The 72089-nt window shown below is 41.5% G+C and overlaps 1 protein-coding gene across 2 annotated transcripts; it reads right to left on the minus strand.

Annotated features, from left to right (window-relative positions):
- Positions 1–4344: 4344 nt before the first annotated feature.
- PPP1R3A (protein phosphatase 1 regulatory subunit 3A) lies at positions 4345–44489 on the minus strand. Of its 2 annotated transcripts, none has more exons than XM_030549045.1 (4): positions 43672–44489; positions 10623–10681; positions 10377–10513; positions 4345–8169 (listed from the first exon to the last, which is right to left on the minus strand). In XM_030549045.1, the coding sequence occupies exons 1-4, from the start codon at positions 44463–44465 to the stop codon at positions 5254–5256; spliced, it is 3906 nt and encodes a 1301-aa protein (XP_030404905.1). In that variant the 5' UTR covers positions 44466–44489; the 3' UTR covers positions 4345–5253. The 2 variants fall into 2 exon arrangements, with proteins under 2 accessions (XP_030404905.1, XP_030404906.1); XM_030549046.1 differs by lacking the exon at positions 43672–44489 and adding an exon at positions 24692–25187.
- Positions 44490–72089: the final 27600 nt, after the last annotated feature.

Genomic DNA, 72089 nt, shown 5'->3' on the forward strand with positions numbered 1-72089 from the left:
ATATCATCTGTAGGGAAAAATAAAAGTCTTGGTTGGCATTGTGCCCTGTTCCGGAGTGGGGTGTGTTTTTTAGAGAGCTGTGATGTGTTGATTACAAGATCAACCTGAATTTGGAGTAAGATAATATCCCCTTTTAGCCACTATTTAAGTTCTAACACACACATATACACATCCATGCTGCTCTTGCTCTTCCTCCCTCTCTTTCTCTCTCTGTTTTAAGGAACTGTCTAAAAATTCTGCTAAAATTTAACATAAACTTTGCACAATATAAAAAGGATTCTGCTCTAAAAATATATCATATCACGGTGTGACAGAGCATTTTGCATTTTAGAGGCTCCGTTCGTATTCTTTTATTAATCGGGACAGACATATATACTGGATAAAACTTTATAGATATAAAGTGACAGACATATTAAATAACAGCCGTTAATCAACCAGTATGGTCTCCTAACTAAAGCAGCTCATTAAACTCAAAGGGCCAGATCCTGACCCTAGTTCCATGAAACTAAGAGGTGTGTAAGCCACTTGCTTCTGTGATTGTTGACTAGCTTCATGGAGGCATAGCAGAGGATGCCAAGCAGCTCCTTAGCCACACAATATAGTAGAGCCTCAGAGGAGGATTACCCTGGGAGTGGGGCCATACTTGTCCCTTAGCTGAGAAGTTCTCAGTCCCCCATGGCCATATATTGCAGTGAGGGGCAGAGTATCTTATCCTGATCTTCCTCTTAGGGTACTTCTAGCAGTGCAAAGTTGATGTAGAACCAGCCACAAAAGGATCCCTCCAGGGGAGAGGTAATCTTCAGGTGATACAGAGTCACCATAGTTGCTTCTTGTGGCAGGTGCTCCCCAGTAGTCCCTGGGAGCCATAATGACCTCCCACAGCCACTGACAGTTGGCACAAATTGGAGCAGCCCTCAGACTGCTCTAAGTGATTTGAGGGAACCAAATAACCCAGAATGACTTCAGAAAGCACACACACACCATGTGCTTCTTGGTTACAGCTGAGAATTATGGCCTCTGGTTTCATCTCAGTAGCACAGGCCTGGATAGCCAGCCACTGAAGTAAACTCAAGGCCACTGGAAGATGGGGGCCCCTCAGGAATTTTGTAGTGTTCTGTGAGTACTGGCTGGGCCACAGAATTATTGCCGGGTTCCCTGCCTATAGAACATTAAGGTCAGGATGTTAACTGAGAAGATCTGTACAGTAATTCCACTAGCTGGAAACTGATAAAAGTGTTCAGGTGCATTAATGTCTCTTTTAATTTCTGCTCTTTTAATCTATATACACAATCTTGTCTGAACCATTAAATAGTCATGTAATTAGATAAGGATGTTAAGAAGTCTTGCAAATGACTATTTTGTGGGAAACATTTTCTTGGTACCAATATGCTCCTCCTATCACCCCTCTCTCACACTGTTGCAACACAACACATACCACCAATTCACACATAACCTTGTTTATCAGTTGATTCCATGTCCCTCTTCACCCAGCCCATTCCATCCCCCTCTCAGCTCAGAACTTTTCCAATCTCCGCAACTGTCTCCAACCCAACCGACTCAGAACCAACCCCATTCAGCAGACACGCACATACTCGCTTGTGTCTTCGGCTGAAAATCCCCCTCTTTTGATATAAACATCTCCTTTGCTCTGAACTAACTGCCTCAGCTCTGAAACTTCCCCCGCACAATACTCCAAAGCACAGAACACCATCCTGACTCCCCTTCCTCCCTATTGCCACCTTTCACTTCCCCTGCCCCAATACTCCAGGCTCAGGAAGCCATTGTTAAGCTTAGAACCCGCCGTCCAAACATATACCACAACCAGATTCAGAACCCTGCTGCCCATCCACCCATGCAGAAGCTCCTCACTTGTTTCTGGGCTTGGAAAAACAAGGGCAGAGGCAGGAGGGCACATCTGTAGACACTCCTAGCTCTACCTTTAGTGATGAATAAAAAGAGCCCCTCAGAAGCCTGCCATCTCTGTTCTGTCCCTCCTTTCTCTGCTGCCTGTGGTCTGTATGCTGCACAGACAGAAGGCCAACAGTGGCAACCAGCAATACATCAGCCACATAGCACATGTTTGTGACCTTACTGGTGGTTTTAAGCCTCACTGTCATCTAATAACCATCTTCCCAGACACAAACCTTCCTTGAGTTTCTTCAGAATTTTAGTTGAAAGTTACTTGTAGACAGGAGGAAATGCTGAAATACAAAAACGGTATAGCTTAGACAGCAGCCATGCGATATTCCCTAATTTGTACCCTTGATATAGTAAAGAAAGACTTTCTTTTAAATTAAATGTGATTTAGTCTCTATGTTAGATCAGTACTGGGCTTCTCATAGTGACAAGGTTGCAAGCTGTATAGAACCATGCCATCTGTTTTGTTTAGTATGCAGAAGTGGCTATTACTGGCTAACCAGATTCATGCTGTGAGAACTACTGGACAGGTTAAAAGTGATTTTTTAAAAAAATGCTTAAGCCAATTAACCATTTCTTCTTGAAAAAACTAAAAACACAAAGATGAATATTTTCCCAATGTTATAAGAGTAGTATTTTCAGACTACAAAGAAAGGTAAGAGGATTTTTAAAAGGTATATCAAATGTTAAATAAAAAAAGATAAAATGAGTAGCTTTGTTGTTTTAAGCACATAAGTAAAAGTTCAGGCACCTGTGTTCACAGAGCAATCTAGAGCTATGTTTTGCAATCATAAGATATGATATGCTGACTAAACATCGTAAATATAGAATACAGAAATCCCATTTCAAATCTGAGAAATGCTAACAGTATTCCACTTGTATTTGGATTAACTATGCTCACTCTAACATTCAAATATTTACTCTAAATTTCAACTCAGAATATTTGTACATGTTAAAATGGCAAAGTTTGAGATTCCTAACCTACTGGACACAGGAATGAATGGAACACAGCTATTGGGAGCTAGCTTACAGTGTATATTTACTATATGAAGGGACAGAAAAAAATTAGATATAATTTAGATGATCTTCAGCTATTTGTTTAAACTACATTATAACAGAACAGATTAGAAGGATGCTGATTTTTTTCTTTTGAATGCATATTCATAAAAAATGTATCATACTGGTGTAGCCCAAATAAATACATATTTATTCGGCTCATCTGTAGTTTGCGTGTACCTATACTCTCCCATGGGCTTTCCCTAGTTTTGCCTGGCTATTGCTCAAAGACTGATCGAGATGAAGTGTCCTGATGTTCTTCCACCCTTAATCTTGGGCCCACCATTTACCCCTCTCTTCCTTTCTCACTGTGACAGAACAGATGAATCAAGACCAAGCGAAGAACACAAAGCAAAGTTTTGAGTTCAAATAAATGAAGGAAGCCACATGTGACCACTAAATTAAATACATATGGCTTCCCACACCAAAGTGTCCCTATTGTTCTAGCATGGACCAGTTGCTAGTTCAGTCCAACAAAGAGCAAGAGGTTCCTCCAGGTCTCATGCCTCTTGCACTCCCTCAAGATTCAGGGATCACCTTACCGGAGCTAGCCACATTTCCTTTCATGACTTGATTCCGTGGCTGTCCTTCCAGTAAGGACTGTGTTACTACAAGTTCCCCTAGCAACTGTTCAAAGCCTCTAAGCACCTACTAACATCACCCAGTTCAGGACTGCAGTCAACAGTAGTCCATATATTAAACCACTAGTAGATACATCAGCAGTAGGTCATCAACACCATTCCATACCCACCAAATAGATCACCTCCATGATGCTCCAAAGGTTCACCCTCCTGGAGAACAGGAAAGTCAAGGTCACTCCTGTAGCAAGGTCTCCTAACATTCTGTTACTAGTAAGTGAACTTTTAAAAAATTGTTTCAGTGCTTAACTAATGATTGAAACAAGTGATTAACCTGACCATTATTTAGCTTCAGCCACATTTTGCACTGAAGCCTTTTGCAGCCTCCACAATGGCCCAGGTCTTCAGCTATGCAGAGCTGAGGTGAGAGGAACCTATATGTCTCAAAGCCACTTTTGCCCTTTCTCAGTCTCTGGGGTCCCAGTAACATTACACAGCCTCAGGGCTATTCCACAGTACACTTGGTTGCAATGACTCCCCACAGGCTTTTCTGCAGCTAGAAATTACTGGATTGTGGCATGCTCTGGCCACTCCCTTTCCTCCTTTGACATGCTCCTGGCATGCCTGTACACTGGACAAGAATGTCTTTGAAGCAGTGAACCTCCCAGCTCGCCCCCTATGGAGGCAAGGATTATGTCCCATGTTTTCCTTCTGGGTTTATTTTATTGTGCTCTAATGAGACCTAGTTAGTTTATAAAAAAAGGCCACTTAACCCAATTCTGAACACGCCACACACAATCAAATCACTTTTTTATTTATTTAATGCTTTGAAGATATGAATGCCTTTCTTAAACAACACGGGTGAAAAACATCATTCAAAAGGTCTATCTGGAATAATTTTGAATTCAATTAAATTTTTCAGTCATGTTACACAGTTTTCATTTACAAAAAATATATAAATATTATTTGAAGACAACCCATCTATAAATGTTTGTGCACATGAATGATAACAGTCTTATAGCTGTATTCTTCAGCTTGGTAGTATGAAAGCCACTAATATATTCTGCTGAAGTATTACGTACACAAAGTTACATAATGTTACGGGAGTCTGAGCTTGACATTTTCAGATATGAATATTATTATTGCACTAACTTAAAACAATGAAATAAAAAACCGAAAGAACTGTTCAATCTACCAACAGATTTCATCTCCCAAAATGTGTTGGTTAATTACAGTAGTAGATCACCAATTGCAAAATCAATATTAAAGTCATATTACTTAGTCATAATGCCATTCCCCTGTTATCTACTGTATAAAACCTTAGAAAAACTCAGAAAAAACATGAAGCTTTACTGCAAGAGAAATTAATGCAAGAAATGGTGTTTTTAAGTACTGGAGAGATATGAAGCATTGCAACCTCACAGCCTGCTAAGGAGCAACATCTGCACTTAATTTTAACTTGATGTGCTTCAGATCTCATATTCATATAGATATTTAATGATCCAACCATAATGGTCCTATATAGAATAATTATATGAAGGAGCAAACTTCAGCTGTATTCCTTTTAAACAGATGCTTCAAGAGAAAACTTGCTCTAGTTCTAACAATGAATATTTCCTTTTAACAATTAAAATGCTTTAGGGTGGGGGGAAGTAATCAACCTCAAACCTTAAGTACAGTATGTAGACAATGAATCTTAATGTTACTCCTTTTTGACAGACTCCTTGTGTCTTCCTCCCTCCCAGTATAGCCAATACAAGGAAAAGAGATAGAGTGCAACGCAAACCATTATATCATAGTGGTAGATTGTTACAACAAATACAACAAACAGGAGGAAATAAAAGATTCTGTAACTAATATGCTTTAAAACTAGAGACTCACTAGGTAAACTATTTGCTTCGCTTTTCTGGTCAGAAATATCTGAAGAATCAGAAATGTGCTGGTTTTCATGCTCTGAGTCATCAGGCCAGTTTAATATTTTTCCCTCAGTTATTAAACCTTCAGATTTAGAGCTTGTCTCTTCTATTTCTTCAGTAGGCTCACTAATTAAAATCATTGGCCCTAATGACTCCTCTTGTCTGAACTCTGTTTGATGGAAACACTGGCCTATATTTCTTTCTCTTTCATCACTTGAAGTCAACATGTTTTTATTAATACATGATATTTCGCTTGGTAGGTTGAAATAATATCCTGACTCAGCAGAAATATTGGCAATGGAGTTGAATGCAGGGGCTGTATATGGATGTTCTGTATTTTCTACCTCAGCAGTAACCACCTCAATAGACTCTTCAGAAGTTGTCGCTGGAGAGCTTTCATAATGACAACTGGGCACAATATTTGTGTCAGAGGGTGGTGGTTTTGTTTCACCTTTGGCACCTGAATGGAAAAGTGTTCCCAAAATGGTTTTTTCCTTATGTTCTTCAGCTTCGTCACTGTAGAGACGCTGCTCGAGATTTGGGGGAGCTTTCAGTGATTCTTCTGAATATAAATCCTGCTCCAAACCTGCTTTTCCTTCTATAGCAGAAGCCCGTAATGTTTTCTCTACAGGTGGATTATTTCCAATGTCATGTTCTGCTTTGGAAACTTTTTCCTTGGTATTGCATACAGACATCATTTCGCCTTGCAGTGTTTCACGTACATGTGCATTATAAATATCTAAAACTGATTCCTTTTCAAATTCAGTGTCATATAATACACCCACTGTATTGCGTTGACAAAGAGTATAATGTGAACCATCATTTCTCCCTTCATGTGTATCAAACGCTGTTTCCTTTTCCTCTGTGGGCCTGTCACTTACTGCAATCTCTTGAGGTAGCTTAGCAATTACTGCTTTTTCACTAGCAGACATTTTTTCTGAAACACTTTCTGATGTTGTTTTAATTATATAAGCTGTACCTGCTTCTGCTTCCTCTGTATTACCATGTTCAGCTACAGAAGACTTTTCACACCTCACTGTCTCTTGGCAGGTAAACAATTCTTCTGTGGGAGTAACATTCAAATACCTTGTCTTATTCCTCATTCCAAACATGATTTCACCATCTTTAATCTGTTCTGTTCTATTTATCTCACTCTCTCTTTCTACTGTTTGGCTTCCTGAAACACTCCGATTTTCACACACTACCCTGCTCTGATCATCTGTAACCATGCTGTCTGATTTCTCAATTTGAAGTTGACAAGCATCTGTCTCCAAAATATTTTTGTTTGTTGGGAAATTATCTTGGCTGTACATTCGTTCCTCAAAAAGCTTATGATCATTCTCCTTAGTATCAAGCGTATCCTCTGGGTTCAGTGACATAATACTTATAGCTCTGGCTTTGCCAGTTGCCACTGCAAAGACTGGGTAACAAGAAGGGAAAGTAGTCATTTTACTCTGAGTGGTATCAGTGTATCTACTGTCTGTTTTCCCTAAGTTATCACTTAACTCACTATATTCCTCTTTCCCTTGTTTGCCTTCAACAGAGCTTGTGATTTCTTTTCCTCGACTTCTATTGTCAGAGCTTCCCCTATCTTTTAGCCAAGTAAACTCTTTGAATTCATGAGTGTCTTCAGCTCTTCTTTCATCAGCTACATGGGAAATCATCTGGTCTTCTGCTTGTGAAGGCTTGGCTTCATGTTTATTATCTGACGCTGATGGCAATGTTGTGGTTTTTGTGTCAGTAATATATTTTCCCTGAACACTAAAAAGTTTCGGAGCTATGGTGTCAACACTCTCCTGCTCTTTAGTTAGTCCTAACTCATTTAACTTGATTTCTTCCTCCTCTTTTCCTATATCAGTGTTATAGTCTTTCTTTGATACTTTCACCACAACTTCTTTTTCTGTATACGGGCTTTTTGAGCAATCTGTTGAGATATCAGAATGTGCAAAAGCCTCAGCATATATATCTCCTCTTAACTGTACCTGATCTTTGCTTAAAATCATCCCCCCCTTTTCTTCATATTTGTCACTGTCTGGCAATACTGAAGCTAGCTTTAGGTGAGATGTTTGCAGAATGTGTCGCTCTGGAGCTGGATTAGCGTTGTCATCCAGTGCTTCAGTTACGCATGTATTTAATTGCATTGATTCATCATGCTCTGAAGAAATTGTTTCTGGTCTCATTTCACAGGCCTCTTTGTAGATATCAGCATCATCGCCACTGATGAATAACCGCTCCATCATTTCGCTTCCTGAGGCACTATCTGTTTCACCTTTTGAAATATCTACATGGCTCATTCCTTGTCTGCTTAAGACAGTATCTTTAATATGGATAGTCACATTTTGCATTGTTCCAGGCAAATATTCCTGTGATAAAAGCGTTTCACTGGTACCAATGCATTCCAAAGGCTGCTTACTATTGTTTACAATGCCTGCAGTAAGTTCCTCTGCTAATGGCTGACTATAATCATATCTTATGGAATACTTGTTGTTATCATGTAATTCTTCTCCTACCTCTTCTAAAGTATTTTCTGAAGGGGAACTGATAGGCACAGGCTGCCTGAGCAAGTCAGTGCCTGTTTCCATAAGTGTTAGCTTATTCTCCAGTCCCTGGGCTTCATTTGGAAAATTAACCGGCTCTGTTGTATATAAATTCCTTTCGTCTCTGGAAGAAGTACTTCTAGTTCTTGGGAACTGCTGACTTAGCTGAAACAATAGAATAGAAAAGAATGATCAGAATGAGCTCTACAAAAATATTCAAAATGAATGAGGCAGGCTTTCATTATGGAAAATTTTGTTTTCAGTTTCAAAGCTTTTATGGAAACATGTTCCGAACAATTTGCAAGATGTGCATTGTATGTAGTTTTTAAACATATGTAATGAGCTTTATACTGAGTCTGAAAGGAGCAGGACATCAATAGTATTCAGAATGCTGTTTCTTTATTCATGAATTCAGTAAGCTGCAAGTGTATTTTATACAAATGAAACCTCAATGGGAGGCTAATCAATTCTTTGTACATTCAGTTCTAAGGTTGTGAGGTTTTGTTTGTTTGTTTGTTTGCTTGTTTGGGTTGTTTTGTTTTGTTTTGTTTGTAGTGAGAGCTTTGATACAGCACATCAAAGCCTGGTCACATTCAGTATTGTCCAGTAAAACAAAGACATGTTGCACACTGACAAATACAGTTAGAATTATCTTTGCTTTATTGCAGGCTTCAAACCAGAATGTTTTTAGACAATTTGGTAAGGCTGACGTTGGAAATGAGATTAGTGAAGTAAAAGGCCAGAAACTAATCATTCTCCTTTCCCCACCTCCCAAATATCATATTGTATTATTCAGCTGTGCCTGCTTGTCATTGCAGTCTCTCCTCACTTTCAGATACTCACACTGATAGCTCCATGCTGATCAATTAAAGGATAGCTTCTTGGGTACCCCTTGTTACATTTACACTTGCTGTAGATATCCCCATTACAATTTCTCTTATTAATGTGTTTTCTGCAAAGCCACTGCAAACTATTAATAGTAAAACGTCACTCAAAGAAAAGTGAGGGAGCTAATGTCTCTGCAAATTCTGTTTTAATGACCCTCTGCCAACTGGTGCTCAAATGTATTTGAGCTCTTCGGTGATGCCAACTGTCAGGATTTAACAGTGAGATGCCTGTGGTTTTTTTTGCTTCTCATAACTGACATTTGCATGATCTCAATAATTATATGCAAATCTTACGATTTCCCCTTCTTCTCACATAAGGCTCATGTTACTTGTCAACTGCACAACTGTCTTGTGAGGCAATGCCTGTGGGTTTCAAAGATTTGGTTGTATTTCCATCTATTATAGATCTTCATTGTTTATTTCATTAAAGAATGCATAGTACAAATTAACATATAAATTACAGCTTCCCTCTTCATTTATTGTATGAACAATCTCTGTAATTTATAAACTAACTGTTATATTTGAACCTGCTCGTTGTAAGAGGGTAAATTGAGAAAAAATATGTGATTTTTAGGGTCTTTTTAAAAATTATGTTTTGGTTTTTTTTTTAAATAAGGAGATGTTGATTTTTCAGGCAGTAAGAGCTCCCACAATAGGTGACAACTTTGAACTTTCTTAAAGTGAGAGCTAAGAAAATTTCATAGTTAAGTGTGAGGAAATAATTCTCCTCCCTATCAAAAAGACTGAGTGGCACTTCTCTTCCTCTCTGGTCTGATTCAGCATTCACATTTTCACAGGCAATAAGCTAAGATTATAAGTCTATGTACCCAAAAAACATAAGCTCAGAACAGACACCGAAAATAATAGATGGCTATATGTGTCTCATTTACTACCATTTCTTCCTTCATGGTGCAAAATGCAAGCCAAACCATAAAAATCCCCAGACTGAATGTTCACTGAATGTGAAATTTATAATGACAAATTTAATACTAAATACAGGTCTAAAAAAGTCTTCTGTAGTAGTTATATAATTTTTCCTTTTAAAATTATAGAAATTGGAATTTTGTTCATGTAGTGCATTACATAGTTAATCTCTGAAACATCTGTAAGGCTCACAGTACCATAAATACAGGAATTTTACCAAATGTTAAGTGTTTATGTTAAGTGTATACTCATCACAGAGACTAGGAAGTGAGATCTTTGAGAAGTTACTGTTCTGATTCTTTGAAACTGTCACTTAGATCCTCTGGTAAGGAAGTAAGAAAGAGAAGTCATTAATTTAAGACCACAAGAACTTAATGAAATTTACTGAAATCACCTTCTATTGTTGATTCAGAGGGAGATACAATGAAAATACAGACCATGGTTTTACATTTGTAAATTAGTACATCAGTCAGTTCTGTTAAAAGGGGCTTTTTCACCACCTTTGATGTGTAAATGGATTCATATCATCTAACACCGTGGATATAATTGTATAACACTTACCAGCAATTCTAATTCTTTTTCATTATCTTCCTTATTATCTTCACTGCATTCAACATTTATATCTTTTTCATTTTCATGACGCAGTTCAATGTCTTTGTCCTTCTCATGTGAATAAACAATTTGGGGGATGTTTGCCTCTGAAGAGTTAACAAAAATATACTTTAACAGCCATTGGACTGTTTGTTAAATTATCTATTTTAATTAACATGTGCAATAAGGAAGAACTAATTAAAGTAGCTGTTGTACCTGAAGTCCTTGAATTATTCCATATGTCTTCATCAGATAGCGCCAATATTTCTTCTTTGCTGTTAAATGCAAAAGAAACTTAATGCGTTATTCTGCAACAATTATTGTTCCAAATCCTTTTAGACCTAAACCTAAAGACAGATAGTTAATGATGCAAAATCTTTTATGTGATTTTAAATTTGGCAGAAATATAACCTTGCTGATCACAATTTTATAAAAGAATTTTTTTTGTGATGATGTGACATTAACCCTTGTTGAGAGAAGAAATTGACTGAGACATGCTAGTGAATGAAATTTACTGAAATCACCTTCTATTGTTGATTCAGAGAGAGATACAATGAAAGCACATAAAGATAAATGCCAAGTGCCCACTTCAATGGGTGTTGATGGCACTTAGGATCAGGCCCTTGTAGGGACATAATCTCAGAAAACAAAACAGACAGGACTAATGTAAATTATTATAGCAGTTGTGGATTCCATCTCCATGAGACAGAATATTTTTATGTTGGTCTCAGTGATTAAGTTTTGTGAATTGCAAGACCAGTTGTGGATACCAGAAATGGCTTTCTAATATTTTTCAATTAACTTTTTTTCTGTTCCATTTTATTCAAACTTCATTCAGTTGAACTCATATAACATTACTTCTGTCACCAAAAAATTCCTCATTTCAGAGGGAGGATGATAAATTTATACTATTTTAAAAGAATTTAGACATTTCCTGTCATCACCTTTTCACAAAATCCTGCCTTTACTCCTCTAGGAACATAGGAATTAACATAATACAAATGTAGGACTGGAAGAGACCTTGATAGGTGATCTAGTCTACTCCCCTGCACTGAGGGAGGACTAAGTAGCATCTAGACCATCCATGAGAGGAGTTTGTCTAATATCTGCTTAAAAATCTCCAATGATGGACATTGCACAATCTCCCTAGGTAATTTGTTCCAGTGCTTAACTTCCTTTACTGTTAGAAAGTTTTTCCTAATGTCTAACCTGTATCTTCCTTTCTGCAATTTAAACCCATTGCTTCTTGTCCTCAGTGGTTAAGCCCATTATTCCTGTCCTCAGTGGTTAAGAACAATTAATTTATCACCCTCTTCTTTATAATAACCTTTTATGTACTTGAAGACTGTTATCATGTCTCCCCTCATTCTTCTCTTCTCCAAACTAAACAAACCTGTTTTTTTCTATCTTTCCTCAGAGATCTTGTTTTCTAGATCTTTAATAATTTTTATTGCTCTTCTCTGGACTTTCTCCAATTTGTCCAAGTCTTTCCCGAAGTGTGGCACCAAGAACTGGACACAATACTCTAGCTGAGGCCTAATCAGTGTAAGCAGAGTCAGGATGAGCGCTATCCTGACATCTGGTGGTGAATTGTAGGGAGTGTGGAAAGAATTTCAAGAATTTCAAAGAGTGTGGAAAGAGATTTCGAATATTTGCATTGGCATCCACCTCCCACTTAGCATAAGCCCACAGCAGACTGGGATGGTTATTTCAACAGCTCTGGGAACCCCAATTTCTTTGTTATTGGGGCAGGAAGAAAAAAAAAGTTTCTCACCCTGATTGTGTGAATGGGGAGCTGTGGGACTGCTTTGTGACAGAGATAACTCAACCTCAATTGGGTGGTACTTGCTAAACATGAGACTTGGGTTCCAAAGCCCCATGAATTGAGAGAGGTTGGGGACTGGTGTGTGTACCTGATGGTATGGGCCCCTTCTGAGGGCCTGGAACATCAATTGCACATCCTCCTCTCTCCAATGTTAAAGAGTAGAGCTAATTTTGATTCCATTAGGAGTCCATCTAGAGACTGCTGAGCTGAATTCACATTGAGCCAATGGTGCACCAGCACCAGGGCTCCCCTACTAAGAGCTGAAATCACTGAGTGCTGTGTTAACCAGTGGGGGAGCCTGAAGACCTATTGTTAAGCGGCTGGCAGAGCGGAGCAGTTTGCAGTGTGTTGGAGCAGCCCATGGAACAGTGAGTGGAGTGAAGTGGTTTGCAGGGACAGCTGGAGGAGCGGCACAACTGGTATGGTGGAGCGGGTTGTGCTGAAGGCTGCAGCAGAACTCCACGGAGAGGCAGAGCAGTTGGCCCTGGCCCACACAAGGTGCCCCTTAACATCCTGTGTGGATTACCCCCCCTTTCCACCCAGGCTGGGGGGGTAAAACTCTGCAGATAAACTCTTGAATTCTGGGGCGGCACTGACCAGAGACTTTTGGGTCGTTGGACTTTGGGGTAATTGGACTTAAGACTCTAAGGGGAAAAGGACATTGCCAAATGTACTTGGAGGTGGGTTTTGTTTATGGTTTGTGTTATAATCCTGTTTGTGGTGTTTCTCCAATGGGATGCAGCATTGTTTCCTTCCTTTATTAAAAGGATTTTGCTACACTCAGACTCCGTGCTTGGGAGAGGAGAAGTATTGCCTCCTAGAGGCGCCCAGGAGGGTGTGGTATGTAAGTGTCCCAGGTCACTGGGTGGGGGCTTGAGCCGGTTATGCATGGTGTTATTAAAACGGAACCCCTGGATACTGAACCCGGCCCTTGTTGCTGCCAACTCAGAGTGGCAGAAGGGTTACATCAGTGCTCAGTAGAATGGAAGAATTACTTCTCATGTCTTTTCTTACAACACTCCTGCTAATACATCTTGGAATGATGTTCCTTTGTTTTGCAACAGCTTTACATTGTTGACTCATATAATCCCAGATCCTTTTCTGCAGTACTTCTTCCTAGGCAGTCTTTTCCCATTTTGTATATGTGCAACTGATTAGTCCCTCCTAAGTGTAGTACTTTGCATTTGTCCTAATTGAATTTCATGCTATTTACTTCAAACCATTTCTTCAGCTTGCCCAGATCATTTTAAATTTTTTAATGCTATCCTCCAAAGCACTTACAACCCCTCCAAGCTTGGTATCATCTGCAACCTTTATAAGCATACTCTCTCTGCCATTATCTAAATCATTGATCAAGATATTAAACTGAACCAGACCCAGGACCGATTCCTGCAGGATCTCACTCACTTCCAGCTTGACTGTGAACCACTGATAGCTACAATCTGAGTATTGTTTTCCAACCAGTTGTTCACCCACCTTATAGTAGGTTCATCTACGTTATATTTCCCTATTTGGTTTATGAGGTCATGTGAGGCAAGTTGAGGTATATCACATCTACTACTTCCCCCCTTTCACAAGGCTTGTTACATTGTCAAAGAAGGATATTACGTTGATTAGACATGATTTCTTTTTGACAAATCTATGTTGACTGTTATGTATCACCTTTTTTTCTTCAAGATGCTTACAAATTGATTGTTTGATTATTTGTTCCATTGTCTTTCTGGTTACTGAAGTTAAGATGACTGGTCTATAGTTCCTTGGGTTGCCTTGAGTCCCCATTTTATAGATAAGTACTATATTTGCCCTTTTCCAGTTCTCCACAAGTTCTCAAAGATAATTGTTAGCAGGTTAGTGATGTTTTCAGTTAGTTCCTTAAGTATTATAGGATGTATTTCATCAGGTGTTGCCAACCTAAAGACATCTAGTTTGTCTAAGTAATTCTTAATTTGTTCTTTCTCTACTTTAGCCTCAGAACCTACCCCAGTTACACTGATGTTCATGTGCCATTTTGGACTGTATGAAGGATCAGAGCATTTAAGATATTAATAATCTGGAGACAATCCTGTTAAATAAGAAACTGAATCACAGAGAATTTAATGGCCATGTTTTCAGCCATCCCTCTACTGAGCCTCCACTTATGTACAATCCACAAGTAGACACACACAGACAGACTGCCACACTTTGAAGAATGAAACACCTCAAAATACATTCAAACATTTGTAATACTGTGCCTGCAAATGTTTAAGTGCACAACCACAAACTACATAAATAGTGTTTGTGGAGGGCAAATTCTAATACCTGGATGTATTCAAAGAACCCAAAATAATAATAAAATAAAACTTTCAAGAAATAGAAATATTTCATTTTGAAATGTTGGAAACAAAACATTTCAACTTTTTCAAACCATATTTCCTCCTGGGATGAGGGGGCACAAAACTATATGCTGAATTTGACCCAAATTTGCAAATAGTTTTGGTGCTGCAAAAAAAATTCATTTTTCAGCAAATGTACTGACATCTGTGACAAACCTGAGGAAAGAACCAAGATATTCTGTCTTTTTCTCCTATGCCTTATCCACAAGAACCTATCATACAAATAATGTGTTTTTTAAATGTTAATTTTCTAAAGTCAGATGGCTGGGACAACCTGAATTCTGGCATTTCCTAACTTTTGAGTGCTTGACTTTCAACCTTAATGTTGAAGCAATGTTTTGAAGTAGTTTTGTATGTAATTTTCTAGGTTTAAAAGAAATCTGAAAAAAACAAAAATTCCATTGTGTGAAGTATTATGATATGGGTCATCAAATGGGTTTGAAACCAAGCTCTTTAGATTCACAACACAGACCTCTCTACTTGAATTAAAAGAACAACCCATTGCAGTAACAGGCTGTTGTTATACTCTTTGTGGCTCTAAGAGACCAGAGGAAACATAACACACACTTTGTTTACATGTTTAACAGGACAAAACTACCTATTCTTCCTAACTTTCTTCTGAGAAATGGATGGATTGCTTTTGCTGAAATTATTTTAAAAGGCAGAGAGCAAACATGGAAATCTTCAGACAAAATGGTTAAAGATTGGCAAAGTTATAAGCAGCTGAAAACAGGAACCTATAATGGAAAGTGCAAGGCAACATTACTCTAGGATCACTACAAACTTCACATATAGTATATATTAAAAAAAAACTCTAAAATTCCCCAGTTATTCACTGAATATATACAAACCTAAATGATAAATAAGTACATTGGAAAACTAAACTACTTAAAATCCAAACTCTAGTCTTCCTTCCTTTACAAGTGACAACTTAATTCGGGGTTCTATGTTTCTCCTGTGATACATATAAGGACTTCAGTTAATACCTAAAGCATATAAATCATTACTTAGGTAACATCTACACTGCAGCCCCGTCGATTTAGTGGGTCTAGTGAAGATCTGCCAAATTGACAGCAGATCACTCTCTAGTCGACCCCTGCACTCTACCCTCTATGAGAAGAATAAGATAAGTCAATGGGAGAGTTTCTCCCCTCGATCCCCAAGGTGTAGACCCTGCAGTAATTTGACCTAAGGTACACTGACTCCAGCTACATTATTCATGTAGCTGGAGTTGCATAGCATGGGTCGACTTACCGCAGTATTGTAGACATAGACTGAGTCTGCCATGCCTCCAGCCTTCTTTCAAGTTCATCCTTAAACTATACTTCTTCTAAAAAACCTACAAATATTAGTAATCTCCAGGGAGAAATGGTAATTAAATGGGAGAAAATGTCTATTACCAAGAAGAGATATTAAACATCGCCATTTGGTCTCACTGCTTTTCATTGCATCCATTTCCCCTTCCACTATTTGTACATTATTTATCTAGACTGTAAGCCCATCAAGTTATCAACCAATACTTCAAACTCACCTGGAAAGTGCCTAGCTCACTTTGGGGTTATATAAACAATATAAAATATAAATAAAATAAATAAATAATGAAGCTCCTGTTTTATATATTAATGATCTCATTGGTATTGCAGGAGACTCACAGGACTTTACATGCATCTCCTCTGTCTTGGCAGCCGCAAAGCCTCTGTTCACTTTCAAAATAGACTCATAGTTTCTAAGGCCAGAAAGGACCATCACGATCATCTAGTTGGACTCCTGCACATTTCAAGCCACAGACCCTCACCCACCCACTCCTGTAATAGGCCCACAATTCTGGCTGAGTTCCTGAAGTCCTCAAATCACAATTTAAAGATCTCAAGTTACAGAACACTCACCATTTACACTAGTTTAAACTTGCAAATGAACCATGTCCCATGCTGCAGAGGAAGGTGGAAAAAAACCTCTACCAATCTGACTTGGTGGAAAATTCCATCCTGATCCCAAATATGATGGTAAATTGAACCCTGAGCATTCCAGCAAGACCCAACAGCTAGACACCTGGGGAAGAATTCTCTGTAGTAACTCAGAGCCTCCCACTTGTTCTCTCCTTGCTTTCTTCTTATTTATAAGGTTATAGAACCTTTTACTGTTGTTTTTAATTTCCTTTTCAAGGTCCAACTCTGCATGGCTTTTGGCAGTTCTCAATTTTCCCCTACAGTCTCTGATCTCCAAGAGGTAACTTTTCTTTCTGATCCATCTGATCTCCCATTCCTTGTAGGCTTTCTGCTTTCTCTTAACAACCTTTTTGAGATGCTTGCTCATCCAGCTTGGCCTGGAACTCTGCCCTACTATTTTCCGCCCTTGCTTGAAATGCAGGCTTCAGATAGTTTCTGCAATGTTGACTTAAATAATTACAAGCCTGCTCCACATTCAAATCTGTGAGTTCTTTGGTTCAGTTCACTTCACTAACTAATTCCCTTAATTTTTAAAAAATTGCCCTCTTGAAATCAAGGAGACTAGTTGCAGATCTATTTTTGTTTATCCTTTTGTTTAGTTTAAACTGAATTAGCTCATGATCACTTGAACCAAGGTTGTCCCCTACAACCAGTTCTTCTAAGAGGTCCTTATCACTCACCAATCCCAAATCTAAAATGGCATAATTTCTTGTAGGTTCAGTGACTATTTGGTATTCCTTTTAATCAACACATGTTTAGATAATGATATGGAGCCAGAAAAGGCCAGGAGAATACCCAAGTGGAGTTTCCACTCAGACGGGAAGTCTTTGGGACAGCATGGAAGGGTAGGTGTCTTGGAGTATGTCTACACTGCATTTTAGAACATGCAGCAGCATGTCTCAGAGCCCCATGGGTTTGCACTATGGTGCTAAAAGCAGCTGAGTAGCTATTTAGGCTTGGGCTCTGAAACCTACCCTTTTCCCCAGGGTTCAGAGCCTGACCTCCAGCCTGAACATCTATATAGCTATTTTTAGAGCCATAACCTGAGCCCCACAAGCCCAAGTCAGTAGCCCTGGGCTCTAAGACTCACTGTCACAGGTTTTAAAAAGCAGTGTAAATGTACTCCACAGATCTTGGGTATCTATGTGGGTAGGTTATCTCAGTCATGTGAACGCAGATGCATTCTGTGTTGGGGAGTGTATCCTACACAAGCTCTGAAAGGGTGATATGGGCCTGAGACAGCAATTAACATACCAGGGTGCACCTGGACCAAGAGCCAGGCTTAACAGAGCATGAAGCCCAGCTGGGGAGGGGCAGGGAGAGAACTACAAACAGAGGAAGTTGGGAGCAGAAGAGATCTGGAATTTCACAGGAGAGTGTCATTAGCCCAACCCTTTATAACAGCATCATAAACAACCTTCCAAAGATGATGAATACAGGCACAGGCATCACATTATTTGCTGATGATTCTGCTATAGGGACCAAAACCAGAAATCTTGAAATGTCACCAAAAGAATCAATAAGGCACTTCAGAGGAGTACAGAATGAGGAAACAAGTGGGGCTGCAAGTTCCCCATTGACAAACTAAGGGAATGATCTTCACCACACGGAAGACTTAAAAAAAGTAAAATTATAAATACAGCAGATAAGTATAGTGAAAAAGAAACAAACTCATAGGTGTGATATTTGATAACAAGCTCGTCTGGAGGGACCATACTGAAAATACTATAGATAAGTGAAAAGGAAGACTCAGCTTACTTATAAGCAAATACGGAAGCTCCAGGGGAGCAGATAAGAAAATGGTGATAACACTATTTGGAGGGCTAATCAGATATATTACTGAGTATGGCTGGCAGGTCTTTAGGTCAGCATAGAAAACAAATCTGAGAAAACAAGACTGTATCCAAGCACTGGCATTGCAGATAGCATGTGGTGCCTTCATTATTATGACTCTGTGTGTGATGAAGTTAAGCATTTCTCTGGTGGCTATCACTCTTAGAATGAAGTCCCTAGACGTAACCTTTTGGGCCAAACCACTAGGTAACAGTGAAGATAATAAAACTAAGCTAAATATGCTGATTGTTGCATACTAAGTGGAAACCAAATAGGACAGAAACTCAAAATTCCTCATGTAAGTAAGGTAAAGAACTGGATAAAGGATCTCAGTGAAAAGAAAGGCTTAAAAGAAGCCAAAATCTATAGTTATGGGAAAATACTCTATCACTGGAAAACAATCCCCTCAAGACAGACATGAAATTATATAATAAACAAAAGCAAAAGAATGATAAATCAATATACCTGTGAGAAGTGGGGATGCTATTGCCAAATGTATTCTGACAGCTCCAAAGAGGAAGGAATGGGTAGAGTGGGAACAGCTTTCTGTGTGCCCACATTCTGGGTTAACAAAACCGTAAGACTAACTATCTTTATCTCTGTCTTTACAGCTGAGCTAACAGGGACACTGCTAGCACTAACTTGGCTTTTAGAGGTGCAGCCAGCTGCCGTGGCCATCCTGTCTGATTCCTTATCAATGTTGCAGGTACTATACAATGGCAAGGCTGACAGCAGAAATGATATACTTAATGAAATATTACTGTAACAACCGAATTAGCACAACTGGATATGACCATAGCAATAGAATGGATCCCTGCACATGTAGGGATAGCTGGCAACAAATTGGCAGACAAACAGGCTAAAAATGCTATTAAGCATGCACAAGTTGACCTAGAGATCCCCTTAAGCAAACTGGAATTTAAACACTCAATCAAAAATAAGCTAAGGAAGGAATGGCAAAAACTGTGGGCACATGAAACAAAGGGGAAAAAATTTCATGAAGTATTCCCAGTAGTTGAAATAGTTGATATAATCCAAGACCCTGAGAGAAAGAGTAAAGTACCTCTATTTGGAATTGTAACAGGTCATTGTAGATTAAATAGTAATCTATTTCTAATAAACAAACAAGGATGGACTATATGAAACATGAAAGGTCCAGGAACTGACAGATCATCTTTTATGGTATTGTAAAGATTGTACCAGTGAAAGGAGATACTTATGAGCAGGGGGTTGGACTAGATGACCTCCTAAGGTCCCTTCCAACCCTGATATTCTGTGAGCATGGCTATATGGAAAACTCAGAAGCCTCAGAAACACAATTTTCTTTGCAACACCTATCCAGAATATAAGAAAAATAGGGCACAATTGAAAAAAGCAATTCTGCAATTCTGTGAATGGTGACAGGTTATGACTTAAAGTCTAACTACAAAGTCCAGAGAATGGCAGTCATAGACTCAGGAACTGAGTATGCTATGCCACAAAACCCAGGAAAAAGAAGAAGGGGGGTGCAGGGAGAATATCTGCAGTCACTTTCTGGGATGACAGAGAGACACCGAGAGGGACAAGAAGGAAGCCCAGGGGGACACTAAACTCTGTGATCTTCTCCTGAGTATGGAAGCCTGGGAGAAGGCCAGAAGAGAGGTAAAGCAGCTACTGGGTGCAATGCAGGCTCCCGTGGTACACCCTGGAAAAAGGGCCTTGTCCAGACTTCCAGGGAGAGAGCTCTGGGGAATGTTCAGTGGAAGACCAGCAAGAGGAATTGAAGAAGCATGAAAGGCCAAGCCCAAGGAAAATGGCTTGAGTTTGTACATTTTGTTTTGTTGAGGGATTCAATGAGAGGGCCCTGAAAATCCCAGCCCTGACAGAAGGGTGACCCTAGAGAGGTTGTGGGGCAAAAAGTTCTGAGAAAGACTGAATAGGAAGACTCCTAGGGAGGCAGCAGTGAGGAGTTGGATGGAGCAGCCCATGGCTACTAGTTGTATGATCTCTGGACTGTAACCCAGTGTAGTGGAAGGGCCCATCCCCTTCCCCCATTTCATTTTAAGAGCTTGGCTACTTGAAGAGACACACTATCAATGGCTGACTAACTCCTTCCATGGTTGCTACTCTAAATAGCATTAAATCCTATTTGATTATAGGATATAATGCAACAGAGAGCAGCTGCCCCCTCCTTCTCTTCTCCTGCCCTTTGCCTACCCGCAAATTCCATGGAGTTCTGGCAGATGAGCTGTCCTGGGGTTATCGAAAAGATGCCAATGATGGTGCAGAATTAGCACTCTCCCATAGAGTACAGCTCGGTCCCCTCTGCTGGTATGAGGGGAAGGGACAATCTAGCTCTTAAACAGCAAAACACAACTTAGTTTCCAATGGAGATACACATTTGGAATGCAAATCTTGGATTTTCAAAGAGTTTCATCCTGACTATCCTTGGGTTTTGAATTTTCATCGAGAGTACTTAGCACTACCCAAATGGGAAATCCCCTGAATTTTTTGGCCACTATGACAAACAGCTCAACATCTCAAGGAGTATGGGTTACAGAAAATTCTGCCTTTGTGAGTTGAGCCTTTTTTCTTTCTTAAAATGAATGAAGAAGATCTCTAATGAAGTATATCAGGATCTTAAGGCACACCACTGTATATACAAAAGATGCTTATGAGCATATGATTCATCCCTCAGTTGGCTCTTCCAAAGTTGTACTGAAAGGATTTTCAGGGGAACACACTCGCTTAATTTACAATAAGATTAACAATAACAAAATATGACTATGCAAAATGTTAATGTTTCTGAACTGAGATGACACCTGACTATATCTGAAGATTTACATGTCATGCAATACCTGCAGGGAGATTATAGTGCACAATTCTCTATTCTTTGATTTTCATCTTGATTTCTGGATCACAGAATAATCCAGTACTTGATTTCTGATCTCTGCTGCCGTTTCCCCATATAGTTATGCATATATCTGAATGGATAGTTATGCTTTCTGTGTGTTCTAATGTAACTCCTTTAATACAATCTATTAGAGTTACCTTCAAAGACCATCCAGAAGCTTCAGCTAGTGCAACGCGTGGTTGCCTGCCTCTTAAATGGTGCAGGTCAATATGAACATATAATGCTTGTGATTTGTTTGTTGCACTGTCACATATCTGCTTCCAGGTACAATTCAATATTTAATATCTATAATATCCTGACTGTCTTAAGAACTAGATATTTCAGAGGCCCTCCCTTTACTGGAGTCTAATAGAAATTTTATTCTTCTAGGATGCTGTAGGGCACTATTAAGGTCTAGGATTGGGGACATCGGGCAGTGTGTTCTTTATAAATATGCTACTAGTAACTCCCAGGATAAATTTTCTCCAGTGCACAGTTCACCATGGCCCAACACCTGAAAACTTTAGAAAGCAGAGCAAGTTGCATTTGTTTGCTCTGATTTCTTAGGTTTGGGCCGACAGCCAGAGGCTACTAATCTCTGCAATGGGTAGTATTGGTAGAGGTTGTAGTGGTTTTAATTTACACAAATAGTTGGCAGAAATTTGTAGTGGTTTTAATGTATACAAATAGTTGGCAGAAGTTGTGTCTGTATGCTCGTACGCCATGCTCCCACCAATCACAATAAGAAGTGTGATAGTCATAAATGTTATATCTTATACCTTTCTAAATTTAGATTTGTTTTATGGAACTCAGAGACCAGGCTCCAGCCTGAGCTCAGACATCTACAATGCAATTTGATAGCCCTGCAGCCTGAGCTGCACAAGCCCAAGTCATTGGCTATAGGCCAGCCACAGGTTTTTATTGCAGGGTAGACATAAGCTTTGACACAAGCATTAGGAGAGCCCATTGAAAGACTTAATAGAGTAGCTGTTAACTTGTTTTAGTAAAGGTTTAATATTACTAAAAAAAAGCCTCTAATTACTAGGTAAAGTAAAAGAAGTACAGAAAATCTTTAGATTTGGCTGGCATACTACTTAAGAAAACAACCACAGTCTCAGATGGTATGCATACTCCTGAACAAAAATGGGAACCAGGAAGACAAGAAGTAAACTGGCATAGCTAAATGGCAAAAATCAAGAGGTCATTCGAGCCAAACAGAAATCCTTCAAAATTTGGAAACCCTACCTGAGTGCAACCAGCAAAAGCAGCATATATTACAGTAGGCAATATGTCAGAAGGAATTTGAGAGCTACAATGGAATTTGAAGCGCAAATAGTTAAAATTATTAAAACAAACAAGAAATTACTTAAGTATGTCAGAAGCAGGAAGCCTGCAAAAGAAATGGTGGGTGTTCCAGGGGCTGGAAGTTAAGGACATTGCTGAGAAACTAAATAATCTCTTTGCATCAGTCTTTACCACAGAGGGCACTGGGGAGATGCTTACCCTGATGTGCTTTTCTCATTAACTGGTAGCGCTAGAATAAGGATTTTCTGAGGGGGACATATATTCCCTGCAGGGTTTCTTGCATCTTCCTCTGAAGCTTTCTATCCACGGTGAGGGACTGAGTTCCCAGTGGGGGGTCCTTTTGGGGGGTTTCTGGCTCCTGGGGGCTCTTGGTGGGAGGAACCCTCTGGGTAATGTAATGCTTATATTTAAAAAGGGCTCTCAAGGTGATCCCGGCAATTACAGACAGTAAGTCTAATGTCAGTACCAGGCAAATTAGTCAAAACAATAGTAAAGAATAAAATTGTCAGACACAGAAAAACATAAATTGTTGGGCAAAAGTCAACATGGTTTCTGTAAAGGGAAATCATGTCTTACTAATCTTTTAGAGTTCTTTGAAAGGGTCAACAAATGTGGACAAGGGGGATCCAGTGGACATAGCATACTTAGATTTCCGGAAAGCCTTTGACAAGGTCCCTCACCAAAGGCTCTTACATAAATTAAGTTGACATGGGATAAGAGGGAAGATCCTTTAATGGATTGAGACTTGGTTAAAAGACAGGGAACAAAGAATAGGAATAAATGCAATCCTATTCAATTTATTCATAAATGATCTGGAGAAAGGAGTAAACAGTGAAGTTGCAAAATTTGCAGATGATACTAAGCTGTTCAAGATAGTTAAGACCAAAGCAGACTGTGAAGAACTTCAAAAAGATCTCACAAAACAAAGTGATTGGGCAACAAAATGGCAAATGAAATTTAATGTGGATAAATGTAAAGTAACGCACATTGGAAAAAATAACCCCAACTACACATATAATATGATAGGGGCTAATTTAGCTACAACTAATCAGGAAAAAGGTCTTGGAGTCATCATGGATAGTTCTCTGAAGACATCCACACAGTGTGCAGCGGAAGTCAAAAAAACAAACAGCAAGCGGGTGGTGACGCCCTGCAATGGGTTACCCAGGAAGGTGATGGAATCTCCTTCCCTAGAGATTTTTAAAGTCAGGCTTGAGAAAGCCCTGGCTGGGATGATTTAGTTGGGAATTGGTCCTGCTTTGAGCAGGGGTTGGACTAGATGACCTCCTGAGGTCCCTTCCAACCCTGATATTCTATGATTTTATGGTGCTGTTCACTGACCAAGACAGTATAATGGAAAGACTCAGAATTGTCAATTTGCTAATGGCAATTAAGCACTAAATTAAAAGTAGATTTCACTGATGAATGGGGCACATTAATTTTTCCTGGTCTAATTTTTAGGCCCTACCCTCCAAATGGGTCCCCAAGTAAGCAAACACCAAAGCCTGTATAGAACCCTGTTGAGTTCAGTGGGGCTGCAACCAGGTGCTGGGATCTGTCCATGCAAGATTGGGGCCTGCTGTTCTGCGTTAAATGGATGCAGTTTTTCTTTAATAAGGAATTGCTATGTTAACTGCGACTGTTAACTAATGCAATCTTAAACAGCTGCACTGACCACAAAATTCAGGAATAGGAATTTTAAACAGAAGTATCTTTACTTTCACTAAGCGCTTTGCAGATGTGGGACTTTTTCCAGCTCCCACTGAAGCTAGTGAGAATCTTTCCATTGGCGTCAGTGGACTTGGAATAAGGCTTACAGTCTGCAACATACTTGATCCTGGAGTAATAGCAGAGGAAAACACAAAATGCTAAAACAATAGATTTGTGAGACTTCAAGGTCACTTTTAGAGATGGCTTAGCAGATCCTCCCTCCCCGCCCCCGCCAAATGTTTCTCCTAGCACTTCCTGTATTGATCATTCCATTAGAATTAACTGAGAGGTATTAGCTGATGAAAGGAGCATCATAGTTAGGAGATGCCACTGAAACAAGATTAGAACAAATAAAAACTCTCCTAGATCTAGAAACCAAGATCTAGAGAGGCTAGAGAAAACAGAGATTAAATCGCACTCACCACCTAAAACAGGAGGAGTCCACCAGTTTCCCCATCCTGGAATTTCTCTCTCTCTATAAATATATACTTGAAATTGTAATTAATGTACATGAAGCTGTAAATGTATACGTAATTAAGGCCCTACTGAACTTGTGATATTGCGGAAATTGCGGATTCCGCAATATTATGCTTCCACTGTAATTTTGACATCAGGAGTCCTGCCATGCGTGGGGCTGACAGTAGGAGCCCCATGCAACCAACAGTGTGAGTCCCTGCTGCCAGCTGCAGGCCCCTGCTCTCAGCCTCGGGCAACCAACAGCAGAAAATAGTTGAAAAGTCATCATGGACTTTATTACCACAATTAATAAGGTCCATTATTACTTTTCCACAATTTTCCTTGGCTTCTCTGCACCTCAGCTGCAATTTTTTGACTATCATCTCACAATTCAAGTAGGGCCTCATATATAATTACAATTGTATAGCATCCACTTTTCACTACAACTCTTATATGGTGCATCTTGTAGGGTGCATAGAGGGTGAACCAATGGTACTAATGCTTCAATAAAAATATAAAACATTCATTAATCCATCCCACTGTTACAGCTTTCAAAATATCACATCATTCAACTCTCACATCAGTACCAGCAAATAGGTTGTATTAAAGAAATTCAGAATCCACAAATAGGAAAAAAATTCCCATGAAAATATACAATAACAGTAGTACTGTAGGAAGACACGAAGTATACATACAATTCCAAAGAGAACCCCAGTATATATGAACATAAGTATGATCTCTCATACAAAAAGGCCAAATTCAGTTTTATCAACATTTCTTGAAACAGTCAGTTTACCTGAAAATCTCTGATTAATTTTTAAATTATTTTCATATTTTTAAATTAGTATAACATTTCAGTAAACTTGGGCCTAACATAGTGAAAGAAACTAAGGGAAAAAAACAGAAATATTAGGTAAAACTAATCTTAAAGCAAGCAAGAAAGAAGAGGTCTAGGAGTAGTATTATATGAATGGCAATATACAGGACCAGGGGGTTGATTCTGATCTAATTTACCTTGGTGTAACACTACTGCTTACACCTAATTTACACCAATGTAATTTACATCAGAATCATGTCTCCTGTCTTCCTCCCTTTGTACAGCACCTAGCACAATGGGATCCTGACTGTAACTGGGGCATTTGGGTGTCCTTGAAGAACACATATATATACTTTAATTCCCTTACTGTAATGGGATTCCTCATATATCAGATTATTTTTTGTTATTTGTAATCCTTATAATATGTTATGATAATATGGATTTAGCCTGTAACGACTAAAAATAAATGGATTCCTTGCATGTGCTCTGCCTTCATAGGGCCCTAATCCAATATTCCTTCCACTGTCAAATCTCCTATTGATTTAAAAAGAGGTTTTGCTTGAGCAAGGAGTCTGGAATCAATGTAATAGTTTATATAGTCGACTATATAGACTTTTAATTCAATGGGTTGCACAGAGTGGATCTCATTTTTAAGCACCATTGAACTCTTGGGGTTTTTCTACACTTGAGGTGCTACAGCTCCACAGCGTAGACATCTCCCCCTCATCTTAAGTAACTCATCTCCACAAGAGGGGTTAGCTAGCTCAAAGGAAGAATTATTCCATTGACGTAGTACTGTCTATACAGAGGGTTTTGTCATACCCCTGGGCGACATAGTTTGGTCTACCTAACTTTTTAGTGTAGACCATCCCTATACCGGCATATGTGAAAATTAGTTATTTGGGGGAGGGGAGTCATTAACTCCTGGGATTAGTAATGGGTATTGTGCCTTTCATCTATTGGTTGTTGGCACTGATATCTTCCACTACCAACCCCCAAATACACTCCAGGTCAGAAGTCACCAGGAATAGTTGTCATTTGATGGCTGATCAGTGACCTGTGTAAAACAGAGGATAAAGCCAAGTTATAAAGTGTTGAGAACACAGATTTACAATCCACACGCTGCAAGATGTCTTATCATGCATGGACCCTACACTCCTATAAATATTGGCCCACATACTTTTGGCAGCCAAAGAGTGCACAACTCAGGAAGGGGAAGTGCAATGCTGGCTTTAAGCCAAGGCTGGTTGTGCCCTGGGCATAAGTTAGGGCAGCCTGAATGCTACCCTGACACGTGTCAGCTGCCATTGGTCCCAAGGAGATGATAGAGAAGCTGAGAATAACTCGGGCACAGGGAAGCCCTGTCCATGCCCCTTTAATCCCTCCTATACTGATAGCCAGGGTACAGCATAGGAAACACTATGCCACAAGCTGTTCTGGAGCGTTGCTGACATGGTCAGCACAACATGACTGCCCCACAGTGCAGCATTTGGCCCATTACATATAGATGCTTGAAAACACCTCCAAGAGGGATCCAGAACAGCTGTAAGGCAGCATAACCCCATCGTTCTACCGTAAGGAGATATCCCTATGAAGAAAGTTTGGCAGGGGAACTTTGCAGCCATTTGTGTGTCTTGTAGCTGAGCTCTGCAGCATTCTAGCCATCAGGAGCATGGAGGGATGGGGTGTGGCTAGTGGGCCAATGAACTGCATGGATCACAAACATGGATATATGGAAGCACTGATCTACAGCTTCTGCATTTGACCATTCCATGTGGCACTACCCACACTGCAGAGGCATAGAGGCTACTGCAGGATGGGGTTGTAGAGCTTATTCAGCAGTTCCACCCACAAAATCCCCTTCCCCAAGCTACGGGTTCTTTTCAAACATTGCACCCCAGTAAGCAGAAAGGTGGACATTCAGTATAAAGGTAAAGAGGGAAATAATTGTTACTGCAGGAATCAATGTATATTTCTGATTTACTTACCTCTAAATTTTGCCTAAAATAAAACTGATCATTGCTTGTATGAACCGTATGCTCCCATTTGGAGCTGACATTAATGAATGCAAGGCCCTTTTCTCTCTGTTTGCAACATCAAATTAATTAGCTCCATTCTGACATTGGTATTTTTTTCCCATGCAGTTCAGGGCTTTAGCATTTTTCTTCCTTTTTCCAAAGGGCATCTTTAGTGCTTTTTATCTACCATAAGAAGAATGCATCACTTCTGTGTTTCAAGACTAAGACTATCTATTATAAAAAAGGATTGTGATGTGACGACTTGGGCCTTTGCTGGCAAAATGCTTTTCAATTGTTATACTACATGGCAAATTGCCCAAACAATTGCTGTAAATGCATGAGCCATAAACTCTACTGCCAAGGACACTGGTAGGTTAGCTCCAATAAAAGAAACAATTAGAGTCTTGAGGTGAAAACAACAGAGATGAGGTGACAGTTATCCAAAAGGCAGAATATCTAATTTAATTATGTAAATATAGCTTTGTGGATAACACTGATACTTTTAATGTGTTCAGGGTTTATAAAGTGGAATAGAATATTTTATAGTTTCAAAATGGGACCATATTTTTGGAAGGTTTTTTTATGTGATGTCTGATTAGGCTGACCACATTTCTCTATGCTGAATATGGGATACCTGGTAAAATTACTCATATTCGAGCAAGTTCAATGGCAATCAATCAGAACTATGTTGCACAAACGTTCAAATTAACATCAAGCTGACTGAGCCCCTGTTAATAAGAAATACTATGTAGTTGGATTCTTTTTCTTTACCTTCTTAGCTTTAAGGGTTTAGGGTTCACATGGAAAAGAGGTGACATAAAACCTCTACCCCTCACACACACACAGGGAGAGATCACACACACTCACACACACACACAAACACACACTCCCATAGCTCTCTCTCAAACGGGAAGGGTGACTGACCAACCCCACCCTCCCTGCTCGACTCTCTCAGCCCTCCATGCCTGGCTGGGCTCCTGGAACATAGCCGCCTCTCCTGGTACCCGGCACCGTGTCTTAGCAAGGCAACACGTGAGGGGCACACACGGTCACATTCCCCCCTCTCCAGATTTCTGCCAGGGTTCACACCAGAATGTGGCCAGCAGCAGCCTTTTGGCACTGTGCAGGAGGGAAGGGACAGGAGATGCTTCCAGCTATAGCAGTGGATGTGGGTGGAGAGGGATGAACTCTGTGTCTTTGCAGAGTTCATCTCTTCTCTCCCTCCTCCCCCAGTGTGACTGGAAGCAGCTTCCTTCACGCCTCCACAGTGTCAAAAGCAGGAGCGGCTCCAGGCACCAGCACATCAAGCGCATGCTTGGGGTGGCAAGCCACTGGGGGCGCTCTGCCGGTCGCTGCGAGGGCGGCAGGCAGGCTGCCTTTGGCGGCTTGCCTGCGGAGGGTCCGCTGGTCCTGCAGCTTCAGTGGACATCCCACAGGCATTCCTGCAGAGGGTCTGTTGGTCCCATGGCTTCAGCGGACCTCCCGCAGGTGTGCCTGCAGAGGGTCCGCTGGTCCTGCAGCTTCGGCGGACCTTCCGCAGGTGTGCCTGTGGAGGGTCTGCTGGTCCCGCAGCTTCGGCAGACCTCCCACAGGCATGCCTGTGGGAGGTCCGCCAAAGCCGCGGGACCAGAGGACCCTCCGCAGGCAAGCAGCCAAAGGCAGCCTGCCTGCCATCCTTGGGGTGGCAAAATGCCTACAACCGCCCCTGGCCACCGACATAACCCAGCCACCTCCGTCTACAGCACAGGCAGGAGGAGGTTAAGCCCTCAGGATGCATTGTTCACCAGGATCCAGGGAACCTGACTGCAGGGGCTTCAGTGAACCCAGCCAGAGAGGTGGCTTAGCAAGGGAAAGTGCCTACAGGACGAAGCAGCCCTGCGCTCCCTGGGGCAGAACCCAGGGTGGATGGGGATGGGTGAAGAGGGCACTAAGCCACCCCAGGGGTTGTTATGGAGCCTGCAGGTTCAGGACACTAACAGGCTGGAAATCTCTCTCCCCCCTCCCACCCTGGCCACTTCAGAGCTTAGCTGAGAGGCAGAGAGGCTTCCCAGGGGCTTGGCTCCTCCTGGCCAGCACCCCAGGCCAGAGGATCTTGGGCTTTCCTAGTGTGTCAGCCCAGCCAGAGGCAGTGGGAGAAGGAAGGAGCCTGCTGGCCAGGCTGTTGGTGAGCTGGGTGCTCCGACCAGGGCTGGTTCTCTGCACAGCATTGGGAGTGGAATGCGCCCTACTGGCGGGGGTGGGGGAAGCAAAGAGGAGCAGTGGGGCTGTGGGAGCCAAGGATCAAAGCAGGGAGAGGATAGCAAGACGGGGAGCACATAAAGGGCCTATAGGTGAGTAGCAGAGGTGACACATTACTGGCCACTGCCTGGCGCCTGCCCGCACTCACCAGCCATGCAGCACGCAACTAGCGCCATCTGGAAACGAGATGGGGGCTGGGGCCTGCTGACCGAGAGTCAGCACACAGTGGGGGCTGCACTGACGGAGCAGCAGGGGGAGCGGCCACCCCGCCATGCTGCATGTTCGCCCTGCCACCAGCCTTGCACATCCATCCCCATTGTTGAAATTGGACCCTCCCACTCACCCCTGGTGGGCGGGTGGCTGGAAAGCAGGGATCTGGCCAGCAGCAGGACCTGCCAGCACTGATGGTGGGGAGACAGAAAATATGGGACAATTTGCCTGTGTTTTAGAAAAAGTCGGGACACCTGCAGGAAGACTTAAATACAGGATGGTCCCTTGAAAAATGGGTCTCTGGGCACCCTATGTCTGATGTATTTGTGAACAGCTCTTGAAAACATGCTCCCATTATACTAACTCTGCCCCAATTATTAACCTCCTATTCATTTTTTATCTTTTTTATCTGTTCTGGGTCTGATTTGACCAAAATTTTTTCTCTTGAGAACCTTATAAATGCTTAGGCCTGGTCTATACTGCAGGGGGAGAGGGAAGAGATACGCAACTTCAGCTATGGGAATAGCACAGCTGAAGCCAACGTATCTTATTTCGACTTACCTCCCATCCTCACGGCGTGGGATCTAGGGCTGTGGCTCCCCCGTCGACTCCGCTTCCGCCTCTCCCTGGTGGAGTTCCGGAGTCGATGGGAGCGTGTTCGGGGATCGCTTTATCGCGTCTAGATGAGACGCAATAAATCAACCCCGATAGATTGATCGCTATCCACCGATCCGGCAGGTAGTGTGGACGTACCTTTAGAGTATTACAGCAATCATTATTTCAATTTCAGTCTCCACACTTTGCTGCTTTATCATCATCATTAGAAAAGTTTCATCCTTCAGCAGCTCCTGCTGAGACAGTCTTAAACTCAGAGAAGGTAGCAGACAAGAGACAGTTTTCTTTATATGAGACTGTATGTAAAGGTATTGATGCAAATTTGCTAGAAATTAAGGGAGGACACCCTTCTTTGGAAATCACTTTCTCTTTCTTTCTACATAGGCATTGTTGCTAGGAAGCAAAGTTAATGTTTTCTGTGTTTGTACCTTTTAAGCTGCTATTAAATGTATTCCAGGTAAATATCTTGTAATTTTTTTTATAAGACTCTAAGAAAAATGGAAAATTGGGAAATATAACAGCATATTACCTTTAATATAAACAAGAACAAGGTAAGGCATATTTGTACATTGATAGGTTCTGCATTAGTTCTTACTTCTCAAGAAAAGATCTAGAAATTATAGTAGAAAGTTTAGTGAACCCACCTGCTCAATGCACAGCATCAGCCAAAATGATTAGCTGTAGCTGTGTTAAAAAGTAATACAGTGTTAAAAGGTAAATATTTTGTGCCATTAGTGGAGATTCTATGACACTGAAGTCATATGTAAAATTTGATACCTTATTGCAAGATTGCTTTTCCAGAGACTTATTGTAGTACTAGGATTTTATGTTTTATGTCTTTTGTATAATTTAGAATGAAGGCTAAAGAATAATAACGCAGGATGTATTAAATGTATTGATGTATGATACGATTTGACCATATTCTGCCAGCTACCCTTTCTGAAAGCAGAAAGCAATGGCCTAGTGTGCGATTGGTAAAGATGCATTAGCCAGAATCTTATGTCTGAAACTGATTTCAAGGCAGTAATAGACCTTTAGGGTCACCACTTTGTTGTAGGTTTAGCATTTTGAAATAAGTAAAAGAATGCAACTATTGTTTTCTCCTGCATTGCAATTTGATGTTCCTGTTCAAATGCTTTGTGTAAATCAATCCTATTTTGTGTGTGAATGAGGAATGTATGTGTTAGAAAATAAGTGTGAAGGCCATCACTGGACCAGATGTTCTAGGAAGGAATTGAGGACTGACGTAAAGGTGCCAGGAGATTGCAACACGCCCCTAATGAGATGTCAGAGGAGGGCTGATTGACGACACTAAAAGATGTGGAAGGTGTCCATCAATGGGGACAAGATAGCTGTGATCAAAACCAGCATGGGTAACTCCCTGAGAGACTGATGAAAGAAGAAGATAAAGGATGAGAACAATTTAAAAAAACAAGCACTCATCAAACGACAATTGATTACAACATGATGGTGCAAAACTCATTGGTCCTAATGAAGGAAAATCACTATGTAAACAGGGTGCTTTGCCATGAAACTTTGGCTTTGTCCTGCCAAGACTTCCCCAAATCATCTTGTCATGAAGAACAGAACCTGGCTCCTCTCTACCTGTGATCAATCTAGATGGTCACTAGATTGATCCAGACTCTCGACTGGTAACTATAACATCGACTGACAGGCCAGTGTGTGTGTGTGTGTGTGTGTGATTGAATGCATATGCTAATTGTTGTATCTCCAATAAACATAGCATATAGCCTTTTCCCCTGAAAAAGATCCCGTTTGCTTCTTATAAGCATAACATTATTATATGACCTTCAACTACCAATAGTCTCAGAGGGGCCTCAATTTAATTCTTAGTGGACAGATATCACCAAACAAACAGAACAACTGCCACTAATTAGCTTCCATGTTGACAGTCATAGCATAGAGGACAAGGATTGAACGGGTATGGAGACTTAATGACTTATCATCAAAGGACTAAGTCAGGGTGGAGATACACTGGTAAGGCAGTGAGAGGACACTTGCATTGCTTTCAGTTCTGTGAATAGAGGACTTCAGTATCCAGGACAGTTGATTCAGTATCTTTCACAGGCATTAAATCTTCACAAAAATCAATCAAACAAGGTACACAATGATAGGAAGTCTACAGCTGACTGTTCCCATATGTAGAGTGAGTAAATTATAAGATTATATAAACCATTTTGAATGTGTTTCCCACTTTTGGTTGCCTCATCTCAAACTAGGAAGTGAAACCAGAAAAGGTCCACAAAAGGGCAAAAATATTATTATTGATTTTCAAACAAGGAGAGATTAGAAAGGATGTCTGGTAGCAAATAACTAGGTGGAGATACTGCATGTAAAGGAATATACAAAAATGATAAATAATATTATGAGGGCCAATTGATCCAGGGAGCAACTGTGAGGGAACTGAATGTTTTTTGCTGAATAGATAATACCCAATAGGGTTCAGGCAATGTTTGTAATAAACCTATTTTTGATTAAGATTATTTGGGATAGTGCTTCCTGGGGGATTATTGCTTCCAATTGCTAATATTTTCTTCTTCTTTTGTCTTAGTTTATGATGGAAATGCGAAGATAGATGGCACAGAACAAAGTGCCTTGACCAAGTCTGGGGATACACATAATTATAGCCCCAAAGCAAATATAGTCCCTGGAAATAAGGTTTTATTTTCTAGCTCATTATAAAAGAGCTTGAGTTTAAGTGGCAATCCTGTGCAATCTATAACATTTAGTATATATCTACAAAGTCACGAAGGTTTCTAAGTTGGCGACTTTGGTACCATCAAATCCAAACCTGAATCCTAGCCTGGAACTAGTCTCAGACCTAAATTTTTAATCTTAGCATGGTCCATCTCTAATTTCTATGGCTTATTTTAGAGTTATGATGCTTTTGAAAAGCAGTGTATTGCTCATATCTTGAATGAAGCTAGACTCACCATATATATGATAACTCTTTATCTTACCAGATATCACTGTAGCACAGTCATAGAGCATTAAGATATGGAGCATTATGGAGATAGCTGCATAGGAATAATATAAAGAACCAAATCCTGAAGACATTACCCCACTCTTTGGTACACAGAACTCTCAGAAACCAACTTCAGTCACTCATACCATGGGCTAACTTCTGCAGAGACAAGGTCTGCATGGTGGGCAAGGGGAATACTGAAAAATAGACAGGCGTAACAGAGCTGCTGGGGATTGTGTTAAGGAATCTTGTAAATTATCAATACTATTTCTTGTTACCAGTTTGCCTGTCCCCAGTCCATCTGTTGAAGATGTGTGCTCACCCCTTGTATAGCTGCAGAGAGGGAGAAAGTTGAGTCAGTGGTTAAATTTCAGGGGCGTTGTTAGTTTTTTAAACTTGGTATGAGAGTGAAAAAGTTGTCTCTTTCCGAGATCACTGAATGAGGTAGTGGACCTCTGGAGGGAGTACGGGCCCAACCTCAAATTGCTGTTGTGGCAAGGGATGGGGGAGGGGTGTGAAGGTCCCATTCTCTTATCCTTCTTGAATGCCACTGTGGAGTTTTTATCCTCTTATCCATCAGGTTCCTTCACCTCTATCATGTTAAATTTATTTTGGAAAAGTCACACACGGAGAAGGTTTCAGGCTACATGACCTCCTTTAAAGCATTTCCTGCACTGTTAACTAGAAAAAAAACAACAGCCCTCTGATATGTCAGGAGAGGTATTTTAAAAGATTTTTAGCTTTCTCAGTCATTTCTAGAGCTCTGTGTGTTGCTCGAAAGCTTGTTTCTCTCTCACCAACAGAAGCTGGTCCAGTAAAAGATATTACCTCACCCACTTTATCTCTGCAGTATACCAAGCCACTTCTGTAAGAAGGTGACAGGTGCCATAAAGAAACCATAGATAGATTTATGGCAGTGAGGTGAGACAGAGAGGCAGATAGTGTCCTTATGAAGGAGTCAGAATTGGTGACCATATAAAGCCCTATTCTGCCGCTTGTGAGTGGGGACTACCTGAGGACAGTTCCCTGACTTTAGCACATGGGAGGCTTAGAAAGCTTGCATGCAGTAGAAACTTGGAAGCAGGTATGGGTTGAACAGGGCTCTGAATGTGCACAAAAATACCAAGATATGATCAATACCAAGGAGTGATTTTTATCTTTCTTGCATCACTAGAATTTAAAAAAGAAGGCAAATATGAGATATCTATCAATATATCTATTAAAAAAGCTAGGAGACCAAGGAGATTTGTGCCATTTGTTCTCTTATGCTAATAGAAAATAAGAACAGGAGAGTTTAATACACTTATTTTCAGGAACTCTGCCACAAGGACAACCAAATACCTGCCTATGCACCCAACAGCCTGTGTAGGAAATGGGAGCGGAGGTTCTGACTCTTGTATCTAATTCACAAGAAGTTCTAGTGGTGCAGGGCAGCATCACATGCAGCAGTCTGGTACAGTACTCTTTGCTGCTGCTGTCGGCAGGCACCAGGAACAAATAATTTGTCATTAGAGTTGATGGGCAGGGCCACACGGGGGAGGGGCAAGTGAGGCAATTTGCCCCAGACCCTGGGCCCCGCAGGGTCCCCACGAGCCCTGGCCCAGCAGCGGTCCAGGTCTTCCATGGTGGGGGGCCCTTCAGTGCTGCCAAAGAGGTGTAGCAACTGAAGGGCCCCCTGCTGCGGAAATGCCGCCAAAGACCCGGACCGCTGCTGGGTGAGTACAAGCGCCTCAGCTCTCCCGCTTTGCCACAGGCCCCATGAATCCTCTGGGAGGCCCTGTTGGTGGGGAGTTTTTCAAGAAAAAGCTTTTCTTTTTTTCCCCATTGCAAAAAGGTGATTTGTCAAAACTTAAACTGTTTGTGGGAAAATGCCTGTTTCAACAAACTTCTCATCTCAAAGAAATTTTGGAAAGAAAAGATTCAGAATTGTCAAAACATCCCATTGTGACATTTTCAAAATGAAAAAAAAAACAGTGTTGGGTTTTTTGTTTTGTTTAAGTTCATGATGAGTATTCATTTTGAAATTTACCAAATATATAATATATATATGATCGAAATCAAAACAAAATGTTGTCTTGCCCCCAATTTTATTTTATTTTTTGGGTGGGGGAGGGGCGGGAGTTGTTGATTCATTAACATTTTTTAGATTTTGCTTTGTCATCCCAATTCAGGAAAGGAAAAAACTTTCCAGGACAAGAAACCTGTTTCTTGCCCTGCTCTAGTCACAAAGTCAGCTGGTTCTTGCAGCTGAGGACATACACCAGCTAGTGGTATCTAGAAAACCATGCCCCTATTGGGCATTGACATGTTAGTCAGCAACATCACCCAACATTTTCTTGTGTGCCACTGAAGGATTATGGACTATATAGCCACTCCTAGGACAGACATGGCTGCTTGTTCTCATTATTGTAGCTGTCTTTCCCCTTCCCTCATCCCAGGACCTGGACCGTATTTAGCTGTTAAAGTGTCTATTTTACTTATTTTTCCCTTCTTCTATTTGGCAGGGGAATCCAAGTTTTATGTTTAAAAATTATATGTGGTTAGCCTTCAGTAATTATTTCAGAGCAATTGAAATCTATTGTCTTCAGCTGTAGAGCCAGAAGGCTGTGGCTGGATCATGACTTAAAATTCTTCATCAGAATAAACAGCTAGAGTGACTCTAGTAACAAACCCACTAATTAAATCTGTCTCTCATGCTGTCAGGCTGTGTTTCATGTAAACAAATTTTAGGCACTTTAAATGTTTACTCATAGATACAGAAAAATATAGCTTGTGATGTGGACGCTTCCCAGCTGACAACTGGAATGAGACCATAAAACAGTTCACTGAACAGCCATCAGGTTACTAACAATTTTTGGTCAGTACTGAACTAGGCTGGATTTGAAATAATGACAAATTCCTAGTTTTCTGAGACTGTATTTAAAGAACATTTATGAACCGCACAAGAATAGCTGGTCGAAGACAATACTGAAATGTTCATTATCATGTTAATTCAGTGGGCAAATGGACTTTGACAGACAATTGAGACAATGAACAATGGAGTACAACCATTCATTTCAGCAATATATTTCCATTTGTCCTAAAATCCTTAAGCAGTGGCATGAAAGACTGCAGACACAGGCCCTAGTTCTGCAAACACTTGCACACATGAGAAGTCTCGTGAAATTCAAAGGGACTACCCAGATAAATAAAGTTGCTCTTGCGGATGTTGCAGGATCAGGCCCATAGTTATTATAAATGTCAATATAGTGAAATCACCTAAAGAAGCCAATGAAATTATAGTGGCTGCAGAAGAGTCTCACACACTCAAACAGTTCAGCATGCCTAAATGTAAAAGTAAAGATAAATAATGTACAAAGAACTAAGTTAGGTGATTTGGCCACTGAAGTAATAAAATCAGTATGGTTGAGAAAAGATAGTCAAATTGCAAAACACCTGTCTTTTTTAATCAAGTTTCACACAAGCAAGCTTTGCCATGACCAATATTCCTCATACTTTACAGTACCAATTACCCAACCTTAAAAAGAAAGTCTATCCTGATGAAGATGATGTTGTCATTACGGAAGCAGACCAAAAATAGGTTTACAATTATATATGAAAATGAATAGCAGTCAGTACTGTAGCCCTTACGGCATGTTGTTTATTTTGTTGGTTCATTACATTTATTTTTCTATCCCCGACTTCAGTTTTGAATATGCTGCAAACTTTTATAATGACAATGCCTAATTTCTAAATAAAAGTTGTCGGGGTGGTCATAAGCAGCGAGTTATATGGGCCCATGGTATCTGTGCTCAAACCAATATTTAAGAACATTGGCCAGGCTCCACCAATGTATGGGCTTACTGCACTTTGGGGTGGCCCACACTTCAGGGGGATGTGGGGTCCAGGGCAGCCTGGGTAGTTAGCAAGGGGCCTGGTGCCAGCAGCGGTGAGTGACCCAGACCCAGCCCACCCTGCTTTAATCTGCTCCGCCAGCTCCCATCGTCACTTGGGGGAGTGGGCAGAAGCCGGAAAGAGATGGGGTAGGGTGGGGGCTTGGTGGAAGGGGTGGAATGGAGGTGGGGAGGGGGCAGAGCAGGGGTCGCTTGCAGCTGCAGGCGCCAGGCCCCCTGCTAATTCCTCAGGCTGCCCTGGACCCCGCATCCTCCTGAAGCACAAGGCCCTACAAAGCACAGAGCCCGGAGCGGTTACCCTAGTCCATCCTATGGACAGAACAGCTCTAGGTCCAGGGCAGTCTGGAGGGTTAGCAGGGGGCCTGGTGCCAGCAGCAGCGAGTGACCCGGCCCCAGCCTGCCCCTGCTCCGCCCTCTCCCCATCCCCATTCTACCCGTTCCCCCAAGATCCTGCCCCACCTCTTTCCGGCTTCCACACCCAACCCCAAGCGATGCCGTGAGCCGTTGGGGTAGAGTGGAATGGGGTAGGCTGGGTCTGGGTTGCTCACTTCTGCTGGTACCATTAACCCCACAGGCCACCCTGGACCGTACATCCCCTTGAAGTGTGAGCCCCCCAAAATGCAAGGCCCAGGGCAGTTGCCCCAGTCTGTCCTATGAACAAGATGGCTCTGCTTGGACCCATTCTGGGCCCCACCAAAAATTATAAAAACCTGACGCATGGGGGTAGAAGCTGCAAGTTTTGGGAGGTAGGCATCTGGACATTGGTTGTTTTGGTACTTGAAAAGGCTTAGGAACCTATTTGGGACAGTGGTGTAGGCATGTTAAATAGATTTTTCTGCCAAAATGAGTATCTCTCAGATATATTGTTTCAGGCTGTCTGCAAACTCAGGCAGATGGCACTCCAGTGTTTTGCACTTGTTTCACATTTTCAAGATTTGCTTCAAAACCATGAGAGCTAGAAATAACATTTTTTTTCAAACGAAACCTTGGATTCATGAGCACAATTGTGTGGCAAGTAGTGAATTTCACAGCCAGGGCATGATGGAACTGTAGGCTCTGACTATCATAGACTTTAATGGGGGCAAGACTGGGCTCTGGGAGCATATTATCCTCACTCGTATTGGCAGCATGACCACTCTAGCTGTGAGAACTGCCCTCCACAGATTTTGACCTGTAGCGGTAGGAAGAATATAGAGAACAAACTGGGAACATCAGGGCTGGCTTGACAACAGCGGTAATGCTGCTCTTTCAGCTGGCTCCTTGTGAATGGACAGCCTGCTCTAACAGCAGTAGGGAACAGCTGCTCTCATGATAAGAAATGTGAATATAGTCATTTCCTAATAATAGTAATAAGCTTTGGTCAAATCCCCATGTCTGTATGTTGACCAAGGTGTACACTTACGATTTAAGGTTCTCCATAACAACCTTGAGATTAAACAGCTGTACACAAAGCAGGAAGAGGGTGATTTAATACCTTTTTCACTCACTGTTTCCCTCTTTCTGATTGTGATGTACAATAATCAAAAGCAAAGATTAAAAAGAAAACATAATTTAAACACCTTCTTTTTGATATGGGATCTTGTCGTTCTACCAACGCTCTTGGAGTAAACATGCTCCAGAGTAGTTTTCAGGTAGTTCCAGCCTTGATTCTCCACTCCCTCCCAGCCACACTCAGATGGGGAGGCAAAGACACAGGGAATTGGTTGGAGTTTATTGTTTCAGGACTGTCTGACCCTGGCACAGGCTAGGGCTGCAAAGAAACAACATTGGCCCTCAGGGACCATATGCCAGCGGAGGATTGGGCATCAGGAAGCTTTACCATGTTATGTCCCCCAAATGCCTTCTTCTTTCACTTCTGCCAGGAGAGGGGAGCAGCTGGAGCAGAAGTCAGCAGAACAGGTTCTGCTAGCTGCCCAGCAGACAGTTGTGCAGGAAGACTCATCACCAGCTATCAACAGCAGCTTTAAGGCCACTCTGCACTTATGCAGCTCAAAATGGACAAAATGGACCATCAAATCTGACCCTTTAAGCTTTCACCTATTCACTACATATAACATAGCCTTCATCCTAGACTTTGTCCTTATTTTTGTTTCTGTTTCAAACTAGCATCACTTCAGACAGTCCACAGAGAAAAGTCAATTGATGTATTAACTCTTGAAGAATGCTACAATAAAGCAATTAAGAATCTACTTCTAGGAAAGAAAGCACAAGACCGACCAACCAGCTTACTGAACTGCACCATCAATTTAGAAAGTACCATTTTGGGGAAAGAGCGAGAGAAGCAAGTGGGTGATATCTCTAGCAGTTATGATAAAAATGACAGTATCCACCAGCTATTTCAAAGAGGGTAGGGAGCCAAATGTGCACACACTGCCATCATGAATTACACTGCACTCATGCTTACACATACTCCCAATATTTCCATATCTGTTTCTTGGCATAATATTTATGCCAATCAGCCACATCTCTCATATGCTTGCTACCACCATTCCAATGACTTCAGGCAAATAATGACCAAAGACAGTATTAGCATCAATCCACAATAAAATCATGTACGAAACTCTAGGACCAAGGGCCATAGTTCAGATTCGTTGTCTGTGCCTTGTTGAAATATAATACAAATTGTGCCTTACTGAAAGTGTTTCCACAGCTCATCAGATACTTGCTGCTATGTATAACAGACATTTTCCTTAGGTACAGTCTAATGGAACTAGCAGGAAATCAACTTCTATTTAAGAAATATGGAGTTAAGATACCAGAGTGAGAGGCACAAATTGTCAATTTTCACTTCAACTATTGCTTATACAATGCTATATTTGTTAATCTGTTAGGATGCATGTGATTCAAATCATATGCATTTTCCAACTCTTCTCTTTTCTAAATGCTGACCTTCAAATGATTAAATGCTAGAATGTAATTAGTTTGAGTTTAATATTCTTTTTCTCTTTCTGTGACTTGTATACTTACGGGACTTTGTAAGGCAAATGCACAATCTCAAACAGGCCAACAAATAAAAAGCAAATAAAGTGCATTATAAAAACTCCTTTGAATGAGTTTTTGAACGATTCAAAACTCCACTGAATATAAATGATTTCTGAGGCTTGCAAAAGCATCCTATTATAGCAAGACATTTTTCTACATATTATACTGTCAATTTTGATAGTTTTTGAAAGGTGTTATAAATCAGATATTAAAATTCATGTTTGATTGAATCTCAGCATGGAAGGACACAGAGGAAGGCAAAAAAGTTTAGAACAGATCTGTTTAGCCATGTTTAAGTACAGAAGCGTGTGTGTGTGTTGGGCGGGGGACGACAGTATTGTGCCAGGATTTTCAAAAGCACTTGTGTGTTTCTGATAATCACACCCAGGTGCTTTTCAATTTTTATAAGTCTAGAGGTTCACTTTTCATTATGAAATTATGGTATGTTGAGCCCATGTTGGGGGGTCCAGTTTCTTAAAAATAATCATGTTGCAGGGCTCATTCCTATCCTGTTGCAGACAAATAGTCCTGACTCATGTGAGTAGTCCCATAGAGTGCCAAGATGGACGACTATTGTGTATCCTCAGTAACTTATTTCTGACAGTGCATGCTATCCTTTTCTTCTTATGCTCACAAGTAGTTCACACTGAAGTCACTGCATTAGGCAGCAGGGTTCGGCCCACAGTGAATAAACTATCTGGTTAAAAATCCCTTTCTTAAAAAGCTCTTAAATACTTATCTATCTGAAAGATGCATGATCCGTCAGGCAAATTATTAATGTTTTGAGATGAGATTTAAAGACTTCTAAAATTTGTCCCTAACATTAGGCATCTGTTAGTCCATATATAGGTACCTGAGTAAGTGCCCTGATTTTCAAAAATGTTGACTAGATGTTCTTATTGATTTGTCCTTGGTGTCTTTCTGATAGTAAAAAACACTCTAATCACATTAGATGCGATTTAACATTTAAAACTCTCTGTTTTCATGACTAGGTAGCAATAACCCTTAGCTATGGACGTACTGCATGCACTGCAAGTAATAGTGCTTTCGGAGCCAGAGAGCCCGAATCTGATCTTGCACCAGTGAACACTGTAATTCTCCTGAAGTCTGTGGATTCACACTGATGTGACATTAGATTCAGGCCCACGTAGTCTCTCAGGGACCCTAGAGAATTTTGGAGACAGATTCTATAGATCCTTTGAGAGTGCTTTTATTTACACTAAGGCCTCTTTACGCTGCTCTGGTATTTAAAGTGGGTGTCAGTGAAATTTGCTGATGTCATGCAAAGGGACCTTCATGGGACTGAGGCAGCAGGACTTTTATTTATACTACCACAACAACATCCATCCCCTGTGATTCCCTGCTGCATAGCATGGGAGGGAACAAATCCATGTGAAAGTCATATGGGGCATTTTGGACAGGAAGGTGGCTAAATGGGATGCTACCCCCTTTCTTATTGTTCATTCTTCTGTTTGACCCCAGGTCAGATGTTAGCATATACAGGTATGATGGGGAAAGTCCATAGCATGGCATGCTTCTTTCCCACACCTTGATTCTAGGCAAGCCATAGGAGAACTGAGAGAATTAATGCCTGCAGCACCATTAAGTCCACTGCATGCTCTTCCATTCAGTTATTGCGAACGACTGGAAGTGGTAGATGCTCATCACAGTGGTTGGGTAACAGAGATAGAAGAGGTATTGCCCTTCAAGTCTGGCAGCAATCTGCAGGGTTAGGGTCCTCAACTGACTTCTTTCTTCCTGCACCTCCAGCCCCTGGTCCAGTTGGGGTACGGGTATCCTGCCCTTCACTTTTGCTCACACAGGGAAGTATAGGCCATATGCATTTAAAACCACAAAGGTAAAATAGCATTGTCTGAGAAGTTACATAGAAAATTAAGGCTGAAAATTCATCATTAATTCACCTGTTGTGCCTTGATATTGCAGAGAGAACTGTAGACAAAACATGGTCCTGATCCTGCTGTCCTCAGTCAAGCAACATTACCACTGATTTCTACTGGGATGGTGCCCGAGCAAAAACTGCAGGATTGAGCTTCATGGGCTTGATCATGCAATGGCAGTTTTGCAATTGATTTCAGTGGGAGTGGGAGCAGAGCCCATATATGTGCTGCTTTATTTATGTATAACAGGTTGAGTTAAATAGAAAATAGGAATCCAGAAGTTCAGATATATTCCTGAATTTCCTTGAGTTTGTGAGTTTAAGTCATAATTTAACCATTAACTTTTTGCTTTCTGGTTACTATAGTACATATCTGCAGACATTGTTTTAAAATAAACCAACAGACTTCCATGATAAGGCTTATTTTAATGTGCCTGTGTTTGTCTTTTTTTTTTTTTTGTATGACACTGTTAATCTCCTTTGTATTCTTGCCTGTTTAGGATTTTTTTCAGTGCCCATAGAAACATCCCTCACTGCTGGGAAGATCTCACTACAGGCCACCTGCAGCACAGCCCAGCCAATGACAGAGAAGATTGTTCAAGCTGCTCTGAGTGAAACAAGTCCCCTCTCTGAGTTATAAACTTCCTGAACCACCATTACTGGTTTTTGTTTTTAGTAATGACATTTAGAAAATTCCATATGAATTCATAGTACACTATGGTGACATATATCATAAAAAATCTGGGGACATTTTTTGCTTTAGAAAGGTTTTTGATATGCCAAAGAACTGAATTTAAAATTTTTGGGATTATAAACCCACCTCAGTGTGCAGCCAAACTCCCACTGATGTTAATTGTAATTCCGTGCTGTAGAGATTAAAATCAGTGTTTACCCCTTAATTTTTATTATTTCATGTAGCTGCAGAATCCACATTTACCTTCCCAACCAACAGCAAATGTGGCATATTTAGTAATAATAACATTTGACCTCATGGCTTAACACAATTGTATTAAATAAATATGTGCTTTACTGAAAACAGTTCTTGAGCAGAATGGTTTTACTAATCCTGGACAACAAGTGGAAGCAAATCTTAATGGTTGCAGTTAAAAGGTCAGCATTAACCAGCAGATACCAAAAAGTTACCAATTATTTGCTTTTCTCAAATATGGAAAAACTGGTGTCTCAGATACAACTGTGTGATTATTGTTGACAAAATGCTTACTTTTAAATAGTGACTGTTGTATTTGAGGACTTTGAAAACCAGTGAAAACTAGTAAGAAGTCACCTCACCTGCTTAGCGATGTCTTTAAGCAACCTTTGATGTATTTGTCAGTAGCCTCTTCGTGAGATGCATCATCCACCTCCTGCACAGTTTCTTTCTTATGACAGAGTAGTATGTAATTTTTGTCATCGTTGTTTGCCCAGAATGTACCAACAGATGTCTCATAACGTATACAGAACTCAACTTTAGCTCCATTTCTCTGATAAGGAGGAACCAATGAAATCTTAAAGAAGAACTGGTCAGTTTCACCATCACAGGAATTAGGCACATATTCTGCTAAGATGTCATAGTAAGTTAGCCAGTCATCCAGTGACATTCTCACATATATCAACTTTTCAAAAGATACATTTAGAACTCGAATAATGCCCTTCATACATGTTATCCCAGGTAGGAATTCAATTGACTCTAGCAGTACTTTCTGTACACGCACTTTTTGCAAAAGTTCTTCTTGTGAGCCAGGTAATATAAACAGAGGAGAGAGAAAATATTCCTCCTCAGTTAAAACTTTAACTTCTAAGTCATCGTTTTGTGATGTGATTGGAACATCCCAGGTATTAAACTCTTTAACAGACACAAGATTAAAGCCGAATGCATCAGCAAATGAAACTTTTCTTGCAATGGCAGATGGAGGTTCTGGTTCCATGTCTTCTGAAGAAGCAGAATTCCGCCTTCGGGGAAGCGGGGAGAAATGACGCTTAAGGGTACCTTCAATATCTTCATCTTCTGAAAGGGAGTCATTTAAAGCAGGAACTTCTAATAAGTTATTCCTTCTAATCTGACTTGGTTCTTCAAAAGACTCCATTGAGCTCTCTGATATAAACTGAAAGAGAACTCTGCAACTAGAGGCAGCTGATATTTGAGACACTATGATTTAAAACAAGGATTAATGTTACAGTTGACATTGAAAGAAAAGGGAGTCAGGTCTATTAATAGGTGCAGTGGTGTGTAAACTATGTTGGACTCTTCTCCAAAGGCTTTAAATCTGATAGCATTAGTGTTACAATTTCAGACATAAGTTTTAAGTAATTCATTGACTTTTTTTTTTAAGGAAGTATCTACAGACAAAGCACAAAGGTAACATTTAAAAATCTGACTTCTTTGCATTGTCAAAATGTGTTAATATAGCTATTTTTATACAATGAATTAACATTGTAAAGCAAATATATAACATAGCACAAATGTAAAGCCATAAATGTCCCATTGGGATACATGTTCTGTCAACAAAATGTTTTCTTTACTGTGCATAATTTCAACTTTACTTCTTAAGGACATTATTTACATTGTGTCCAAATACAAAAATGCAAGGGACACAGAGAACCAAATTCTGTCCTGATTCTATACCATGCAAATTCACTGGGCCAGATTCTGGAGCTATGCCCATTTACACCAGGATCTTGTCATCAGAAACATTTGCTAGTTTTAATACAGCCATAATAATGAACATTCCAATTAACCTAGAATGCAGTTAAAAGTTTTAGTGATTAAACTGGAGATCAAGTTGTGAGGAATCACTGTAATTATGTCTGTTTATTAACTACTGGTTATGCAATAAGATCTTTTAGAACTAAATTGTAGCTAGCCCTTATTCAGCTGCATGGATATGGAAACAGGGACCCCTGCCTCCTTATGCAGCTACCCAGAATCACCAACCTCATGCTGGCCAGCCAGGGAGGTGGAAGGAAGTGTGCTTCACCCCTTAAAGGGGTATTACTCCCTCCACCTTTTCTGCAGAATGCCTCCCAGTGCTCCCACTGGAGTTAAATGGCCCTGCATCACCCTCAGCATGGGCTTGTGGCTAAATGCCAGAAATGAGCCATTAATCAATCAGCATCTGGATATCACTTTCAAGGCACTCTGTATGTAGAAACGCACAATGTTACACTGATCAGGAGGCAAAGCCATGACCTGGCAACACCACTGTTTCACTATCATGTCTACTATCTGTCTTCCCCTACTGCCCCAATGTCACTCTCTTTCCCATGAGCCCACTTTTCTGATGATACTGCCTCCCACACTGTGAGTGAATCTCCATTCCTGTTTGCTATTTCTACACTATTCTCACCGCTGCCATTGTCTCATCCATTGCTGTTATGCCTTCCTACTCCTCTGTTGTCACTGTATCTCAGTTGATACATCCTCTTGTGACAGGGCACATATAAGCAGTGCTTTCCTTTATTAAAAAAAAAAAAAAGTAAAGTTTTTTACCATAAATGCCCATCCCGCCAGATTATCACTACTGTAAACTGCAGAATTTGGGGCTATTGCTGTAGAATAATTTTTAATAAGGGGGCTACCATGCTCTGTAACAAGGAAGGAGATGCTGCTTAGAGAGCCCCAAGACAGGAGTTCTATGCAGCATAGGCCTGCAGAGAAGTGGTGACAGCGTGCCAAAGATAGAGAGGAGGGAGATCTCTGTTGGGAGCCTTTTGGGGTCCCACAGAAGCAGCCACCATCTTCTCTCCCTAGGTAAGTTCTCAAGTGACAGCAGTTTCTCTTCTGCCCTTGCTTATGAGGAGCAAAAGCAGTGCATAGCTGCAGCAACCTATATCCTGGCAGCTACATGCCCTGGGCCATTTTGACTATATGCAATTTGGGTCATGTGAGGCCTGTGGTAAATTGTGGCTGTCTCACACCCTCTCTGCCTAGATAATCTAAGAAAATATTCCAATAGCAATGATATAAACCACTAGAGCTTACTTACAGCAGTACTACTGTAATGATTTGGTCCTTTTCTGTTACATTCTGCAATTTTCCCCTTTTATTTGTTATGAAAGCCTTTTTGAAAGTTTCCAGAGACCCAGTAGCTTGCAGACAGGGATTAATTCCCTGGTGAACTCACACATCTGGGAAGGGCTGGGCTAGTAAGGCAGAGCTCTTGAGTGAAGGCAATCAGGAGTTAAGGGCTTATCTGGTACCAGTGAGCCCTTTTAAAATTGGTTCACTCTTAGATAAAAAGGGAAGGACTGAGGTGAGTAAGCAGAAGGTTACCAAAAGCTGTGAAGGCTGAAACTATTGAAAGACTATAGGGAAGCCTGAGTAGAGATAGACTTTGGGGTGGGAGAGTTAAGCCTATTAATTCAGAAAAAAATGCTCTGCCTGGGCCTGCTCCAATGCCCAAAGAGTAAATGGGAATCTTTACATAGACTTCAGTGGGCACTGTTAGACTGTCTTGGCCAACTCTGCCAGTGTAAAGCGTGTTACATCACATGACAAGTAACTTTGCATTACAAGGAGCTTTAAGTAAAAAGCATCATCCTCATGTCTGGATTTCTATGCTCTTGTCAGCATAGGTCAGACTTTCATTTGCAATTAATATTTGTTCTCTTCAGTTCCTTCTGGAAAACAGAAATAGATATTGGAGGGCAAAACTTTTCCAAACCCAAATAACATCAGTCATGTCAGTGTTTTAACTGAATGGGATTAGTCTGTGGTTCTGAAACTCTACCCTACCACTTATGGAATTCATCCCCCAGTTGTTTCAAAACAATCCCTGCTTGGGGATTACTTTTAGTCTTGATTTAAAGAGAGACAGCACTTCTGAACTGAGGAGCAGTTTATTTCCCCTTTGGATTGCACCAAAGGTATTTTCAAACCATTTTCCTGGCGCAACTTGCCTGGGCTCTCCTTCTCTAGGGCTCCAGTTTCCCTTTTTTATTTACCTTTACATATTATTAAATTCAAATGCTGAATTAAGCTTTAACCAGTTTCTGTATATTCTTGAATGCTAGTTAAGCAATATTCTAACCACTAAAAGCAATTGCGCCAGGAATGGGATCACTGTAAAAATTAACATGCCCCAGTAAAGCTTTCACAGCAGTACAGGGACCAGATTCTCCAGCACAACAAACAAAATGCAATGAGCATTCCAAGAGGGTCCTCATGGAAGCATCTTTATTAAAGCCATAAAAGAGGACTTCAGGCAAACTGACGATGAGCAGCAGGAACCCCCGTCAAACGGTATGTTCCCCAGTGGGCTAGAAAAATTGCATTCACGTCAGTCCAGTTCAACCCAGAGTATGAAGCCTAAGTAATAGGTGGAGTAGGGTGAGAATATAGGAATGGTTTCTCCATGAAGAACAGACTACCTCAGACAGTTGCTGGATGGTCATAAAAGCTGGAGGAGAGACGGTTAAAAGGCCAAAAAGGTTTAGAAAACAGGGTCTTGGCATACCCTGAGGAATATCCTGAAATCATTGTTTTTTTTAAGTCTGTGGTCTTAAGAAAGAATGCACACATCATGTTCATCTGTGTTCTGCCAAGATATTCTGGCCTCATAAACAGTGATTTTAAGTGAAACAAGTTAATAAAGGCTGTAAGAGCAAAGTTGTATCTGTGCAACTCTTGCTATCTTTATATTCTGCCCTCAGTTGCAGATTCTGAGTATCTCAATGGAGCTGCAGAGAATTTGGACCTTCAGTGGCCAGTTGGTTTTCAGTTCTGTTGATCTCTGTGAATCAGCATAGAAACCAGTTCGTTCTCTGAAACCTGTGGTGGTTTTACAGTGCTAAGAGAAATAGTAAAAATATTTTAATAATAAAATATTATATATATAAATTTGTCACTAAAGCAAGGAGATATTCTGAATACACACAACACATTGCAACCAATAACAAAACTCCCATTGACTGCAGTGATTCCAGGTTTTTGTCACAGGGATCAAATCAACTGAGTGAGACAGCCCCATTCTCACACAGTCACTTGTCAGAGTAGAATTGCCCATTACTGTCTCAGTATTCTCCAAGGCTATCTTTCCAAGAAAATTCCATTTATAGCAAATTATAACAAAATCCAATTCAGCTAATCCACCCCTTGCCCATTACATAACTGTATGATAACTTTCTTCTTGCTATATCTATTAGTCTTTGACTAAAGCATTATCTGAGTTAGCCTAAGATTTTCCTCTGCTTGGTCAGGATGTATTGATGCAATGATGATAGCTTCCAATGTTCTATCAGCACTTTAGACAATGCATTCCTATATGCACTGATAACAATAATATGTATCAGCACACCACCATGCCCCATGTGTGTTTGAGGAGCAACCTGTTGTTAGCTACAAATTGGAAAAAATTGATACTGTCACAGAAGATTCTTATTTATTTGTATTACCATAGCACCAAGTAGCCCTAATCATGGACCAGGACTGCACTGTGCTATTCAAACACAGAACAAAAAGATGGTCCCTCTCCCAAAGAGCTTACAACATCCTTTCTCTCTCCTTGGTTCATGGCCTCAGACAATGGGCCAAATATGAAGAACGAAGGCTGTGACAGCAGTTTCTCACATGTTGACCCTGCTTTATGCGCTATTTCAACCTAGAGGTGAAGAGGTTTGTCCAAGTGTTGTGAGGCACCCTGGCTCCCAGCTGCACCTGAGAGGGCCAAGCCACTACCGCCGCCAAAGTGGGTGGAGCCACTGACACCAGTTCCCACCCCCCGGAAGTCTAGGGGTGGGACAGGAAGTATAAAAGCCCAACTCCAGCTCTCACTTGGAGCCCGGCCACCGAAGAGACCAGATGCAGGGGGCCGAGCTCCCGCCCGGACTGAGTTTCCCCTTGCCCGGTATCTTGAGGAGCTGCCTGAGCTTCCCTATGCCCAGTATCCTGAGGAACCCATGGTCTGGGACCCACCAGAAGACACCGGCGAGACACAGGTACCCCGAGAGGGGGAGGTTGGAAGTGGCCCGGTGCTAGCCGACCCTGGCTTGGCTCTGGGAGAGCCTGAACCAATGTCATTGTGTTGCGGCCAGGATCCCCACTGACAGCAGCGAGCCTTTGCCGCTGCTAGGGCCCTGGGCTGGAACGCAGTGGAGTGGGAGAGCCTGCCTTCCCCCTGCCACCCTTCCAAGGGTGACAGACTCCCCTTTTCACTGGCCTGAGGAGGCTGTTCTCGTAGACTGATAGACTATTTGTTTGCTCAGCCCCTGCGGAAGGGCCTGAGCTCTGAACTGCTTATTGCCCCGCCCTGACCCAGGGCCTGGGCTTATAGACTATTTGTTTGCTCAGCCCCTGCTGAAGGCCTGAGCTCTGAACTGCTTATTGCCCCGCCCTGACCCAGGGCCTGGGCTTATCGACTATTTGTTGGTTTAACCCTTGCTGAAGGGCCGGAACCCAGAACTATTTGCCTCCTGTAGTGAGGCGCCCTGGCTCCCAGCTGCGCCTGAGAGGGCCGAGTCCCAACACCGGACAGTTACACCAAGATAATGAGCAAGTGAAGACTATTCTTACCATTGCCTGAGAGTGTTGCAGCAATTTTAGACAGTTTTCTGTTGCATGTTGACTTCTCAAATGAGGCATCAACATCTCTGCCATAGCATGAAGCAAGGGATGGTAACACAGTGGAATTCCACCTGCCACATAATCAACTAATACTATGAACAGCACATAGTCATCCAGAATTTCTACCTGCACAGCTCCACTCCAGCCCAGAAAACAGCAGCCTGCACTTGGCACAGAGTGACCACTGACAGTGACTCTGTATAACATCCTGAGGCTTTTCCATTAACTTACAAGGTTCATCAATGAGGATGATGCCAGTCTGACCCAAGTCATACCAATGATCTATGAAGACACAGCTCTATGATTGAGCAGGACAAGAAAGAAGCCGACACTGCATCATTGGCACAAAAAATGCTGGATGCACTGAGACCTATGCAATATAGCAGTGCTGCCCAGCCTTGTTACACAGAAGGGCCACATAAACCTAAGCACAACTTCGTGTGAGCCAAACAGATTCTACATATTTTAATAATATCTAAAGTCACCTGTATTGATTTATATTTTAAGTTCAGATTGTTTCAGATGTATTTAGATAGGTTGTTTCTATGTACAGTATGGTCTATTTACACACTTGTGTAAACTAAAATGATGAAAAGATGATGATAAAACACCCGTTAGTATATTGTGTTGAAGCCAGCCCTGAGCCTTATGAAATGCTTTGGTGGACCTTGTATGGCCCATGGGCTATAGATTGGGCACCCCTGAACTTCAGCATTGTATTGTAATGTATGCTGACTCCTGATTTTAAAATAGTGGGTTCCAATGACTAATTGAGATAAAGGCTGGTGCATCCAGAAGATCCATAACCTACCAGTGTTGTGCCACTCTGAGGGACTGTAGCATCAGCAGCAGAGTAAATGTGTCAGATCAGGTTGTCAGGGTCAATCCTTGTGGTACTTTGGCTTTGTTAACACGGTCCTGAGTTCCTCGACAAAGATGATGTGATATCTCTAGGTTATGTTTGTTGTGTTTGCCAGTATAGATCCTTTATTGTACTGGATGCTCAAAAAGTATCTGTGGCCACCCCTATTTCCCATAGTTGTACAACACCTAAACTGTCCTCCTTCAGGTATATATCATGAGTAGCATTTTAGACAGGCAGGTAGTAAGCTGCATCCAGAAAACCACATGCAAGAGCTCTTGAGGGGCAATGTGACTCTGCATTGCTCCTTAGAATGGGCTTCAACTAAATGGCATGCTCTTGCCCACAGACAGTACTTGGCTCCTTTTCCCCTAGTGACTGTTTGACTTCAGTTAGTTTATAAGTGGTGAGGTGGGTAGGTGGGTAATCCAGTGATCCTTACAATTTGAGTTAATTCATGCACAAATTGATTCTGAGCCAGGGCCTGCCCACATCCCTTTCACCCAAACAGTCCTAATTTGGGTGTTTTTACAGCTGCCCACAAGTCTGAGCTGCTAATGCTAACAACCCAGAAAACCTGAAAATGTCAAATGAGGTTTATTCATTCTAGGTTGGGAACAGGGTCACAGCCAATGGGATTGTACAGGGTCTGAAGCTTTAGCATCAGCAGCCTTAATATTCTGAGGACTTTCTTTGTCATTGGTTGCCAGAGTTATTACCTGGAGAAAGGGTTTTTAAGAACCTACAGAAGCCTCAAAATGCCAGGAGCTCCAGCTTCACAGGAATGATCCTTACAGCTGTCTCTGCAGAATCATTGTTTTCTATCGGAAACACATATCTGAGCACAAAAAATGCCCAAATAGAGGACAAACCTTTGAAATGCTTAAAAGTAGCCACAGAGAAGAGCTGAAGATCAAGTTTCTTCAAACTCTTGTAATGCTTCACCTGCTTTTTTTTTTTTAATTGTAAAACATACTGGAGACTATGTAGTGAATTTCCCCAGCCGCTCAAATTAGACAAAGTGACATTCATAAACCTATCCTTCCTGGTATCAGATCTCAGAATGCCCTAAATTGGCTCTTAATGTAATGATGCAGTTCATGCTGCACTGTATGTTCTGCCGGCCCTACTGTGCAATGCCTACTTATTCTGAGTAGTACTTGCTCACACAAGTAGTTCCTGGGGTCAGTGGGACCAATCACATGAGTAAGTACTACCCAACTTGAGGAACAGTTACACAATTGGGCCCAGAGAATTAAGAATAAAGAGTTGTGCTTTAATTCAATTTCATGTACAGTAGGTAATGTGCAGCTACAGAATATGACACCAGGTTTCATTTCATGCAGTACTTCCTTTTAGTGTGCAAAACAAACATTTATTGTACTAAATACAACATATTTGACTAGTGTAGAACACAGAAACCAATGTGTTGATTTCAATTTGTTCTGCATATCAGTGAAGGGTTCAATCTTTTCACAATGCTATCTAACCACAGTCATTTTTTCATTAATCATTAGGTTTCAATGGGGAACACTGAAGGGTGTTTTCCCAGATCATAATGAAATGAAAGGCTAACACCATGGTCTATTTATCTTCATACTTAACGTATTATAATTATTTTGCTCTTTTTTTTCATTCGGCTATGATTTGTACCTTGATTTTTGTAAATATAGGCAGTTCTGTTTTCATTGTTTAGGATGTTGACTTAACACAGTATAAAATAGGAATCTGAACAAGTTGCAGCAGCACATTTAGTGCCTAACACTTACTTCTGCTGCAGTTTGGCTTCAATGAACAAATTCTCTCATTAAGTTCTTATGATAAAATACCAGGAATCTTAAGGTAACTGTCACACTGCTATAATGACTCACAGTAGTCTTGAAAACAATGATGGAATTAAAGACACCTGTAAAATGGGAGGAGAAGAAGAATTACAACTGGTTCCTGGATTTCCATCCAACCCTTCCAGTTCTAAATTGTGGACCGACAATTGTCTTTCCACCAGCAGGAACGAAGAAGGATTTCTGGAAAAACCACCTTTATCTTATGTAGCCTTAATTGCAAAGGCAATTCTCTCCTCCCCGACAAATAAGCTGAATTTAGCTGCAATTTACAAGTATATTGAGGATAATTTTCCTTACTACAGGAACAAAGATCAAGGTTGGAGAAACAGTGTGAGACATAACCTTTCACTAAATGATTGTTTTATCAAAGTGGGAAGATGTGAGGATGGGAAAGGAAATTATTGGAGCATCCACCCAGCAAACTTAAATGATTTTGTTCATGGGGACTTTAAGCAACACCGAAGAACACGAAAGCGAGGGCATCAAAAGGATTTGGAGCCTTATCTCTCTATGAGTTACTTCATGCCATGGCAAAATTGTTCCTGTTTAGCACAAAGTTCCCTTTACCGAACACATTACTATTTTCTGGACCCTGTTTGGAAAATGCTTTATGCTGACAGTCTGTATTTTGCACATGAATATCAAAAGTGGAATGTTAATTATGGTTTCAGTATAGGAAAGTTTTCACCTCTGATACAGTTTGATGAACCAAAGTGGAATTATATGGACTGGTTCTATGGATTACATACTTCATCAGCTACACAGCAGAATATTTTTCTAAATGTTCAACAGTCATTCACTAATTCCATTTTTTTCTCCTCTGACAGTCAGCAGAAAAGTTAAGCATTCAGCCACACCTGTGAGTACCAGAAAGAATGTCACTTGCACTTGAAGTGCAGTCATTTCAAAGGCAGCTGTATTAATGAACATTTCTATAGATATAATGCCATAATATATAATTGTATGTGTGTATGTGTGTGTGTGTAGAGAGAGAGAGAATCTTACCTAGTTACCTAAGCCAATGATTAGCAATGATTTTGAACTAGAGTATTAGCTTTTGCAATTATAACAGTTAATGGGTTTTTAAAAAAATTTCTACTTGCACATCACTGGTGTTGTATAGCCTAAAAAAGCATAAGAGTAAATCAAATATGACTGATCACTCAACAGAACTAAACTAGAATTGCCCTATACCAGTAATACTGTTATATAATGCCATGCTTTTTTAAACTGATGCCATTATACATGCATCTATGTAATATGCTTACATTTACTGAAAAAATCATGTATAGTAATAAATATTACAATATATTTCCTTCCCCATTGCTGATATTTCTGAAATGCTATAATTGTCACATACATTTTAAAATACCACATGAATTACCCTTTTGAAAATTGTATTTGATATTGTTAGGCAAGACTCGCTTTATATTATTTATGGTCTGGCAGATTGTTTGACAGGCACCATACATTTATATAGGTCTTTATTACCAGAATTTCTACTTGCTTCTCTTTATATAAATATCCAGATGAATAAATTTTTTCACAATCAAAACATTATTTCAATTTAGTTTTTATTTGAAAGAGCCTTTACATTTTGATTTTGGTTCTCAAACCCACAACTATATATTGTGTAACTCTTTAAGTAATTAATAGCTTAACCATTAATTGTGTGTAACCTGTTTAAATTACAAAATTTACACTTTTTTTATAATGTCACCTGAATAATAATATTGTTTACCAAAATAAGAAGCAGTTTTGCATGGGGTTGTGTGAATATTTTTCGCAGTTTGTACCTGAAATATGTTAATGACCATCTAAACCACTCATTTACTTTTACTTGATAAACTATTTACATCTACTTAGCAATGTGTATTGTAAAATAGTTACAACATATTCCAGTAATATACCGTAAATCACCATGTATTTAATGTATCTGAAATAGTTTCTAAGTATAAAAACTGAAATTAATCAAACTACATTATAGACGGAGATGGCAGCACTGCCAGTTATCAATGTTGCTCGACACTTCCAATGATAAGAGCCTGTTTTCCTTGCTTATAACTTTGCCATACTTTACTTGTTCAGGCTGAAATTTTCCAAGCTGATGTCTGTTTCAGGCTGAATTTATATGGAAAATTTCAGCCAAACTGGTTTCAGCTATCTCAGAGAATGAGGCTAGGAAAAATGCATTGTTTTGCCCATGTTAAAGAATTTTGGCAACTTTTTTTTTTTAAAAATCTCTCCCAACCCCCTGCTTTGGAGCAGGGACTTAAAATTTGGAAGAGAGAAACCTTTTTGTCAACGATGTGCCTTTTGCTGTCCTTGCAAAAATCTACCCAAATTTGATGAAGTTATAAACCTTTGAAAAATCAGTTTGCACATACTCAATAGAGAGTTAGATCTTAGCCCCAAAACTTCCCAAAGATTCCATGTGAACTGAGCATGTGCCAGCCTAGGGATGATCAGAGGTTTCCCTACAATTGTGCTTCTGGGCTGCTGCAGGTCGGGAGGCGGGCGCTAGGTCTAGGCATCTGAATTGAAAGCAGGGGGACTGTCTCTCCTGAACTCTCCATGAGTGTAGTGAATGGAAACTGGGACTGGAAGAGGGAGAGGGAAACTGAAACTGAGAATTGAGGTAGAAGGGGAGACTGTGACCGGATGACAGGTAGCCTGGGACTGGTCCCCTGGAGCAGAGATTTAGATTGAATGTGGAGGGCAGAGACTGGGACTGGGAGCCATGGGCAAACTCTTATCCGAGAATGGCTGGGCAAGGAAACTGGACCGGAAGTGGGGGGGATACACTTGGATAAGAGTTTGTTGGGTAATCCTAGAATGTGCTGGGCAAGAGGTCTGATAATGAGATGGCTGAGATGTGCAGATTGGGACTGGCTAGGTGAGGCAAATGAGGCTGGAATGAGGAATCATAGGCTGGGGAAGAGACAGGACTTGGATAAGGGCAGATTGGAGGGGATTGGAGAGAAGGAATGGAAATTCCTTTGGGGGCATTGACAGAAGAGCAGGGCTGGTGCAACCCATTAGGCAACCTAGGTGGTTGCCTAGGGCACTAGCATTTGGGGGGGCAGCATTTCGGGTCCTTTGGTGCCCTGGTCATCGTCGGCATTTAGGCGGAGGGAGCTGGAGCAGGGGGGGTGCGGGGAGGGACACCTGCAGCAAGTAATGTCGGGGCACTGCACGCAGGGGAACTCCCCACCTCAGCTCACCTCTGCTCCGCCTCCTCCCCTGAGCATGCCCCCCTGCTCTGCTTCTCTCCCTCCCAGGCTTGCAGCGCCAAACAGCGGGGGTGGGGGGCCCTCAGGGCAGGAGGGGTGGGGAGCTGCTGCTGGGGGGGCACCTTAGTGCAGAGGGAGGTGAAGAGCTGCCACAGGGCTTGTGGGGGGGGCGCAAGGTGGAAGTTTTGCCTAGGGCATGAAACATCCTTGCACCCACTCTGCAGAAGAGTCTGTGCCCAGTAGAACACACTCCCTTCCAGAGCCTAGAATGGAATCCAAGATTTCTGAGTCTCACCATTCCTCCGCTGTTAGCAAACTTCAGTGAAACCCACTGACAAAGTGTCCCATGCCCCTCTACTGCTGGTCCAGATAGAGAATGACAACTTACTACTGCTATGAGTTACTCCATTAGCTCAAATTACAGATGTCTGTTTGGTGGATCTAAAAGTTCTTAGTCTGCTGATGATCCAGACTGGTGTCAATGTGATTGCACACGACTGAATTTCTGTTTTTTTCAGTTTCCTTTTTTAAAAACCTAGGAAATTATACACAGAAAACTAAGTTAGAAAAATTCTGTTAAGATTGCAAAGACAAGCACTCAAATGATAGGAAATGCTGACATTAAGATTTCTTATGCATCTTAATTTGGCATCCTTGTGCATATGCATTCTGATAGCTGTTATATATCATCATATATTATTTATTTCAACATGACCCCTGCCTCATTCAGTGCACAGAGTGGATGCTGCTTGCTAATAAACAGCTATTTGATATTTTGCTTTCTCTTAATTGTTCAATAGGTGGCCCCAGACTGTTTTTATTGCATACTTTTCAAACCCTGCTCTGAAGACAGAATTATTAATTTCCTCTGGGGATTTCTTATGGTGCTAACCACCATATTAGCTGAGAGCTTCACAAACATCAGTTTATTTTCACAATGCTATGATATTATCCCCATTTTACAGATGGAGAACTGAACCACAGAAAACCTGTATCCTCTAGTATCCACTAATTTGGGGGACCCAATTTATAACACATTGGATATGACACTAAACTTTCAAAGCACAGCTCACATTGACTTCAACTGCAAAAGCAAATGCTTAGGGTATGTCTACACTACCCGCTGGATCAGCGGGCAGCAATCAATCCAGCAGGGGTCGATTTAGATGCGATAAATCGACCTCCAAGTGCTCTGCCATCAACTCCTGCACTCCACTGGCGCGGGAGGCGCAGGCAGAGTCGACAGTGGAGTTGCAGCAGTTGACTCACCGCAGTGAAGACACCACAGTGAGTAGGTCTAAGTACGTCGACTTCAGCTATGTTATTCACATAGCTGAAGTTGCACAACTTAGATCAATCCCCCGCACCCAGTGTAGACCAGACCTTAGTGTTTCTGCAAAACAGACCTCAGGATCTCAAGTCAGGCACCCAGAAGGTGAGGAACACACAGTTAGTGATTACATGTCCAAAGTTGGTTTGCATTACTTCCCTAGAATCATACGGAACACTGTGGCAGGAGCTTCGATAGACACCAGTTCTCCAGGGAAGCATTCAACTGCCTTAACCATGAGACCATCCTTTCTCTTCCTACAGTCCCCTGCCTCCCTTCACTAAGCACTTCGAATTTCTGTAATAGATGAGGCAGGGGGTCCTATGGGCAATATCCCCTTTCACTACACAACTCTGATTCATCCCCAAAGCAGCTCAACTCTGTGTATTCAATGAGGCAAGGGTCCCGTGGAAAAAAATATGTAGTCATGTAATTAAAGACTGCATCATAATGCATATACACAAGGGGGCAAATTAAGGTTGCACGGACAACCTATAGTCTGGCATTTCCTAACTTTTGAGTGCTTGACTTTTCAAAATTAATCATGTTATTTTACTATGAGGGGTGTGGGCATGTAATATTATATTGGGACCGCCAGAAGTGAAGTTCACAACTGAAATCAAATTTAAAGATCTAAGAAAAGATCACATTTTAACTGAATTTCAAAAACCAAAATCCATCCAGTATATGAAAACATATAATTTTCTGATTTTGAAATCCTCTCCTGTAATTAGAGAGGACACCAGATTCTTGATACAGACAATTTTCATTTGCTGTGAAGCCACCAATGTTCCTGAAAATTAGGCAGCTGCTGACATGTATGCTTTATGGAGTGTCTGAGGCAGTGCATGTGATGTAAGGGGCTCTCTTGGAAGTGACAACTATCACAGGTACAAACTCTAAATTACACAAGATGTGACAGTAATACAATATTCAAAACTTGCATATTGACAACCTTAATATTTTCCAGCTGAAATGCATTAATGAGGTTGGAAAAAACGAGAGGAAGCGAGAGAGAATCTCAGCATTTTGACTGAGACTCTTCTGTTCCGCCCATAAATAAGACAGAGGTCATTTTTTACAGGAGATCTACTTCTGGAGTACACAGATGAAATGCCAGTGTATGACATAAATAGCTAGAACTGAGGTGATGTATGCACTTATAAATAAATACTATCAATTGCTCTTTTCTTCTTGCACCAAGTAAAACTTCCCAGGCATAATGAAATGGTGTATCCAATAATCACATATTTGACATCATTTCACATCCTATAAGTTATATTTCTTTCAATAATTATAACTTAGCTGTATATTAAAAGAATTAGACCTGAAAGTGAGAGCCTCTTATTGGTACCATTTAAATTGTCATTTTTAAGCCATGTAAATAAGATTAATTTTTCAGTTGACCTTGCCCAGTTTATACAAACATTGATTTCTGAAGTACAATGCAATACCTAATTTATGCAAAGCAATTTAGGTGATAAATACAATAATAATTAGTTTACAAGTTTCAGGGATAAAAAAAATAACTACAGTCTTTCCAAGAGCATGAATGAAGGTTTTCCTAGGAAAAAGAAACCCCTAACTTTTATATATATTTCTCTTCACAAGGCAAGCATCCAAATCGTGCCCACTGTATCAGTGCATGCAGGAAATCTCTCCCTTTCTGCAAAGAAGCAAAGCTTAGACACCTCTTCAGGCTCTGATAAGGCTTTTCCACATGGATTCCTGAGGATCTGCCAAGTCTGACTTGTAGTGACACCATGAAGGAAAATAAAATCTAATGTGTCTTTAAAAATCAGTAGATAAGACTACAAACACTGAAATGCCTTAATCCTAATCACATGGTTATTGCATGGCATCAGGGCCGGAGCTACCATTTAGGTGACCTAGGCAATGGCTTAGGGCGCCAGAATTTTTGAGGGGCGCTATTTTGCAGGGGGGGCGGCATGCGGGTCCGGTGGACCTACCGCAGTCATGTCAGCAGACGGTCCGCTACTGGAAAGGCTCCGGTGGAGCTGCCGCAGTCATTTCGGCGGACGGTGCGCTGGTCTAAAGGCTCCGGTGGACCTGCCGCAGGCATCACTGCGGCAGCTCCACCGGAGCCTTTCCAGCAGCGGACCGTCCGCCGGCATGACTGAGGTAGGTCCACCGGACCCGCGGGGGGGAAGCGGCGAAATGGCCGTCCACCTAGGGCATCAGAAACCCTGGTGCCATTCCTGCATGGCATCACCAGAGGGCAGAATTAAGTTTGTTTAGGCACCTTAACAGTGCTTTCCTATAATTCAACTTGTTTGGATTTCTTTTAACTCAGAATTGCCTGGGTTTTATAATGCTTTGTTTGGAGCTAATTGCAACATCCCTGTGACTTATTTTAGTCTAATTTATGATACATACTCTTAAACTCAGTTCCATTTTGCATTTTGACATAGTTTGTGTGAGTGTATGTCTGTGTGTATATATGTATATTTATAGCCAGATTTTCCACCATGTTATAACCACTTTGAGCCACTCTGCTGGTACAAGAGGCTGTTATCCAAGCCATCTGAGGAGTCCACTGGCATGGGGCATCCTTGGGCAGTTTTTGGCCACTGTGAAAATCTCACCACAACTTCAGAATAGAGAGAAAGCATTGCTGTTCTCCAATGATCCCTGAGGCTACACTAGAGTATGTTCTGGACTGGTTTAGCAGATAACTGGCTCCAGGATCCATAAATGACCCTTTGTGTCTCCCACATCTCAGCTGTGCCCAGTGCTTATCAGATGCAACAGAGAATGTGGCCCATTACTATTTCATTACATTTTCTTCTCTTTCTCCTCCCCACCTCTGCTCCTATTATACAGTCTCTACTTGTTTTTCACTTCACTAGCTCTCTGCACCAGTTTCACCCTGTTTTTTTTCACTGAAAGCTTTTCCCTTGGCCCTACACTGTTCCTTTTTTTCACAGGTGCTTGATGAGGAACAAAAAGCCATAAAGAGTCAAGTCTAACTTCAGAAACCAGGCTGTCTGAGTGCATTAGGATTGAGAAAAAGTTCACGAACCCCTGTTGTAATCATATTTTCAATAGCTGGACACAAGAACAATGCAAAAAGAAGATCTGAGGCTGATTCTGCGCACAGTTACAACTGTATAGATCGATTAATTCCACTAAAGATAACTGAATTACACCAGCATGAGAATGGAGTGACTGAGATCAGGACAGTGGTGTCAATTCAGATATTTTTGGGGGAGTTGGGAGTGAAGGGGAGAAAATTCTGGTCCCCATTCTGCTCCCTCGGCAGTAGGGACCCCATCTCTGTCTCTGCCTGTCCACCCACCCACCCACCCCTCTTGCAAGGATCCCAGGTCTCCCTCTGCTGGGAAGTTGCCCTTCTCTCTTACCCATACAGTGCATGCAGGGACGGCTCCAGGCACCAGCGCAGCAAGCACATGCCTGGGGCGGCAAGCCATGGGCTGTGGGCTGCCAGTCACTGTGAGGGAAGCAGTCAGGCAGCCTTCAGCTGCATTTGTGCAGGAAGTCCGCCGGTCTGTGGGGCAGCAATTCGACAGTGGGTACGATGAAGGTGTGAGACTGGCAGATCACCTGCAGAAACGCTGCTGAAGGCTGCCTGACTGCCATGCTTTGGGCAGCAAAAAACATAGAGCTGCCCCTGAGTGCATGAGTTGGTGCCACACAGAGTAGGGTGGCCATATTTCCCAAAGGGAAAATGAGACACTGTGTGGGGCTCGGCCGCTCGCCCGAGCCCCCTTCCGTGTGGGGGGCTGGCCTTTGGGGACACCCCCTCCCTGCACATGGGGATGGACCAAGCCACATGGTGTCACTGCTTGTCCAGGCCCTGCCACGCAGGGCTGGTGTTGCCACTCGTTCCCCCCCAAAAAAGTTTCTCTACACTATACTAAGGGAGCATGCCCCACTTTTTGGCCAAAACTGGGCCTGTGTCCCATTTGATGATCAGTTGGCAAAAGCAAATGGGACTTGGGCCCAGTTTTCCCCCCAAAATTGGGGCCCCCAGGGTACGGTTAAAAAGGGGACTGTCCTGGTCAAAATGGGACATATGGTCACTCTAACAGAGAATCAGGTTCTTGGCAGACTGCCTTGCACTCCAATGCACAGGAACAGACTTTCCTGTGCACCAGGTCGCAACACCACTCACTGATTTTTGACCTGGCTACTCCCTGTCTGTACCGAGGGGTGGGAGAGGTGACTGAGTCATATTTTGGTGGCATTGGACCACGCAACTGGAATGACACTCCAGACTGCTCTGGCAGCAGCTGTACCAATTTAGTGCAGGACCCAGGAGCGGCGCCAGGGTTTCTGGCGCCCTAGGCAGGAGTCCTTCTGCACTCCCGGTCGGCAGCAATTCGGCGGCGGGGGGGTCCTTTCGCGCTCCCAGTCTTCGGGGCACTTCAGCGGCCAGTCCCGGAGCGAGTGAAGGACCCGCTGCAGAATTGCCGCCAAAAACCCGGAGCGCGGAAGGACCCCCCGTCGCCGAATTGCCGCCGAAGGTGGCAAAATGCCACCCCCCCAAATCCTAGCACCCTAGGCAACTGCCTAGGTCGCCTAAATGGAAGCGCCGGCCCTGGCAGGACCATCGCTTAAAAGTGGTCAGGCCCTGGCCCACTCCCCCCTGCCCCTAGCTCTGTGGCCTGTGGAACTTTGAGCAAGTGCAAAAACCTATGGGAAGGAGGGAACATTCACTGCTCCCCTCAAACTAATTGGCACCGTTGGATCAGGATCAGGCCCATGAAGTTTATTCTTATCAAGAGAAATGAAGTACTAATTCTCCAATGTCTCTTTGTAGGAAAGTACTGTGGTTCACCTAAGTCAACATAATAGTTTAGCAAATGTATGCCTTTGGTCAAAATTCAGTTGTTTCTGGGAACTTCAAGTCTGGTCCCTAGACCGAGCTGCAAATCCTACAAAAAAGCTTTCAGTAATTTCTGTAGAATTTTTGTTTTGATGTAATAACATGATTTGTAGTGATGTGTTTTCATCTGTCAGAACCCTTTAAGGGGATGGCCTGTCCCATGCTACTGTTATGAGCTATTGGCCTCTTTAAGGCTTGGCCTTCAAAGTGTTTGTAATCCTGAGAAGGAACATCTGGCTTAGTGAGAGCATGTGATTGAAAGCCAGGCCTGATGGGATATAGAAAAGGCAGGCTTTCCTCAAGGTGAAGGAGTAGCTGGTTGCTTCCTGAGTCTGAAGGTAATCAGGAGATGCACAAGATTTTTCTTAGGGTCTGGGCTTGTGGGAGAGCTAGGGTAGGACATAGCCCTTGAGTGAAGAAAGGATCATTATATTAAGGCAGGAGCAGATGGCTACTCTTCTGAACAAGGTGTGGGGCTAGGACCTGGGACAGAGTTAAAGACTGACTTCCCCTACACTTCAGCTATGCCACCTGGAGATAGTGAATGGAGACCCCTTTAGCCGAGGAATTAAGGGACTGTTTGGAACTCCAGAAGCCAGTGAAAGTACTTATTTTATTTAAGAGTCTTGGTTTATCCCTCCAAAATGAGGACGTGTCACACACACACACAGAATCACAGAACTGGAAGGGACCTCGATAGGTCATCTCTGTCCTTTGACAGCATGGTGAAAAACACCAATGCAGCCGACCAACCCCTGGGAGGCTGCTATTGGTAAGGAAACTGAGGAATGAAGCTGGATATAGGAGATGTACATCCATGTCTTCACAGTATCTAAATAACCATGAAGTCAAAAAAATTAAATACAAAGAACTCTAAGAAGTCATTAAAGCATTAATAAAGAGCACACTGCCCTGCACAAATCCAGAGTAAAACAAACCTTGCTTGGGAACAAATATATAGAAGTTGGGAGGGATGGAACTGGCTTTTCAACCTGTGGCTAGAGCTTGGAAAGGACTCAGCCCCTGTGCATCCTGCAGGACTACAAGATTGAAGAGGTATTGGTCAGACTTCTCTTTTTACCTGCCTTGTCCTGCACCTGTCCTCTACACTGATTTCTGTGGAGTTGGCAGGGACTCCAATTCTTTATACACAGGATTGCACAGTTCCCCTGTGTAAGTGTCCTTTAGCAACTCAGTTGACACATAATAAGCATGGATATAAGTGAATTTCACCCTAAATTAACTGAATGCACAAGTGATTTGAGTGCTTTACCATATCCAACTCCAATTCCTCAGGAAAGTCTCCATTACAAAAAAAAGGAGGTAGTTGTACAAAACAACCATTCCACTCTGTGCTAATCCAAATTGGCCAGTCCTTGAAATATTGAGGTCTGAGAAACATTTAGTATAGTATAAATTTCTGTACTATGAAGAAATTGTAATGTTGTATATACATTCAGAGCAGGCTTAATTAGAATAATACATGACAATGGAATTACTTTGTTATGATTACACAATAAAAATCAAAGTCTAAAACAACATCATTGTGCTGAGCCAAACACCCTACAAAATATACAGGGTCTAGGCACCATTTCAAAGAGGTATCCATACCATAAAGTCGTATCGAGGGTATTCTATTGCCCCATGAGAATTATGGAAATCCTCTTGTGACTAAAAGCCTCTCTCCTCAAAACTCGGAAAGTTTCTGGTCAGAGCCCAGTATACTTAACAACTCAAAAATTAATTATAAAGCCTAAAACTCAATCAACACACCAGGATTTCTAGGTGCTATGGTAATACTAATAAATAATAAAAGCAAGCAGTTCAGAGAATGAAGTAGCCCGTAAGAACAATCTAGCTGCATTGCAGTATTCTAGTCTTCCCAGCCTTGTATAGCCAGTAGGAAATCATTTGCACTCAGAATTCATCCTTGCCACTGTTTCAACCCAGAGAATGAGCTATATGGATCAATAAACTTTCTAAGAATCTGTCTACAGACATAATTAAGAGTAAAAAGAACATGAAAAAACACTGAAGTATCAGTTGATTGACAACTTGGGCAGTGGTAAATGAAGCAGTCACCTCTCAGTTAATCAAGCAGTTATAACCACATAAATTTGCTTCCATTTGTTATAGTTGTAGGGGTTGTTATTTATATACAATCTTGTAGCTGAAATCACAGTTGCCAACTTTCATGTGATAAATAATCACCTCAACTTTCACAATAAGCCAAAAATCAAGCTAATCCCATTTCAAAACAAGGCCAAACCAAGCCAATCCCTAAGAACCCCAACACTCTATGTGACTAGATCCCCCGGCCTGCAGTCTGGGACTGTGGTGGGCCCACTGTGCACCCCTGACTCTCTCCCCCCTTTACCCCTGCTTGCCCCTTGTCCCTGCTTGCCAGGAGCCAATAAAAAAAAAAGAAGCAACAAGCTACAACAAGCTACAAGCCAAAAACTAGCCAACAAGCAACTCACAAGCCAGTTAAGCCAAAAACAAGTCAAATTTCTGCTTTTTTTCATGGGTTTGGAATGTCTGGCTGGGATCCTTTCAACTAGATGGATAGTCCCTAAACCTGAAAGTTGAGAAGGAGTCCAAGAAAAGCATACAGGTGCTTTGGAGCAGATATTTGGTCTGAAAATAACCTTCAGAGAAGATCAAAAGAGTATCTCCTTAAAAGTATTCACACATCAAGCTTCACAATGTGTAAAGAAAACAAAATTACTATGTTAAGGAAGCAAAATTACACACTGATTAAACTATTGTCATTTCAATACAAGGTGAATTTTAGCAGTTGCATAATAAGCAATTCACAGGGATGATTTAATATGGAAATACCTACAGACCTTTAAGGTCCACATATGAGGAAGCTCAAAATCTCAACATATGCTTGAGCGGTTAATCATTTTGCATCAGATTCTGCAACTAAATATCAGAAGAGTAGCAGTTATAAAGGAGAAATCAATGATGCTCCCAGCATTAACAGCTGAGATATTTGCTATCTTAATTTCTTCACTAACAGAGAAGCTAGAAATGCAGAGATGATTATTTCATTATGTGAATACTAACTGAGTAGCATCATTTTGAAGATGAGATTACAAACTATAATTCTGTGTAATCCCTGTAGCCTGTGACACAACAAAAGAGTAAGAGGTAACAAAAACACAGCCTGCAGATCAGAAAGAATAAAAATAGTGTCATGAAGAATATGTAGATACTGAAAACCTCTACATGGATGTCCCAATGCTGCATACTCAGATTAAATCATAAAATATCAGAATCTTAAGTATTGGGTGTGAAGGACAATTCTGCAATGCAAGCAATCCAACAAATTATACAGCACATAGCAAGAGTCATAATCAATCAGGACAGAATTTATGTTGTGCCTGAAAGCCTTACTAGAATTCATGTAGCAATGCTTCAGCTGGTAGATCTTTTGTTAATTGAGCTGCAACAATGCATTCCAAAATGCAGTAAGAAATGGCAGATGTGCTACTGCTGATAATTTCTCTAGAAATCAGAATCAAATAATAGCTTTTTAACAATTAGAGTAATCATAGTAATTTTAAGAGTGGATAGAACAAGGATGATATTAACATCAAGTTTGTGATATTATAAAAAATTTGAATTAATACTTGGATAAGCTCCATCGTTAATCAAGGAATAAATTCATCTTGCAACTAGATTTCTTGAGAGCAGTTAATAACTGCCATCACACTTTTCTGAGACTACAAATCAAATATAGCTAGAAGAGTGACTGATATTAGTTGTCTGAAAGTGACAACTCCCCTCTGAATATCACCAGAATAATGTGACCTGTATAGTATCAAGATTTGAAGTTAAATGATCTTATCAGGAAATAATTCAGGAGTCAACTTGATAGGTACCCAGCATAACGGAAACAGAGAGATCTGAGACACGTCTGCTTTATTTCAAAACTAAGTGAACACTCACATTTTTTATATAAATATTCATTTGAATTCAACAGTAAATTCTGATTTGACCCTGTTCACTTCCCTTTAAACTTCTGTGTTTAAAAACTGCACCTTTACTGAAACAAATACTTTCCAAAGCAAATTTTTAACTCAAATGCCTGAGAATTCACTAAAAGCAAATCTGGAACTCATATCTGATTGTCAATTTTTCAGTTCACGTGCGTCAATTACCTGAATCCTGTAATGTTGTTTCTGTTCCCTGACTGCACAATTTATGTAACTAATCAACATGAACTAATGTGCAAATACCACACTTGAATTTGAAATTCATGCCGTAAAACAACTTTGATACTTTGGAAGGAAACATTCCTTAACTGACTCCCATAGTTTAACCAACGAGTTCCGCCAGATGGCTTCCTTGAATCAGCACCCGTATGTATGAAAGGCACTCCAGGGACACTAAACCATTGCACGCTACCCTGGGAAACCAGCAACAACTGATTGGGCAAGAGCCAGTTTAGTTCTGTTAAAAAAAAACCTTAAAATTAAAATTTTACAACTGTATTACAGCAGGTGAACTCCCTACTTGCTAGCATTTGTACCTTGCTCCCCTAATACCTGGTACCATGGAGGCTCCTGGTGTCTGCCTCTCCACGAAATTCAAAGCCAGTAGATGAGGGCTTTCTAAGACCCATATTATTCATGCTCATTGCTGGTAACACAGCAGGATAGTGTGTATGTGCAGTAGTGTGTACTTGAACCTAGTACTGAGAGAAGGTATTCGTTTCCTGGGATGATTGCCGTTCCTTTCAGGAACAGTTTAAGATTAAATGTGCCCCAGATTTACCAGCCCTTCAAAGATGACTCCCTATGTCAAAATGGATAGGAGAAGACCTGACCACTCCAAACAACCACCAGATCTTTATTCTGAGCTCACTCATGGCTGGCAGTTGGCTTCCTCATCTCCATCAGAAGAAGCCAAGCACTGACCAGCTCATTCAGCTCCAGCAGGGTCTCTTCCAAGCTGGGAGACAGCTCCAGGTGCTCTTTACCCCCCCAGACACACACTCCTTCCCAGTCTGTGTGCTGGACAAGGCCAGTGTTAGACTCGATGGGCCCAAGGCAGAAACTAAGGAGTGGCCTCGACCCCTTCTTCCTTTACCTGCTCACACATTGGATTTCTGCAACGTTTCTGGAGCCCAAGCCCAAGCCCCATTGCATGGGGCTTAAGCCGAAGCCCAAGTCCCATCACTCAGTGCCGAAGCTGAAGCCTGAGCCCCATCATGACGGGATGAAGCCTAAGCCTGAGCCCCGCCATGTGGGGCCCCTTATGGTGTAGCACTTCGAGCAATTGCCCTGCTTGCTGCACCCTAATGCTGGCCCTGGTGCTGCAGAGGGCATAAGCAGAGAACTGTCCTGCCCCAGTTGTTCACAGGAGGGGAGGAGAGAAGGGGAGCAGAGCTTCCCTGAGCCAGCTTTTTAGCTCCTGACTCTCTTCCTGTGAGACTAGCTTCACATTGTGGGGAAAGAGCTTTGCCTGCAGCAGGTCTGACTGTTATTTTGCTCCAGAAGGTGGCCAAGTGGGACTGACAGCCAGCCAGATGGCTCAAGTTCACCACAAGGCTGGAACTTCTCACACCATCGTGCCTGGCTTCAGCCCAGCCAAAATCTCATCACTCATGAAAAAAATCGCCAGAGATGGCAACACAGAGAATGGCAACTGTGGTGGCAGCCAGGAGCCAATGGGAGTTTTAGCAGCTGTTTCAGCAGAGACACAGAGGAAGAAAGGAGGACCTAGAGATCAAATCTGTGTGATATGAAGAAATCTAGCTGCATTATTCTGTGATCTATTCTATGATCAGATACACTATGTGGAGTGCTGCTTGGGGCAGAGCAATGAACACAGAGTGGTGGTTCTGGATAGCTCTGGAGACCTGGGATGTCTAGCAGTGAGTACAAAATTTTGGAAGTGTAAAGAGATGTTCATGAAATATTGTGATTTGGAGATGCTCCCTCATAAGGGATTGTATTGTGAGTGTGGGAATTTGGAGATGTGCTCTGGAGGTGGGAATTGGGAGCACCCACATGGTTAAAGTTTTATTCCTGTTTCATTTACTGGTTTGTTATTTAATGAACTCCAAGATTGTTACAGAAAAGTAGAAGGTGACTTTCCTGGATCTCTGTGCTGAACTCACTTAAACCCTAGAGCACCAAAAAATCAGGAGGAGAGTTGCTCTTGATGTGAAGAGAGTGGCAATCACCCTCTGGAAGCTGGCCCCCGCTTCCTGTTGCTACCAGGCAGCGTGGAGTCAACTAGACTAGTGCTGGTGGATCCACCACTGGACCTGCTGTGCTGGAAGTGTGCAAGGTTATTCTGTGTGTGAATACTACAGGTACTCATGATGGACATGTGCAGGAGATAGGGTTGCCAGGTGACCGGTTTTCAATCGCAACACCTGGTTGAAAAGGGACTCTAGTGGCAGGGGCAGCTCTATGTATTTTGCCGCCCCAAGCATGGCAGTAAGGTGGCTTTTGGCGGCATGCCTGCAGGCAGTCCGCTGGTGACACTGATTTGGTGGGATGCCTGTGGGAGGTCTGCTGGTCCCGTGCCTTCGGCGTACCCGCCGCCGAATTGCCACCAAAGCCATGGGACTGTCGGACTTCCCGCAGGCATGCCACTGAAGGCAGCCTGGCTGCTGACCTCATGGCGACCGACAGGCTGCCCCCCCCGCAGCTTGCCACCCCAGGTGCACACTTGGTGCGCTGGTGCCAGGAGCCGCTCCTGTCTAGCAGCTCCAGTCAGGAGTGAAATCTTAGCTGTTAGTCCTGTGGCCAGACAAATGGAATACACCTCACTCCAACAGTTCTACTGAGGGCAACAGTAACAGATGATGATAAAGGAGTTCTAGAAGGCAATATATCTGGAGATATAACTAACTCAGCACTGGATCTACACTGTCTGGGCTTCTTTTATGAATTAAAACTGCCTTCCCTCCAAAAATGAAGGACATACCTGTTTGGTATGATACACGAGACAAATAGCACTCCGGATACTCTTTGGCACAAGTGTAGCAAATGCAGATCTAGTGTAAATCCACAAAACAGATGTGTTTAAAACAAGATATTACATTGCCTTCCTACCACAGGATATCCTATGATTGACAAAGGCCAGCTTACATGAAAATGGGGAGGGATATTTTCTTTGTGTTATCTGCAATAAATATTGTGCTTAAGGAAAGACAATGGGAAGAAGGCATATTGTCATGGCTAATGATGAAAATGACTGTGTCAAACAATGTGGAAAAATTGTGCCAGAACAGACTGCTTTTCTACTGCCTACTGTACTGGTTCTATGAATTGAAACCAACATTTTCAAACTTAGAGTTAGGCACGTAGAAAAAGCAGCTTAATGTTCAGAGGTACTGAATTTTCCATTCTGAAAAAAATCCCACTATGTGACTGAGCTGACAAATCAAAACTGACCATACAAAAACCCGCACCACAAATCACCACCTAAAATCAAACAAAGAAAAAAGGGAATCACCCAGTCACCCTGAGCTACTGTATAATGTCAGTGCTGCCAACTCTTGTGATTTTTCTCTTGAGCAGCACGATTTTGGCCCTGCTGCATGGCCAAATGATGTAAACAGCTACAGCTTTCATGCAATTTTCAGACCTGCCAAGGAGAAACGCACCTCTGATTGACTGGCTTCCTCACCCCTCTACCTGCTTAGAAAAGGCAGAGCATCCCCTTTCATGAAAGAATTGACTCTTAGAATCATAGATTATTAGGGACCTCAGAAGATCATGTAGTCCAACCCACTCCTCAAAGCAGAACCAATTCCTAATTAAATTCCCAAATGGCCCCCTCAAGGGTTGAACTCACAAACCCTGGGTTTAGCAGGCCAATGCTCAAACCACTGAGCTATCCCTCCCCTCATCTCTGCTTCCTTCTCCTCTATTACCGCCAGGCCAGGACAAGGAGTGAAGAGGACCCCTACTGCAACTTGCCTCTGCCCCAGATCTGAAGAGCCCCTGGAGCTGGTCAGTGTCCTATCCTGGAAGGTGAAGAAAGAACAGAGGTGTGTTAAGGGGCAAGAGGCATATGTAGGGCGGAGTAGGCAGAGTTGATGTGATGCTGGAAGACCCATAATCACTTGATGTAGGGTACATAATTGATGTAGGGTTTGAAGGGATGTTATAAAATTAATTATCATTAGGGCTTAAGGAGAAGCTGGAAGCTCTGCATTTTCATGCAGCACTTGATGTAACTTTCTGCCATTTTATGCAAATTAAAGATCCACTGGCTTTTTGTCACAAGGTGTAGGCAATATGGATTTTGGAAAAGCAAAGTAAATTAGAATCAGTGTGTTATAGTGATCTCACTCAGAGTTGACCATTATCACTCACATATTAGAAGTGCACAAAGGGATTTCAAAATTAAGAAGACAAAACAGATTTTTTTTGTTAAATGATTATTATTTTTTGAATAATCTTATCATTTTGGGGGGTCTGACTCATGACTTTTGAACTTTTGGGGTTAGCAATACTGTAGTAACTGGAAATTAAGAAAACGAAAACAAAAAATAGAGACTGAAATGAAGATGAAAAACAAACGGGTCAGTTGTTTAGTTTTTATCAAAATGCTTGAAAACTGAGACATTGGGAAAAGACATAACTGGTTTTGTGAAAACGTTCTTAAAAGCCATTTTCTGGCAAATGACTTCATTTGAATAATTTCAGCCTTGGTAATAATAAATAACAAAATTAACAAAATTCTCAAACAATCTGGGAGCTGAAATTTATTTGTATAGACATCAGTGTTGCCAGCTTGTGTTTTTATTGTGAGTCTCATGATAGTTGGTCTTTTCCTAAGGCCCCAGCTGCTGCATTAATGTGACCATGTGAGAATCTTACTGTTTATTTTTATAAAAAAGTAAATTTATAGCTTTTATGGTTGCAGAGAAAATGTGACACAAGTGGACCCTAAAGGCTCAAAAACCAGCAAACAAATAAAAAGTATCCAAAATTTATTATTTTTAAGATAAGATCATGATTTGGGGGCTGGGAGGAGCTAACTCATGATTTTTGAATGCATGGGGTTGGCAATGTTGTTGACTCTTCTTTGAAGAGTTACAAATAACAAACTATGTCAAGGGAAAAAATCAGTTTGGTCCTGAGCAGTCTGTGAGTAGAAAAAAAATGTGTTCTGTCTGCCAATTCCTCCATTATGAACAGCTTACTCTAGGGGCCTGATCCAAAGTCAGTCCAAAGGAATTCAATGGACTTTAGATCAGACCTAGTTGTGGCAGTTCTATGAAGCTTGTCTGAGAAATCCTAATAGTTCTTCTGTAGCACACCGAGGCCTTAACTGAGGAAAACATTTTAGCACCTGCTTCATTTTAAACAGGTGAGTAGGCCTGTAGAAGTCAGTTATACTACTCCCATCCATAAAGCATATGCTTACGTGCTTTGTTGTATCAGGACCTAATTACTGAAGCCTGCTTGTCTGAGGAGAAATAGTCTGTAATGTGCAGTGTACTTTGTAGGCCTGATTCTCCTGTGTTTTGCTCCTTGCCTAGTCACTTGCATATGTATGATGTGAGTACAAAGTGAGGGCAAAACGCTACCACTTTGACTTAGAGAGACAAGGTGGATGAGTTAATTTCTTCCATTGAACCAACTTCTGTTGGTGAGAGAGACAAGCTTTCAAACCACAGAGTTCTTCCTAAAGTCAGGGAAAGGAAATCCCAGCATCACAGCATGCTGCAAAGTAGAACAGATTGGTAGTTTTATATCCACTTTGCACTGCAATAAATGACTATGCAAGACAGGGGAGATCAGGCCCTGTTTATTATAATATATGCTATTCCCTTAAAGGGTCTAACAATTCATATGCATTTTAAAAATCCATAGTCTGCAGTCAGACAAATTCCATCCAGAGACTAGTAGATGGTGTACGTTTTTGGATATTCTTTAAGCAAATTGCAATGAAATTCATCAAAAAAAGATTAGGTAGGGGAAAACACAAAGGCAGAAGTAAAAGCTAGAACAAAGATGTCGATACAGAAAC

The sequence above is a fragment of the Gopherus evgoodei genome, chromosome 1, assembly GCF_007399415.2.
Source record: "Gopherus evgoodei ecotype Sinaloan lineage chromosome 1, rGopEvg1_v1.p, whole genome shotgun sequence".
NCBI classification, from domain to species: Eukaryota; Metazoa; Chordata; order Testudines; family Testudinidae; genus Gopherus; species Gopherus evgoodei.

Excerpts from the sequence above, each read along its gene's own strand:
- PPP1R3A (XM_030549045.1), bottom strand. The coding sequence starts at position 44,465 with ATGGAGTCTTTTGAAGAACCAAGTCAGATTAGAAGGAATAACTTATTA. Across the intron at positions 10,514-10,622 it reads GAATAATTCAAGGACTTCAG|AGGCAAACATCCCCCAAATT; the intron begins GTACAACAGCTA and ends TTAACTCTTCAG. Across the intron at positions 8,170-10,376 it reads AAAAAGAATTAGAATTGCTG|CTAAGTCAGCAGTTCCCAAG; the intron begins GTAAGTGTTATA and ends CTATTGTTTCAG.